The sequence below is a fragment of the Juglans regia genome, chromosome 4, assembly GCF_001411555.2.
Source record: "Juglans regia cultivar Chandler chromosome 4, Walnut 2.0, whole genome shotgun sequence".
Classification (NCBI taxonomy): domain Eukaryota; kingdom Viridiplantae; phylum Streptophyta; class Magnoliopsida; order Fagales; family Juglandaceae; genus Juglans; species Juglans regia.
In genome coordinates this window covers 33053468-33121810 of record NC_049904.1, presented here as the reverse complement: position 1 = coordinate 33121810, position 68343 = coordinate 33053468, and the positions used below count along the sequence as shown (strand labels likewise).

General features: G+C 35.3%; 11 protein-coding genes and 1 non-coding gene across 24 annotated transcripts in view; 4 read left to right on the top strand and 8 right to left on the bottom strand.

The window, feature by feature from the left end:
* The window catches only part of LOC109013506 (calcium-dependent protein kinase 26-like), a 5249-nt gene extending 533 nt beyond the window's left edge, over nt 1-4716 (top strand). Inside the window, exons 1-7 of the mRNA XM_018995618.2 lie at nt 1-1008; nt 1658-1801; nt 1926-2078; nt 2339-2454; nt 2565-2732; nt 3541-3765; nt 4423-4716. The exon at nt 1-1008 is cut by the window's left edge and continues 533 nt beyond it. Of these exons, the coding sequence (XP_018851163.1) occupies nt 57-1008; nt 1658-1801; nt 1926-2078; nt 2339-2454; nt 2565-2732; nt 3541-3765; nt 4423-4545 (1881 nt within the window). The 5' untranslated portion in view covers nt 1-56 and the 3' untranslated portion in view covers nt 4546-4716. The remainder of the gene's footprint in view (nt 1009-1657; nt 1802-1925; nt 2079-2338; nt 2455-2564; nt 2733-3540; nt 3766-4422) is intronic.
* Nucleotides 4717-6481: 1765 nt separating this feature from the next.
* LOC109013507 (protein WVD2-like 4) lies at nt 6482-10455 on the top strand. 5 transcript variants are annotated; one of them, XM_018995621.2, is made up of 9 exons: nt 6482-6803; nt 7610-7883; nt 7980-8327; nt 8425-8483; nt 8584-8664; nt 8820-8901; nt 8988-9059; nt 9206-9313; nt 9417-10455. In XM_018995621.2, the coding sequence occupies exons 2-9, from the start codon at nt 7647-7649 to the stop codon at nt 9966-9968; spliced, it is 1539 nt and encodes a 512-aa protein (XP_018851166.1). In that variant the 5' UTR covers nt 6482-6803; nt 7610-7646; the 3' UTR covers nt 9969-10455. The 5 variants fall into 5 exon arrangements, with proteins under 5 accessions (XP_018851166.1, XP_018851165.1, XP_018851164.1 ...); XM_018995620.2 differs by having other exon boundaries at nt 8419-8483; nt 8823-8901; XM_018995619.2 differs by having other exon boundaries at nt 8419-8483.
* Nucleotides 10456-10546: 91 nt separating this feature from the next.
* Nucleotides 10547-14906, bottom strand: LOC109013504 (putative RNA polymerase II subunit B1 CTD phosphatase RPAP2 homolog). 4 transcript variants are annotated; one of them, XM_018995614.2, is made up of 7 exons: nt 14835-14906; nt 13274-13875; nt 12398-13081; nt 12096-12289; nt 11741-12004; nt 11372-11530; nt 10547-10872 (listed from the first exon to the last, which is right to left on the bottom strand). In XM_018995614.2, exons 2-7 carry the CDS (start codon nt 13860-13862, stop codon nt 10768-10770), a joined length of 1995 nt encoding a protein of 664 aa, XP_018851159.1. In that variant the 5' UTR covers nt 13863-13875; nt 14835-14906; the 3' UTR covers nt 10547-10767. The 4 variants fall into 4 exon arrangements, with proteins under 4 accessions (XP_018851159.1, XP_018851161.1, XP_018851160.1 ...); XM_018995616.2 differs by having other exon boundaries at nt 13274-13872; nt 14835-14883; XM_018995615.2 differs by having other exon boundaries at nt 14499-14880.
* A 2611-nt stretch (nt 14907-17517) lies between these two features.
* LOC109013503 (fasciclin-like arabinogalactan protein 17) lies at nt 17518-20029 on the bottom strand. The gene is made up of 3 exons (XM_018995613.2): nt 18584-20029; nt 17911-18035; nt 17518-17832 (listed from the first exon to the last, which is right to left on the bottom strand). Exons 1-2 carry the CDS (start codon nt 19971-19973, stop codon nt 17962-17964), a joined length of 1464 nt encoding a protein of 487 aa, XP_018851158.1. The 5' UTR covers nt 19974-20029; the 3' UTR covers nt 17518-17832; nt 17911-17961.
* An 8957-nt stretch (nt 20030-28986) lies between these two features.
* Nucleotides 28987-32696, bottom strand: LOC109013502 (fasciclin-like arabinogalactan protein 17). The gene is made up of 3 exons (XM_018995612.2): nt 31140-32696; nt 29389-29496; nt 28987-29298 (listed from the first exon to the last, which is right to left on the bottom strand). The coding sequence occupies exons 1-2, from the start codon at nt 32473-32475 to the stop codon at nt 29423-29425; spliced, it is 1410 nt and encodes a 469-aa protein (XP_018851157.1). The 5' UTR covers nt 32476-32696; the 3' UTR covers nt 28987-29298; nt 29389-29422.
* Nucleotides 32697-36020: 3324 nt separating this feature from the next.
* On the bottom strand, nt 36021-41552 carry LOC109013501 (E3 ubiquitin-protein ligase RHF2A-like). 2 transcript variants are annotated; one of them, XM_018995611.2, is made up of 10 exons: nt 41284-41552; nt 41080-41152; nt 40452-40589; nt 40256-40302; nt 38089-38151; nt 37886-37994; nt 37397-37776; nt 37128-37235; nt 36620-36956; nt 36021-36297 (listed from the first exon to the last, which is right to left on the bottom strand). In XM_018995611.2, exons 3-9 carry the CDS (start codon nt 40578-40580, stop codon nt 36674-36676), a joined length of 1119 nt encoding a protein of 372 aa, XP_018851156.2. In that variant the 5' UTR covers nt 40581-40589; nt 41080-41152; nt 41284-41552; the 3' UTR covers nt 36021-36297; nt 36620-36673. The 2 variants fall into 2 exon arrangements, with proteins under 2 accessions (XP_018851156.2, XP_018851155.2); XM_018995610.2 differs by lacking the exon at nt 41080-41152.
* Nucleotides 41553-46716: 5164 nt separating this feature from the next.
* On the top strand, nt 46717-47860 carry LOC108983227 (glutathione S-transferase T3-like). The gene is made up of 2 exons (XM_018954799.2): nt 46717-47157; nt 47255-47860. Exons 1-2 carry the CDS (start codon nt 46717-46719, stop codon nt 47858-47860), a joined length of 1047 nt encoding a protein of 348 aa, XP_018810344.2.
* A 173-nt stretch (nt 47861-48033) lies between these two features.
* On the bottom strand, nt 48034-49492 carry LOC118348315. Its single transcript, XM_035689823.1, has 2 exons — nt 48870-49492; nt 48034-48746 (listed from the first exon to the last, which is right to left on the bottom strand). The coding sequence occupies exons 1-2, from the start codon at nt 49477-49479 to the stop codon at nt 48217-48219; spliced, it is 1140 nt and encodes a 379-aa protein (XP_035545716.1). The 5' UTR covers nt 49480-49492; the 3' UTR covers nt 48034-48216.
* A 753-nt stretch (nt 49493-50245) lies between these two features.
* On the bottom strand, nt 50246-52769 carry LOC109013499. 4 transcript variants are annotated; one of them, XM_018995609.2, is made up of 2 exons: nt 51639-52769; nt 50246-50907 (listed from the first exon to the last, which is right to left on the bottom strand). In XM_018995609.2, exons 1-2 carry the CDS (start codon nt 52106-52108, stop codon nt 50904-50906), a joined length of 474 nt encoding a protein of 157 aa, XP_018851154.1. In that variant the 5' UTR covers nt 52109-52769; the 3' UTR covers nt 50246-50903. The 4 variants fall into 4 exon arrangements, with proteins under 4 accessions (XP_018851154.1, XP_018851152.1, XP_018851150.1 ...); XM_018995607.2 differs by having other exon boundaries at nt 50246-50823; XM_018995605.2 differs by having other exon boundaries at nt 50246-50818.
* Nucleotides 52770-59014: 6245 nt separating this feature from the next.
* On the bottom strand, nt 59015-59972 carry LOC109013611. Its single transcript, XM_018995757.2, has 2 exons — nt 59602-59972; nt 59015-59456 (listed from the first exon to the last, which is right to left on the bottom strand). Exons 1-2 carry the CDS (start codon nt 59726-59728, stop codon nt 59335-59337), a joined length of 249 nt encoding a protein of 82 aa, XP_018851302.1. The 5' UTR covers nt 59729-59972; the 3' UTR covers nt 59015-59334.
* A 6198-nt stretch (nt 59973-66170) lies between these two features.
* On the top strand, nt 66171-66242 carry TRNAC-GCA. Its single transcript has one exon. It is a non-coding gene; the product is annotated as a tRNA-Cys (tRNA).
* Nucleotides 66243-66718: 476 nt separating this feature from the next.
* Nucleotides 66719-68343, bottom strand: part of LOC109013498 (probable sucrose-phosphatase 2) — a 4254-nt gene continuing 2629 nt past the window's right edge. For both annotated transcript variants that reach the window (XM_018995603.2, XM_018995604.2), the window contains exons 6-9: nt 68163-68343; nt 67288-67474; nt 67166-67212; nt 66719-67081 (exon numbers count right to left, since the gene is read on the bottom strand). The exon at nt 68163-68343 is cut by the window's right edge and continues 110 nt beyond it. In XM_018995603.2, the coding sequence (XP_018851148.1) occupies nt 66983-67081; nt 67166-67212; nt 67288-67474; nt 68163-68343 (514 nt within the window). In that variant the 3' untranslated portion in view covers nt 66719-66982. The remainder of the gene's footprint in view (nt 67082-67165; nt 67213-67287; nt 67475-68162) is intronic.

The following is a 68343-nucleotide window of genomic DNA, read 5'->3' as shown; positions in this document are numbered from 1 at the left end:
GATGGAGCTTAGGATTTCAATTGTATGTGAATAGTAGTCAGTAGTAATAAAATAAGATGGGAAATATATGTGTGGGGTCGAAAGCTTCTTCCAAGTACGGACTCCTCAATTCGATTTCGAATTCTATTTGGTGGTCTAGATCCCCAGACTGCATTGCTTCTACCAACGGAATAACCAGTGCACCTTCTGTAAATAAAGAACCAGAATCCCCTTTACCTGTTGCACAGAACAAACCCCCAGAAATGGTGAAGATGGTCGATGATGAGACTGAATTGGCACGGCCGCTAAAACATGAGAAGGAGAATAGGTTGGCAAAATCCGAAAACCAGGACGGAAATACTAATGAAACGTTGGATCCAATGAGACACAAGGAAGAGACTGTTAAACCTACACAGCCGGCAAGACCAAAGGAGGAGGAGCAGGAGGTTACTGATAAGCAATCAAGGCCGAGGAATAAACCTTTTAATGTGAAGAGGTTGCCGAGTGCGGGGCTTCAGGCTGGGTCGGTGTTGCAAACAAAGACGGGTCATTTGAAGGAGCACTATAACTTGGGAGCGAAGCTTGGACACGGGCAATTCGGGACGACTTTTCTTTGCGTGGAGAGGGCGACCGGGAAAGAGTTCGCGTGCAAATCCATTGCCAAGAGGAAGTTGTTGACGAAAGAAGATGTGGAGGACGTGAGGAGGGAGATTCAGATAATGCATCACTTGGCGGGACAGCCTAATATAGTCTCAATCAGAGGGGCTTATGAGGACGCTGTTGCAGTTCATGTTGTAATGGAGTTGTGTGCAGGGGGTGAGCTTTTCGATAGGATCATTCAGCGGGGGCATTATACAGAAAGAAAGGCAGCTCAGCTCACTAGGACTATAGTTGGCGTCATAGAAGCTTGCCACTCTTTGGGGGTCATGCATCGCGATCTTAAGCCTGAGAATTTTCTTTTTGTCAATGAGCAGGAGGATTCGTCTCTCAAGGCCATAGATTTTGGATTGTCGGTATTCTTCAAGCCAGGTTTGTTCTCTTTTTCCGTTTTATGTTTTCTTGTGTGTTTCTTTGCCTTCAACTCATTTTTATTGTCATACCAGTAATAATTACCACCCATGTCTAACATTTTAAAATTTCAATAACTCTCCGACATATTGTCATCAACAACATCCTTGTGAACATATTCAGCTCTACTCTTTACTCTTGTAATTATTGTGCCAGAAGTGGTAATATAGACGAAATAGTGCACTTAGTCGTGCCTTGGTTTTTGTTGTCTATTTAATAATGAATCGGTCCAAGTTTTGGCCCTTTTGGGACGGTCTTTCTTGTTTCTGACTACTTTGAACAGTGAAGTGTTGGTTGTAAGATTTAGGCTTGCTAGATTATCATCAATATAGCCTCTAGATCATCATTTCCGATGAGAGACTCCCTCTGGAAGTTTATGAACTTGTCAAGTAAGAAGCAGAGCTCTATGAGATAACCATGATGCATATTACTTTTTCTTGATTATAATGTGATGCTCACTAGATATTACTCGATTATTTGGTTGACTGTGAACTCTATGCCATTTACCCGCTTCCTTTATGCTTATATGATATGCATATTTTCCAATTTTTTGCAGCCTTATACACAATTTTTCTACGTCTATTTTATTACTGACAGTCCCAGATTACAGGAGAGATATTCGGTGATGTGGTTGGAAGCCCATATTATGTTGCCCCTGAAGTTTTGTGTAAGCATTATGGTCCAGCAGCAGATGTTTGGAGTGCTGGAGTGATCCTTTACATTCTTTTAAGTGGAGTACCTCCATTTTGGGCTGGTAATAATCCTAATATGCTGTACAGCATTATTTAGTTTTATTTGTTTTACTTTCATACACGTCTCCATCTTTCTAACAATTCAAAGTTACCGTCCTTTTCTTTTTTCGATTCACTTTGAAATAGAAAGCGAGCACGAGATCTTTGAAGAGGTTTTGCATGGTGATCTTGACTTCTCATCAGATCCCTGGCCTAATATCTCTAAGAATGCGAAAGATTTAGTTAGGAAGATGCTTGTCAGAGACCCAAGAAAGCGGATATCTGCACATGAAGTTTTGTGTAAGTTATTTTGTTTTTCTTTCTTCTTTTTCCCTCTCCATGGATATATATATATATATGTATATATGAGAATAATTGTGACTGGGGGTATGATACTATGATGTATCCTTTAAGTTCACCAACAATTTCAAATAGTCACCAAGTCTTGAATTAAAATGCTAGTTAACTTTCTAAACAAATGGCCATGAATTTTAGTATACAAGTGTTCTCTCTGACTAAGAAGAATATTTTCCTGATAATGTTTGTTTTGGTCCTTGCAGGCGACCCTTGGATTCAGGTTGATGGGGTGGCTCCTGACAAGCCTCTTGATTTCGCTGTCTTGAGTCGCTTAAAGCAGTTTTCTGCAATGAACAAACTTAAGAAAATGGCTATTAGAGTAAGTTATTGCTATTTTGTCATCACGGAGCCAATCCCACGAGTGTTGCTGACAAATTTTTTAAATGTTAAATATGTAAAAGAAATTTTTTCAACCACTATTATCTGCAGGTTATTGCACAGCACCTCTCTGAGGAAGAAATTGCAGGTTTAAAAGAAATGTTTAAGGTGATAGACGCTGACAGCAGTGGTCAAATTACCTTTGAAGAACTCAAAGTTGGACTAAAAAGATTTGGTGCCAATCTCAATGAGTCTGAAATATATGATCTCATGCGGGCAGTAAGTATTGTAGGGGAATCATCTTTTACTCAATATGCTACACTTGAAACCCACAAACTCTCTGCTAGCATGGAAGTGCTACACTTTAAATTATTGATGCTTCACTGCTTTCCTCTAATGGTTAGACTTCTTGCCACTAAAATGGAAGTGGAGGGCAAGAAATACTGACTTAGGTTATATGGTTCTAACTGACAGCTATTTTATTCAGTGAATTTTCTAGGTCTATTTAGTAATTATTCCTCTTTATGCTTGGATCACTGAACTCCATTTTGGCTTTTGGGAAGTCATGCTTTGTCTAAAGTTTTATGTTCTAACGGACAGTCATCCTACTTATTGTGATTTATTGGAGGCTCGAGAGTGTGTCTTCATGGGTAAAAAATACTTAAAATGGCCAATATCCTCACCATCCAACCGGTATTTTACTATACAAAGTTTATTCTGATTGTACCATGCTATTGATGTATGACGTTCTGGTTGCATAGTTTATCTCCCCTGATGGAATCTGATGGTGTCACTGAGAACACCATAGCTGGGTTTTGTTGCTGTCTACCGTTGTTATTTTATGAGTGAGATTCAGGGATTCACCTTGCTAGAAAAATTACAGAACAGACGGATCAATCTTATTTTTTAAGAAACATTATATTCTTGTTGATTTGGCCAGTGTATATGTATTACTTACATATCGAACAGTGGAAGTGGGGTCACGTACTAATAGCAGATTGTATCTTTAACTCTGTTTAACTTCAATGCTGTGTGTACTAATCATATGTACATATAATCAATGGCCCTATTTGTTCTGTAATTACAGGCTGATGTTGATAACAGTGGCACAATTGATTATGGAGAGTTCATTGCTGCTACATTGCATTTAAACAAAATTGAGAGGGAAGATCATCTATTTGCAGCATTTTCATATTTTGACAAAGACAGCAGTGGCTATATCACTAAAGATGAGCTTCAACAGGCCTGCAAGGAGTTCGGCATTGAGGACACCCACTTGGAAGAAATGATCCGAGAAGCAGATCAGGATAATGTAAGTACTTTGCTTTATAATCAAGTAATTTAAATGTAACTTAGAATTGAATAACATATCCTCCCATCAACTCCAAATATAGCATATAGAAAAAGCTATTACAACGATAATTCTACCATCGGAATCTCTGAGACGGGGAGGTCTCAGATCTTGTGTGTGATAATTGATGGATTACTTCAATTCATTCTAATGGTGTTATAAAGTGATAGCTGAGGCAGAGTTTATTGGCATAATTGACGAGAAAATACAATCGAAAGAAAATTTTCTAACCCCACAAACACCCTCTTATCATGGGCTGAATCAAACTTTTTGCTAACAAGTTAATCAGGGTCCACTATTTTAGGGAGAGACACTTGGCTTACAAAAGCCAATGATCAATTCATTATTTTTTTTTTTTATGGTTTTGTAGAGGCATGACATTTTTTCTGATAAGAAAATGGAATTATTATGCCAGCTGGATAGACATTGTCATTCCTGAGCAGCCTCTTAGTTGGAAACCAACTGGATGACAATTACATATAGATCACAAGTTGACCAAATAAATTAAACTGTGTTCTAAACTTGTACGAAGTATTCATTTGACTATGAGGTATTAATGTTGTAATTCATGTCTATTTCGCACATATTCTAAGACGTTCTTTACAATTTATCTTCCAGGATGGACGAATAGATTACAATGAGTTTGTAGCCATGATGCAGAAAGGCAACCCCAGTTTGGGTAAGAAGGATCTAAAGTGTAGTTTTAGCATTGGATTTAGGGAGGCTCTTCCTGTTTATTGAGAGAGTGAGGCCTTCTGTTTCTTTTTCTTTTTTTCTCTTTGATTTTGTATTCTAATTTTTGAGGTTTAAGAGGATGATCAAGTGCTGGTAAATAGTAGATGCTTGATTCCTTACTTGTCAACATGTTGAATTTGCTCAATAATAGTTGCAGTTGATGATTATTATTATGCCTTTACTACTGTAAGTTTGCAGAATAGCTGTATTTTCTCATGTAATTGCCTGCAAGGAATCATTTGCTGGCTTCATTCATCTCTCTAAACTTCTTCCAGATGGCATTATTCTTTCCTCTTCTACCCTACCGAATTAGCATTTGGTAGATTTCAATTGCTGCCATTTGTCAACCACCTGTTGGCCCAATATCAAGAAGCACTGTAAAAGGTTAATTATTAATATTATTGATTACTATTCTGACAATAAATAGTAATTTACTATTACAACTACAATTTAAACTGATTAGCAACAATCAAAGACATGATCAATACCCCCGTTTGGTGAGCGAGAAAATTGAGGAGAAACAATTAGAAAATGGCATTTTTTTATAGGAAGCAGCTCATTGTACATTTAAGAGTATAAAATACACACCAAAAACAGAAAAAACACTTCAATATTGATTGACTTTAAGGATATCAATGATCATGTCTTGCCCTACCACTTTTATTTTGGTAAAATATCCAACAGCTGTACAAATCTTCCCAAGCATATAATAAGACATTCAATCGTATTTAATTCATAGGAAACTAACCTCGTTCTACACATGCTTATACATAATAATAATAATTGCTCTTGAATTAAATACCCAATGATTATCTTATTTCATAGAGTAATATTTTTTTTTATTTTAATTTTTTTTATTCTTAATAATTTATAGGACTCGATGTAAAACTTCACAAAATAAAATTATGTAAATTAGTTCGATACGAGAATCTTAATTTACATATCTGTCTTAATTAAAAATTTGAAAATTTGAATTTTATAGAAAATATATTGAATAACCAACTATATTCTTTTTTATACTAATGTTTGTTAAGAGTATAAATTTTGATTGTGATTGCCATGTCGGCAGCTGACTCACCCACAAAATCTCCAAATATTACCGATGCAAGTTTCTGTCCCTCACAAACAAAACGTGAAGGTGTCGTCCCACTAACTTTCGGTCATGATTCGTCTCCAGCCGCGTGATCCGTAGATTTCTTCCCCCACCCACCATAATCAGATCCGCACGTTATGACAGCTCAAACCAGGTAAGGTAGGTGGGGGTCCACATGTCGAGGTTATCCGAACGTGGGAAGGCGAATCATGTCACTTCGTCGTGCCATGTCATCACCCACGGGAACACTCACCCACGTTTACGAACAGTTTCTTCAGTTATAACTTATGTCAAGCTCCTGTCATTGGTCTATTTCCCGAATTGACTATCATGCCCTTGCTTAGAACGACAAACGCTTCTTTTTTTCCGTTGATAATGAAAAGAGTGCTGCTACACTCACTCTCTCAGTTACCGTTGGAGCTATAGATTTTATTTTATTTTATTTTTATATATATATATATATATTTTTAATATTTTTTAAAAAATAAAAAATTTATAATATTATAAAAAAATACTTTCTTAATTATTAATTAAAAAAATTTTAAAAAATAAAACGATAGAATTGAGCGGTAAAATAAAGAAGAAAAAGTAGTATTATCCTAATGAAAATTTAACTGAAAAAGAAAAATGGAATTGGTGAGCTACGAGAGTTAATAACTTAATATGACTTAACTTAGGAAATATCATTGCAAAGTGCCAAAAGAATTTTTTTTTTTTTTAAATGTCTTTCCCTACCTCAACGCTCACAGCTATGATTAGATCCAGTGGTAGTTCCGTCATTTTATCACTCCTATAATTCCATTCACTTCATTGAAAAGCTCGTCCCTTCTTCAGCTTCTTTCTCTCTGTCTCTTGCGTGTCTCTCGTACCAAAAACCAGCGGAGTGTCTGTCAGCAACTCTCGCTGTAACTTTCGAAGTTTCGAGCTCAACTATCACAAGCACTTCAACTTCGCTAGTGCTTCTAATCTACACCACTCTCAATCTTTCTTCCAAACTCCACTCTATTTCAGGCTTATATACCCAACAAACAATCTTTTATTCAATCTCTATCCTCATCATTCAGGTTTGGAAAAATACTTGATCTTCATCTTGAGCTCAGTGTTTCGCCGTGTCAGCAAGGCTACTATTTAATATTAAAGTCCAAATTCTCACACTCCCAAGTTTACCTAGGTACATGCCGAAACACTTTTAGCATTGCATCTCTTTGACTTCCAATAAATGGGCTTCGAATTCTCAAAAACACGGTTGCTTTGTTTGTCCTATATTTTGTATATTTTGAAGGTTTGATTTGTAGCTAGGTAGTATTGGTATCTGTTCTTTATAATTCAATTTTAAGTATCCTCAACTGGATGTGCTATTGTTTGTAAAACCTTTGCAGTCTATGATGATTTTATTAATCCTCTGTTTGATTGCGGAGCAAATGAAGTGCTAGATGTTAAGATTCGGGATCAACATATCTGGGCAGAAAGTGAAATTCTTTACTTCTAAAATCTATGTTATTCTGATCATACGAACTTGGCGTGTGCGTGTGTTTTCTTATCATTTTACGGAAGATAATCATCTATAGAAGTATTATGAAAGATCCAGAGGATTTTGAAAGAGGGGTGGGATGTTCAGTGGGATCGGGAAAAGGGGTCTGAATTTTGAAACGGTTAGTGCTGCGCAGATGTTCCTTTTACTGGAGGGATTTTCGTAGTTATTTGTGAAGCATGGTGGGGGAAGGAGGGGAAATACTAGTGAAAGGCTTGAGAATGTATCATGGGGGGAGAAGGAAAGCCATTACGATCTGGAGCTTGCATGCATTTTCGTGAATGCGATGCGTAGAAATTGTTACGGCAGTTGAATTTAGTAAAAAACCAATACTAGATGAAGAAGGCATGCTAGTGTGAAGGAAGAGCTTCAATATACATACATACATACGTACATACATATATACATACTGCGGTATTGACAATTAGATTTGACTGGTTCTGCAGAAATTATTCTTTCCTGTCTGTACGCCTCTGTCACGCAATGGAGTCTAAAAATGGGGTTACTTTGGTGGATGAGAGTTGTGTTATTGAGAGAAAATATGTGGAAGAATCAGCTGTGGACATGAACAAAGAGAGTGAGAATGTCCATGACTCTGAAGTTCCCTCCATGAATGGAATATCTGAACCAGTCAAGAAAGCTGAAAGCTTTAATTCTGCTGAAGTGATGGTTAAAGCCTCTGCAACAGCCTGTACAAGTAAAAATTCAAAATCTACAAAGGTTCTGTGCAAAGAATTTTCTCACATTAGCTGAATTTTCCCATGTTGGATGCACATTGTATTAATAGTTTGGGTCTATTTATCTTTTTGCTGTCAGGAACCCGGAACTCTACATGGGGATTCTCCAAAGACCAATAAACTGGCCAAGAATAAAGCCAATCTGAAAGCCACGACTCCATTTTCTCGAAACCGGAAATCAGTCCTCTCACAGAGTCTTTCCTTCCCAGCAAGAGGTGGTCATTTTGATGTTACGAACAAGAGCATTGATGTGTATCCAGTGAAAAGAGAAGACAAAGATGCTCAAAGACACGTAACTTCCAGTTTAATTAATCCAAACAGCCCTGCATCCACCGGAATCCCCTCCAAGGCTGCAAATACAACAATAAGTGGAGCTTCTGGTCGGCGGAATTCTTCAGCATCCATGCCTAGTATTAGACGCACTGTGGTAATTTTTTCTTTCTTTTTTTTTTCATTTTTGTCGTCAGTATGGTCCTTCCATTTCATGCCCTACTCTGTGCTAAGTAAGTTCTTGCTAGGATCAGCCTGGGAAGTCCGGTTCTTCGAATGAAACTAGTAACTACCGCCCTGATGAGGAATCCCTGTGAGTTACGACATTTGTCAAAATAATTTTGTTATAGATTTTGGGAGAGGCGTTGTTTTTCGCTGAATAATTCTCAGGCTGTTATGTGATGTGATTGCAGATCATCGGTTAATCAGGACTTGAATTCTATAAAAGCAGCACTGCTGGCGAAAGAGGAGGATGATGTTCGCTCCATAACTTCGTACGATTCTTGATCAGAGTTCTTCTTTCTTTTCTTTTCTTTTCCCCTTGTTGCAAGCATAATCGTTCATTTTTCTCGCCACTTTCTCTTCAGTTTTTATAAGTTCCTTGTTATTACATTGGAATTCCCGTAATGTTCTTTGTTGTTATTATCAGAAGTGCTACTCCTCGTGAGCGGAGGAGCAGCAGTTTAGGATTTTCTTTCAGGTTGGAGGAACGAGCTGAAAAGCGAAAGGAGGTTGTTGATGCACTGTAGTCCTCGTTAAGATTTTTTTTCCTTTTCTAAATGCAAAACACTGATCACTTTCGTTTTTTGTTGACCAGTTCTTTTCAAAATTAGAAATGAAGATTCAGGCCCGAGAAGTAGCAATAACTGACTTGCAAGCAAAATCAAAGGTGTTGGGACATTATTTTTATCCACCTAAAAGATAATTTTCTTTCTTTTCATCAATCTGTTTTTCTTCGGTTTTTGGCTTCCGTATCTCATCATGTCTGTCCCATTTCAGCTATTTACTACATTTTTCATTCTGGGTATCTTGCAGGAAAACCAGGAGGCGGAGATCAAGCGACTGAGAAAAAGCCTGACATTTAAAGCTACACCGATGCCAAGCTTCTACAAAGAGCCACCTCCAAGAACTGAAATAAAGAAGGTAACTCGTCTTTTCATTTTTACGCCTGACTTTGTGATTTCATGGAATAGTAGTACCTTACTTTCTTTTGTATATGCAACCCTGCGTCTACTCATTGACCTAGATACCAACCACACGCCCAATATCTCCAAAGCTGGGAAGGCAAAAGAGCTCTGTGACGGTGATAAACAACTCTTCTGAAGGTGATGGATCTGATCTTAGCCCACGTCCGAACCCATCTCCGAAGCTCGGGAAGAACAAGAATTCCATTACCGTAAACAACCCTTCAGAAGGCAGTGGGTCTTGTCGTAGCCCACATCTTAACCGAGAACAGAGCGATTCAAACAAAGGGTTACGAGCAGAATCTGATAAAAATGTTGTTGCTTCAAAGAAACCGATTAGAAAGTCCCAACCCAAGCTTCAGACTCGGGAAATTGCTGCCACTAGAACTGAAAAAGAGCCTGCCAAGTCTGAAACAGAGGCCCCGGGAGAAGATAAAGCATCCAGGGGAAAAAATGAAGAAAGCCAGAACCCATCTACGTGTCTTTCGGAATGCAAAGATAATATAGACCCAGAATCTGCAATGGATACCGCCAAGAACAACAATGCAACGGTTCTGAATTCACCTACCCATGAGATTATGCCACATGAAGTTTCCGTTGGAGGTTACCGTTAAAGACATCATTTTGGACCTTATATTGCATAGGTTTAAAGTTTGAAGTTTCATTAAACTTTTCAGAAAGAAGAGAGTTCCCTGTTATTGTGAAGAAAAATTCTTATCATCAGTCACTATTCATCACTCCACACTCCACACACATCTTATGAAACAGAAAAACATCACATACCTTATGAAAAACAACCCACATTCTCTATGAAAAAGCTATAAATGTGGAGTGTGAGATATCTACAGTGACTGATCTGTAGAATTACTCGTTTGTGAATATTGTGGTTTTGAGAAAAGCATGCAAGTCGAATATTTTGTTAATGTACAAGTTGATATGATTATACTCGGTCTCTTTTGCATCGTTGTATCATTGCCATATGGAAGTGTTTGCCGCAGTAATCTATTCCACTTTCACGCGTAGTTTAAGTTAATGAATCTGCTGCTGAGTGCTGCATGATATCATCATTTGCAGGCAATTGATGATGAGCCCTTCTTTTTTCTTGTTTTGCATTAGATCAGGGAGTCACAGGTAAGCAATTATTCATTATGAAGATATACAGGTAAACTAAACCAAAGAAATATTTTCTTACCGCTCATTACATAAGGTGGCAATTTGACAAGGCTTTCTTTCTTCTCATTGTTTGGAACAAGGGTATCAAATTTTCTTGATTTCATGGCCAAATCAAACTTTCCTCGGTGCTTGAAAGAAACCATTTTGCTGGTCCCATAAAACAAAAACCAAGAATGGTGACCAATGAAATATAAACATACACTTGCTTTTGCATTCGTAGTTGACGTTTTTCTCAGTCAATTAAGCTCCACTCTGAGATGAGAAATGAGGAACCCTGCCGAGAGGAATCATTAGATCCTTCATAATCTCATACTCCTCCACACTTATTTGGGCACCATCCAACACCTATTTAGCCAACAACAAAACAAGGAGTCTGGTTAAAATTTTCCTCGCTCAGAACAAGCAGTGAACATCTGTCATTGTAAAAAATAGAATCCACACTGACAAAATTCAAAAAATAAAGGTATCTATCTCATGAATCTCTACATCCAGAGTTCTCTCTTAAATATTAGGCAGCCGGTACTCCTAAGAACTTGGATTTTTCACATTCAACATCAAATGTTTCTTTTATTTTCCACAAATAGCCTCATATGCCAATTCAATCTCTTTGGATCTGATGGCTGATCAGCAATCACCATTCTTTGTAATATAATAAATCTAAATAAACTCTCATAAATAACAACGAAGTATATAACACCTAACTGCACTACCATAATTTATCTTTGTACAATACCCAACTGTAAATCCAACACGTATTGTTTTGTCAAGCATAACATATCGCTACTGAGAATTCACCATAAGTTAAACATATAAGATGATAACACAATATAATGTATGGTCTCACCTTTGTCAAAAACATCCTCCTATTAGTCAAGTGTGAGGTAAGTGCAGGGATCCTACAAACAGAGAGAGCTTCAATAAACAGAAGAACAATCACTTGCCACTGTTTCGATCTGAAAGCTGGAAGTGCATCCATAAAAGTCATTGTATCCAACAAGCGCCCCTGCATAAGAACTTGTCAGAGATCCTTCACCAATCAAAAAATCCCATCTAATGTCTGTATAAACCACACTAACTTCAGATGATATTTTGCAAAAAATTAGAAAATGAAGCAAGTCTAAAAAGCATTTGACTGTCATGCAGGGTAGTATCGACATCCCTTAGAAAAATGGAAAACAGACAACCAGCAAACTGACAGGTTCAAAATCAATACCAATCCTCGCTCCAAAATAGATATTGGTGTTGGCAGTCTCAAATCAGCAACTAGTCCAGGCAAAGCCCGAGCAAGACAACCAGCAAGAGTTTGCTTTATTTCAGAAGAACGACCATCTGCCAAGACAATCTTATTTGGGTACTCCCTCCCATTAATGGAATGGTACTCTTCATGAAAACTCTCATCCCTCCCATATATATAAGCCAAAGAAGATGCTGTTGTCCATGCAAAGAGAGCCATCCACATTGTGGCAAAAGGTGATAACTGAATGACAAAAAGGTTGTATCTAGTCAGACATTAATAAAACTAGTGAAACAAAACTGATTGTGGCCCTGTTTAGGACAGAGAAACTTACGGTCAAATTGAAACCCTCTGGCGGAGCATCATACCACGAATCTTCAGGGTTAAACAACTCAGAATGTGAAACCCCAGGATTTCTAGGCCAATTTAAAGGAGCTGGTTCTGATTCGAGCATATCAATATCATCCATCAATTCCCCTTCATCCACATCTTGTGGATGTGGCAATATAATAATTCCAGCTTCAGAGACTGGATATTGAATGCAAGAAAATACAGGAAAAGAAAAGGTCAGTACTTTAGTAGAGCCATCAAACCAAATATTAGTAAGATAACACAAACTTAAAGACAGTGCTTTACCGGCATCTCTGGCATCAGATTCTCCAGAAGCAACAGCCTCTGCTGCCTCGTTTAATGCTATTGCACAAGCTTCTGCCCACTCAAAGCGTAACTTTTCATCATTATCTTCCACATCTTTAGCACTTAATCTTTCAGGAGCTTCCTTTTTATCTTCTATATCTCTAAGCTCACAAAGATTTCCATCCCCACTGCCATCAACTTTCTCATCAGCCCAGGTAACAGTGCGACCAGATTTTTTCATACCTGAAGGTTTAAAAGAGGATTTGAGTGTAGTTTCCTTTGACATAGCCGCTTTCTCAATGTCGGCTTCCTCTTCTGCTTCTGCAGTACTTACACTGGAACTAGTAGGGCAGGGGTTTGAAGTTGAAGGCAACCCTATGATGCTATGATCACCTTTGGTGGCCATTCTACTCTCTTCCCCTTTTGATTTTCTTGATTTCCTTTCACCAGCATTCTTTGTGGGAGTGGATGGTTTTTCACATATGGCGACTTGATCCTCCAAGTCTTTACAATTCACTTTTCCTTTCGGTTCCCTTATTTTAGCATCAGAAGGAGTCTTTGTTGAACCTGATGGCATTTTTGAGACACTATATTCATCTTCAGTGATTATAGTACTGATGAAGTCCATCTCATTGATGACGAAGTCTGTTTCACTATTCAATTTGGTATGTCTAGCTTTGGACCCTGCAACATACAATCCAAGCTCATTTTGATGCTAAAAGTTATTTCCCACTTTTATCAGCAACCTAAGTGAACGTTAGTTTCTTTAAGATACAACTTAACAATCGCACATCTGTGATGGATCTGGTCTAACAAACGAAAGTGGCACACTTAAAAAGAGATGCACGCTCCAAGATGAAACTTTAAAGATCATACCTCCTTTGGGATTTTTCAAAGGTGAGGACTTGGAACTGCGTTCCCTCTGTGGAACATAGCCTTCAATTGCATTTGATGGACCAACCCACTCCTCCAAAGGCACTTCCCCAACCTTGGTTTTTGGTTTCTCCTGAATTGTCAAGCCAGACAATCCTAAATCCCCATTCTTTCCCAAACCATCCTTGGAGTCCAAACTCAAGTTCCCAAACAACCTCAAAACCTCATTAAGTTTATCCAAGTCCAAAACTGAGCATCTCTCATCTTGCAAGCTCTTAGCAAAAGCTTGACTGTTAACAGCACAGCTTGAAGAGCAATACATGTATGTCTCCTGTAGGTCATAAACCTTGTGTTCCTTCAAGGAAATGCGGTACCGCCCCTTCCGAGGGCGATCAGCTGGCAGAGGATTGCGGCAAAGAGGGTAGCCGCAGAAGTTCACAATTGAACGCTCAGTCACAACGTCTTCATAGTCACTGCAAGACATCAGAGATCCAGCAGCAAAAAGCTGGTTTTCAGCTTGGATGCCTTCAAGGAGGGAAAGTTGCAGTTTGTAAACAGCATCTTTCACTGAGATTGATTGATCCTTTGCCATTGGAGGAAATCTTCTGAAGTAAAGATAGAGTTAGATGAATTTCAGAGTGAAAATCTTTCAAAAAAATTGCAAGTTCCCACTCCATGCCATGTCAGCCGGTTTGAAGCAAATGTGATAAAATGAATAGGAAGTGTAGCATTACTCGTATGAAAAAAGAATAATAATTATAACAGCTCCAACCAATTTTAGCGCTGCAGTGTTTCCTCATCAGCCAGGCAGGCACATATATATGGGTGCACAGGAAAAGAGATGAAAATATATATCAGAAGCTCACGAATTATAAATCATCACGCGCGTATCAAAGCTTATGGATTACAAATGACCCTCTCATATCTCTGTTCCAACTTGAAAATTTCTCCACAAGTATGCCTTTACAGCCCAAAAAAATACAAACAATCTTACTTCTTTTCCAAATCGAAGGCACGTGCATAGAAAACATATATTTGCAAATCAAACTCGGAAATCCTACATTTTCTCTAAGTCCAAACAGAATCAATAGATATCAAACTTACAGCTAACCTAAAGCACCCAAGAGCTCGCGCGCGCACACTTTTTTTTTTTTTTATATATAAGTACGTGCGCACACATACAACAATAAAATATAAACCCGGAAAAGAAACCCTAAGTGAAACAGACCTAGCCTTAGACTTTGATGTTGATTGTTGGCTATATGCAGTGACTTTGTGTAAACAGGTGTAAGTTCGAATTCACCAAAAGTAAACAGGCAGAATCTTAGCTCGAGGTGCTGCAATTTAGGAAATTTCATAAGAAAACCCTAGATACCGAGGTGTCGGAAGAGTTTTCTCAACTTTTATGGTGATATAAAATCAGAAGCAATTCAAAGTTATAACTTCTATGAAACACTCGAGAGCCATTGCAGGTGTTATCTGCGACCCAATCAAATTCAGATGAAGTTTTAGAAACTCTTTAAAACCGGATTCGGAAATTTCAGTTCAACATATACAAAGTTACCAGGAAGCGGGAGAGAGGGTTGCTTGGAGGGACGCAGGAGACGACGAAATTGGGGGTTTAGAAGGGCTTCGATGGCTTATATGAGCTCGGGGCTTGAGAGGAAAAAACAAGGAAACTCAATACTCCAATAGCGGAACCCTGGCCCATATATAGTCTTGGGCCCTTTTAATAAACACCACAGGCCCATATAACAGAATTTAGGGGATATATATTTCAAATAAAAATTCTTCTCATTAGTCATTATTCATCATCTCACACTTTACACTTTATAAAAAACACCCTCATATCTTATGAAAAATACCTCCATACTCTATAAAAAAAATTATAGATATGAAATGTGAGAGTACATAGTGACTGATTCATAATAAATTTCAATTAAATAATTATTATATAGTTATGAATTATTCTATTTTTAAGCCGTGGAGTAAAATACGTCATTCATATCACTTAAATGATAAAAATTGATTTGTAATAATAAGATTTTAAAATTTATCTTTTAAATTAAATTATATCATATAAATAGTATTCTACACACCGAATTGAGAGTATAATTTTTTCAAAACAATTTATACATTGGTAAGAGTACTTTTGAAGCTCACAAGCTCAAAATCAAAGGGATAATTACCCTTAAGACTGCCAAATAACTTTCAAGTTAGCTAGTCAATTCTCATTTAAAACGACATGGGATCTTAAATACAACCGACATGTCTATTTTTTTCTGATCTTTCTAGTTATGTACAGGTATTAAGGTAATGGACTTTAATTACTTGGTGGATTTAGAGGTAACGTAAGTTTGTTTGCAACTCGAAGTTAGGATGAAATAAAATGGTTAGGATATCAAAATCCCACGCCATTATCGTATAAAATGATGAGACTCCTTTTGGAATGGACACTGCGCCTATTGGAGTCGAGAGTTTCAACCCATGCTTCAAACCGATTATTGTAATTGCAATTTATTTTTAAACATTTTTTTTAAAAAATACATAAATTTAATAATATCCGTTTCCTTAACTATTAAAAATATTTTTTTAAAAAAAGGGTTAAAATCATCGTTTCAATTCATCAGTTCAAAAAGCATTTCAAAAGGGTATTGTTCAAGAAAATGCAAGTGCGAATGAGAGCTTATATTGATTATCATTCCAAGTGGTGGGATACGACAAAAGATTGGGCACATTTTCTTTTACACGTGATTGCGTGAGGCTGAGGTTATCTTGAACGCTATAATTGCCTAATCTTAGATGGAACTCTCGTAAATTTTATAAATAAAAAAATAATTTTTTTATACTATTTTAAGATAAAATCTACTTATTTATAATAATTTATATATTTAAAACATCTGCTAATCATTTCTCAATTCTCACACTATGTACGGAATGAAAGATTAAGGTTGATAAAAAAAAAAAAAATTTAAATAGAAGTTAAAAGTTAAATAAAATATTATTTTTTAATATTATTATTATTTAAAAATTAAAAAAATTAAATTATTTATTATATTTTATATAAAATTTAAAAAAAAAATTATACTAATAAAATAAGATAAAAGAGCGGTTCTTTTGCAGTTTTTTCTTTCTCAGTACAGTACTTCCTGCCCTTGGAAGTTTTGATGTGTTTGCATTTGCAATTCATCAGCCATGGCTTTTGTATATGTAAAAATTTTGCCTCAATCTCATGTGGCAAGTGCCGATGCAATGCATTAGAGCGTGTGCGCTTCGAAACTTCCTTGTCTTATTTTTTTATAGCCATAGCTGGTTTTGCTGTTTTTTAAAAAAAAAAAAGAAAATTATTTTCCCAACCTGCCTTAATGTGTCATCCATTTAAGTTGTATTCAATTTATCAATGACCAAACTGAAAAGATTCTTTTAATGTTTTTGGAGTCAAACGTTACTCAAACCCGATAATGTTTTAGGTGAGCAATTATTCCCGTGTTGATCGCATTGTCTGGTCTCGTAGCCACCGTCATTTCGTTTTATTTCTTCTAATCAAATCCAGCGTTTGTTTAGTTTGGACTCTAACCCCCCCAACCAAATCCTTTGAGAATATGCCCTCCAACCACTGAATTTCATACTAATATACCAATGTAAAAAAAAAAAAAATTAAATGTTCTAGTTGAGCAAACAAAAGTACGAGTGTCGAGCCACAGGTACATGCCAAGCTGTATCATAACCGGACTCGGTCTATTTCAGATATTTTCTGCATATAAATATAATATTTAAATCCCACAATAATTAATATTGTCTACTGCCAATATATGGGATTCAATTCTATATCTCTCTCTTTTCTATTTTTTTTTTTTAATAAGGCCTCTTTTATTTTCATAAATATTATCATCTTATACCGTCTCATAATTATAATTTTTTTAAATTTTTACACCAAAATAAAATAAATAATTCAATTTTTTTAAATTTTAAAATAAAAATAATATTAAAAAATATATTTTAATAATAATTTATTCAACTTTTAACCTTTTATTTCAATCCATCTCGTCTGAAAAAATAAAAAATCTTAAACGAACACGTCCCAAAAAATAACCAATAATTGACCTACAGCCTGTTTTTCATCTCTAGTACTAAATGACAAGGAACACCAAGAGGACCATCAGGTCTGCTGTCTAATATCAGCAAAATAATAAAGCACACAACTACCAACCTAATTGTCACCACAGTTTCAACTTCAATGGAGAATATACATCCCAAGCCAATACGATGGTCCAATTTCATACACACAATCACAATATGACAGTAAAGAATATTTACGTTTCAGTGCGATTTACGAGCAATGGATTCACAAACAGGCCAAAAAAAAAAACAAAGCTTAGTCATGAAATTCGAACATCTTGGGAGGTTGTTTTATGCATTATACAGAGACTGCGAATCAAAGAGGAAAAAAAATCGTGATTATGGTATTTATAGCCAAAAAACAGAGACCTTTCTCTTCTGCAACGTAAACGCTCCCTCCAATTAACTATGCATCCATTGTATTAGATGGAATCATCCTACAACTGCATATAACAGAAATTACTTAGCCAAGGAAACCTATTTGAATCAAATTAGAAAGAATGTAAGGGAAGTGTCTTTACCATTTATGAACTGTTTACAAGACATCATTTTTCCTTCTGGGTTTTGTATATTCATTGACAAGTAGATAAACGGGAATCCTGTCCAAAAGCTCCAAGCATCCTACATGCTACTTCCAGCAACTTCCCTGTCATAAGAAATTAGGTACAACTTAAGTCAAACACAAGATAAAAACCTTCTAGTTCTACATCACATCCGTAAAAACTTAAGCAACTCCTCCTCAGCATGGACCTAGTCCACGAAAATTATGGCATCATCTCCATTTCACTTCTCACCGACACATTTGATTCGCTCAATGTTGCTCTCATCAGAAACCCAAAAATCCACTACGATCCATTATCAACGCAACACAGGTCAAAACCCATCATCCCCAACATGTTCACACCAAACAGAAACCCCGAAATTGGTCGGGATAACTGGGACGGGAATAGCATATCTCCGACAAATATTATCCCATCAACTCGGAAGTTTCAGTTTCCCCTACCAACCTAAGCCAAAAAAGCATGACTGTGCCTGGTGTTCAAATTCAGTACCGGATGAAACTAACCCATACTACTTACCCGCCCGCGCCTAATATTAGAAAGAACCAACCACGAACTAATTAAACAAAGAAATTAGCAATATTACCTAAGCAGTTAACCGATCAATGATGGAGTAACTTAACAAGTCACATACCTCTTCTTGGCTTGGTGACAACCTTGACAACTGAAGCTGTTTTCTTCTCTGTCTTCAGCTCCTCCTCCTCCTCCGCTGGGAACAAAACACCGTCAATCCCTTGCACAGAAATTCTCCCGTCTGTGTAAATATCGGGGTCGAACAGATACGCCGACCCATCTCCCTGCCCGAATTTGACAGAACCATCAGCCTCCTGAGCCACAACCTTGTGCGGTAACCTCAGAGTATCGTAACGGACCTTTCCAAACCTCCTCACCGCATTGTACATACTCTCCTCGGTCTGATACTCCGGTATGATATGGTAGTATATTATTTGCTCCGGTGCACCGGGCTCACTCAATTGATCCGTCGTCAGCTTCGCCATGGCCTCGTCATTAGGAGCTAAGACGGTCAAAACGTATCCCTCGGAGACCAACCTTCCCATTTCGGTGGCTAGGGAGGTTAGATTCACCAAAATATCGGCCATCTCGTTGTAACCACCGTAATGCAAAAGGGTGTGGATAAAGTCCTTGACCTGGCGCATACCATTGAAGTGACCGTGGGGTCCTCCGGGTCCTGGCGCCGGTGCCGGAGCCAGGGATGGGCCTGGTGCCAATGCATCGTAAATCGGAAGAACCGGCGGGGCTCCGGCCGGGACAGGTGCTGCCGGTTTCTTCAACCGGTGGGTCCTGGGGTCCACCTCGGGTGCGCCTTCCGGTAAGACCGCGGAAATCGACCGCAGATTCCTTCTCCGGTTGAAATCCTCCTGTACTGATCGGGGAATCAGCATCCGTTCGATCCCGTGAATTACACCGTCAGGGCGGATGACGTCATCCGGTCGAACAATTTCGGCAGAGTCAATGATTCTCTTGCCGGAACCCTGGCTTCTCAAATATACGTGGTCATTACAGAGGTTTGGGTGCCGAACCGGCCCAGAAGACTGGCGGGGCCACTCGTCCGAACCGATTCGTCTGGGAACAATGTGGAACATCAAGAGTGTCTGGAGGGACTTGAGGTTCCCGGGAGCGAGCAAGAAGCGCTTGAACTCGGGGTCGAGTCCTCGCTCGAGAGCTTCATTTCTCGGCGCGAAGATGGTGATGTTGTGTTTCCCCACGGCTTCCTCGAGGGTTTGTAAAAGAAGGGCTTTCTCCACGAGTTCAGCGAGCTCAGTGTAATGCGAATCGAGGAGGGCCACGAGGACCGAGTTAGAATTTATCTGGCCCGAGCTCCCAGAAGAAGAAGATTTAGAGATTGGACTTTGTGGCAATGTCACATGGGTTGCCGAAACTGAAAGAATGAAGAGGGCGAAGAAGAAGGAAACAAGTTTAGAGACACCATAGAGGTGGAGATCCATGGCGCTCATAGAAAACAAGAACTTCGACTCGCACCGTCTGGACTGATGTTTTAGCATTGAAGCAGTAAAGTGGGCGGGTGGGTTTTGCTTGGAGAAGAAACGCGCGGAGGAAGAGAGAGAAGTGAAAGCTAAGACATTTTATGGTGGGTTCAAACAGGCTGGATGTAGGGACCACACGGTAGTGACAGGAATCACGAGCTGGACGGCTTCAAGCTCCGAGGTAGTCCCAACTCCAAGCCACCGCTTTCTGTCTTTGAGCCACCATTTTTTCATGCCAAAGCAAACACCGAAATTCTACTGCTTTATTAGTTAAAAGTAATATCTTATTTTTATTTTTATTTGATTTTATAAATACTTACATTATTTTTAATTTTTTTTTTTAAAGAATGGAGTACTAATGACCCATAACACTTTAATATTATAAAATAAAAATAAAATAATGATATAATAGGTAAATTATTTCCTAAAAATGATAATACCACTATTTTTAAACTCATATTTTAGAAACTTCCATTGCTTCGGCGTGGAAAGTTATTATTTTAAAATTTCTCAATCTAAAATGAATACTTTAATAGTTGTTGGTATTGAAATTGTTTTCAATCAACAACATAATTTAAGAGACCGTGAAAAAACAAAATTATCCAAAGATTTTCTAACTTTAGAGAGTTAATGGATTTAATATTATATTTCTCTTCCTCTTATTTAGTTTCTTAAGAATATGAAAAAAAATATATAATTATAAAAAAATTCTATAAAAGTAAACTTAGAATTTGACATAACTCGATATGATTCGTTATATTATAAAATTATTTTTATTGTAAAAAAAATTTAAAATATAATATAAAATTATGTCAGTTTATAAATTTATTTTTATAAAATTTATTTATAATTATAAAAATTCTATAAAGATTATTGTACTATTATTATATTTTGATCATATATTGTTGTGATGTCATAAGAAATTGATGAATATTGTAATAAGATAGGAGGAGAAGACGATAATAATAATATATTAAAATTTTATTAAAATAAAAAAAATGAATGATGATAAAAAAAAGAGAGGGTAGGTGGGACAAAACTATCAAGTGCAGGTGGGTGAGGCTCAGGTGTCCAAGCAGAAGCCGAGTCTGAAGGAGCTCAAAAGGAAAGGTGTCGGTGTCTGAAAGCTGGAATGTAAAAATCAATTAAATACCCTCAATTTTACTCCAAGTTTTCAAATTTCCAGATGTCGCCTTTAGCGCGCGCGGGATGCGTGCATTTGGTGGCTTCTCTGCGGGTAATGTATGAAAACGGCGACGCTCTGTCTGACAGCAGATACTTTGTCACTCTCAGAGTCTCAACTACGATTTGTTTTATTATTATTGAAATACTATAGTATTAAATGATTTTACACGTTTTATTAGACAAATTTAATAACCAACGTGATTTGTCTTTTGGACTTATTAATCATTATAAATTTTCTGTTTCAACTTTAATCAAATGTGTCCTCCGGTTATCTTTTAGTTACTAAACTATTAATGCTTTACTCATTTCCATATATTACACATTATATTTTTTTATATTTTTTTAATTTTTTTAAATTAATTAATTTCTTTTATTCATTATTCATACATCATATATTTAATAAGAGAAAAAAATTAAAAAATTAAGTATAATATGTGGTGTGAGCATGTGAGTATGATGAATAGAATTTTTCATCTATTAAATTTTTTAAGATACCGTATCACGAGATATAAAAAAAGAAAAGTGAAAGAAAATTATAAATAAAACCAAATATTTAAAAAACGAAAATTAAAAATACAGGTAAGTCTGAAAAAAATTAAAGCATGACAATTGTAAAATAAAATGAGAATAAAACATTTAAAATGTTGAAAAACCACTTTCGAAGCGAAACAAAATCCAAATTTGAGAATATAAAAAGTAATAAATTTGTGAAATAATATTGTGATTTGAAACACAAGTTCCCAATCCGAGCTCTAGTTATACATTAATCAAATTAATTCATCACATTTAACCAAATAATGCAGATTTCTCGATTCACACGTTATGATAAAATAAAAAATAAAAAAAATTGTCTATCAATCTTAACCCCTTTTTTAATTAAACTGATTTTTTTTTCAATTTTCTTATTTTAATTAATTCTTGTTCTTATATGGTCTTAGGAACACATGATGCATTTAGTTGGACATGATGTAGCTTTGGACTATCCAAATTGACAAAAACAACTTGGAATAATAAGTTAACAGATAATTTGTCCATGCTTAATGACTAAATCCATAAAATAATCCAAGGACCATCTTATTATTCTAATTTTTTTAAAAAAAATAAGACAATCGTGATTACTGAATATTAGAGAAAGAGAAATTATATTTACAGTCGTTGAGTATGCAAGTACTATTGACAGGATCACACTTAGCACAAAATCAGTAACACCATGATTTTAGGAATTAGCCATTGTAAATTCTTTTCATACTCTACTAGTTATCATAGAAAGCTTTGTTTCATGTATCTATTTATTTGTCAATTCTTTTATCGTAAAAAGTTGTTACAGAAATAAAAGGTTCATATTTTTGTAAGTTTGACATGGTATCAGCCTAATCACAATCCTTTCTCTACCGCTTACATGGCCTCTTCTTCAAACCCTAACCACCCTATTTCCTCGTATCTCTTTCATCCCTCCGATTCTCTTAGCCTTATATTTGTTTCTGGCCTTCTTAGAGGGGATAATTTTCCCAAACGACAGAAAGCCATGGAACCCATTCCCCCCATCACCAATATTTTTTCTATTCTTTTTCAGGAAAAACAACAGCGTCTCTTCCACATTCAGCCACTATCATCAGACTCATTGGTCTTTGCCGCCCACTCCACTGGTTCCGTGAAACCCACCCTCCGATGCACAGAATGCGACAAAACAGGCCACCTACGTGATTGTTGCTAACGGATCGTCGGTTCCCCACCAGACTGAGAACCATGAAACAAGCAACAGCCATCTCTCCTCGGCAAACCACCCTCTGATTTGTCGCCAGTGGTGAATCAAGCCTCCACCTCCTCTGTTTCATCGTCAATGCCTAGTTTTTCGACGGATTTATACCAAAAGTTGCTCAATTTGCTCACTCAGATCACCTCATCAGCCAACTTTGTGTGTAATGTTTCCTCCTCTCTTCTATTTGACAGTCGTCGTGACTGGGTCGTGAACAATGGTGCCAGCGACCACATGTGCCACGATCGAAGCCTCATCACCAACCCTTCTTCTTCCTCTCCTGAGAAACACATCTGCTTACCCACAGGCCACACACTTCGTATAAAATGTGTCGGCACTTTTTTTTTACCTAAACCCTAAGTTTGTAAAACGTCTTTTATGCCCCTCGATTTGCTTTTAATCTCCTCCCTGTCCCTCAGCTTACAACTAATCATTCTTGTATTATTTATTTTTCCTCTACTAGCTGTTTTTTTCAGAACCCACATTTGACAAGGTTGATTGGAGCTGGTGAGTTTTGCAATGGGCTTTATGTGTACTGATCCAAACCCATTATGGCCCTCTCTGCGCAAACTACTGCGAATAAAACTTTATAGCACCAACGCCTAGGTGATCCTTCCCGCTTAATTATTCATAGTCTTTTAAATAATCTCAATGTTATTTCTGATTGTGATGTATATGCTTGTTCTAAGCACATAAGACTACATTTTCCTTCTCATGCTAATAAAAGTACTTTTATTTTTAATCACGTTTTTTGTGATATATGGGGTGGTTATCATATTTCTTCACTATGTGGTGCTCATTACTTTCTTACAATAATTGATAATTTTTTATGCACTACTTTTATTTTTAATCACGTTTTTTGTGATATATGTGGTGGTTATCATACTTCTTCACTATGTGGTGCTCATTACTTTCTTACAATAGTTGATAATTTTTTATGCACTACTTGGATCTGTCTCATGCGTTATAAATATGAGGTTTATACCCACCTCATGCATTTATTTGCACTTACTCAAAATAAGGTCAATACCATGATTAAAATAATTAGAATCAATAATGGATACAAATTTATTTACCACAAGTTTCAAACTTATCCCCATGATCAAGATATCATTCATGAACGTACTTGTGTTGAAACTCCATAACAAAATGGTGTTGCAAAACGTAAACACTAGCATCTCCTGAATGTCGCTCGCAGTCTCTATTTTCAAGCTCACTTACCTTTAAAAATTTGGAGTGAATGTGTCATCACTGTTGCCTATCTCATCAATCGTACACCAAGCCATATCTCCAAAATAAATATCCATTTGAACTTCTCTTCGACACTTCATCCACCTATGATCACCTTCGCGTGTTCGGTTATCATTGTTATGCTCAAATCTTTCATGCTTCCCGTGATAAATTTTATTCTTGTGCCTCTAAAAGCGTCTTTCTCTGCTATCATAGCACTCATAAAGCATACAAGTTTTATAATCTCAACACTCAAGCTATCTTCTATTCTCGTAATGTCACATTCCATGAACAACAGTTTCCCTTTTAGAAAATTCCTGATCTTACACATACATCCCTCTCTGTCCTTTCTTTCTCTGTCCCTGAGCCTATATTGCCGTCACCTTCTCCAACTTTTTCCATTAGTACCCCCGACCCACCCCATCCTCCCACGTCTCTTTGCCCTCACCGCACAACTACTCGACCAGTATATCTTCAAGATTATGTATGCTCGACCCTACACACAGAGCCCACGGCATCCTCAGGAACTCCTCACCCTTTATCTATTTTATTTCATATTCTCGTTTCTCACCTTACCTTTTTTACTGCTCTCACTATTTTTGTTGAACCTTCATGCTATTCTACTGCTCTTCGCATTCCCATTGGCGCCAAGCTATGTTTGTTGAACTCCGTGTACTTGAAGATAATTCCACTTGGACACTTGAGCTAGTACCTCCTGGTAAGAAATTCATTGGTTGCAAATGAGTATTTAAAACTAAGCTTAAAGCGGATGGCTCCATTGAAAGATATAAAACTCGGTTAGTAGCCAAATGCTATATTCAAGTTGAAGGCTTCGACTGTCATGAGATTTTTTCTCCCATTGCCAAAATGGCTACTGTTCGTTGTTTGTTGGATGTCGTTGCTACGCAACAATAAATCATCCATCAACTTGACGTCAACAATGCATTCTTACATGGTGGTCTTGATGAGGAAGTCTACATGACATCACCTCCCAGTTATTGTCCCAAGGAGGAGACCCATGTATGTCGTCTCTGCAAATCCCTCTACGACCTCAAACAAGCATCCTGCAACTAGTTTTTTAAACTAACCATTGTGCTTCTTGCTGCAAGTTTTTCTCAATCTCAGCCAAATCATTCTTTATTCACCTTGGTCACTTCCACCAGTATCACTATTGTTCTCATCTATGCTAATAATATTATGGTTGCTGGTAATGCTCTCTCACAAATCGAGATTTTCAAAAGTGTTCTCTCCGCACACTTCAAAACTAAAGATCTCGTTTCTCTCAAATATTTTCTTAGTCTCAAAGTTGCTCGTTCACCGAAAGACATCTTCCTCAATTAATGAAAATATGCTCTTGATATTTTATCTGGCAGTAGATAACATGGTGCCAGATCGCCCACTTTCCCATGGAAAAAAACTTAAAGCTCACCAATCACGACAGAACTCTTCTTCCCGATCCTTGTGCCTATCGATGACTTGTTGGACATCTCATCTACCTAACTATCACACGCCCTGATATTGTATTTGCAGTGAACATCCTTAGTCAGTTTATACATGCTCCTCGTGTTCCTCATATGTAAGCTGTCACTCGTGGTCTTCGTTACATCAAAGGCAGTCCAGGGCAAGACATTTTTTTCTCCTGCTCCAGCAGTTTACATGTTACTGCCTACACTGATTCAGATTGGGCAAGCTGTCCCATTACCCGTCGCTCCATCACAGGGTATACTTCATTCAGCTAGGCACGAGCCCATTTCCCGCGTACAAAAAAATAGATGACAGTGGCACGTTCTTCTGTTGAAGCTGAATATCGCGTCATGATCGTCACTACTTGCAAACTCACCTGGTTGAAACAGCTCCTCACTCATTCTGAGCACATCAACTTACATTGTGACAATCAATTCGCCATCCACATTGCTCACAATTATGTGTTTCATGAGTGCACCAAACATAACCGTCGCATTATTCATGATAAGATTCGGTCGGCCTCTTTACAGTTGTTCATACCTTCTCCCATCAGAAAGTTGTTGACATTTTTACCAAAACATTAGGACGAGAACTCTTTCATTATTTTTCACGCAAGTTAGACATTACGGATCTTCATGCGCCAACTTGAGAAATTAGCAACACTAGCAAGGATCACACTTAGCACAAAATCAACAAGGATCAACACAAAATCAGTAATACCATGATTTTAGGAATTAGCCATTGTAAATTATTTCCATACTTTGTTAGTTACCATAGAAAATTTAGTCTCGTGTATCTATTTATTTGTCAATTCTTTCATATTAAAAAGCAGTTCTAGAAATAAAAGGTTTATATTTTTGTAAGTTTTCGCATAATTTTTTTTTAAAAAATAAATAAATATAGAATTAATATGAAAAAAAAAATTAATTTTTTAATAATAAATTTTATTTTTTTTAAAATAATTATAGGATACTTACACAAATATAACATTACTCATCCCTGCCATGGACAAGTACAAGCGTGTTAGATGGACTAGCCAGGCTCCAGCCACGCTGATTCTGATCGTAGCTGGTTCTTCACTGTGTCATCAGCAAGCAGAAACAGAAACAGAAACAGAACCTGCAGGAGTGTAAATACAAAGAAAGTGAGGAGGGAGCAGCATGGGCAGCTCAGCTAGCTGACCCACCCATCCGTGGCCTGTCTCTCTCCTTTAAAATTAAAATATCGTTGTAAGAGTAGTACAAGATTTTGTTCCATTATCACTCACAATTTCTACACCAAAGAGATTCGTATCTATCACACACTTCAAAAGAACTAAATGAACAGTTCTTTACTGTAAATAATAATAATGGGAATTATATTAACAGAAATGCTTTGACTCCGAATTCGGACTCAAAAGTGTTTCGATTTTTTTTTTAATAATTAAAAAAATATTTTTTAATGATATTATAAATTTTTTATTTTTAAATATTTATAATAATTAAAAAAATATATAAAAATTAAAAAATATAACACAAGTTCGAAACATATTTTTAAACTATTCTTTCGGTAACCGTAACAGTTTTCTTGTATTAATGGATTATCTTTAAAATAAAAGATTATTACTCCAAAATTACCTTCATAATTTAAACTCAAAATAAAGCAAAAGAAAAAGGAATAGTATATTGACTTTGTATAACGAACATTACATTTACTTGCTACGTTCAGTTCTTCCATTTCATGAGCTTTTTCCACGGTACTCTCACAGATGAACCCACTGCATGGCATTCAGAACAAAATTTTTGTTTGTGTTATGCTTTTTGTATGAACCTAACGTAAACCAGCTGTCTTCAACATTTGCTGTCGGATATGAATCAAGTTTTATAAAAAGTCAAATCCGTTTTAAGTTTACCTCCAAAAAGGAATAGAAAATGCTCCAGAAATTGGTGAAGGATTCGAGGAACAACCATGAAGGAAAAATCAAGCAGTGAATTCCCCGACCCAATTTCTGGGATCGTCTCCGTTTACCAGTAATTATAACGAGAGAATACCACTCATTATCTTAATTCTTAATTTTTTTTTTTAAATGTGATATTAAATAATTATATTTTATTTATGAGCTTATTATCTAATATCACATTATGATATGATAAGAGGATAATAAGAAAATGTACTATGAATAGATATGAAGCTGTTGTAAGAATTTAATTCTCGAAGACATCAAAGTTGAAAATTGAGGAAGAAATAATAAACAGAACTGATTATTGAGACCAGAGTTTACGGACAAATGAGCGAGGATTTTGGTCAGAGGGACAGCGAGGACGAAGATGAAACTGGCCCTTGATGTCGGCTAGACGAAATGGGGACGATAAATAAAGAAAAAACAACAGAGTGGGTCAAAGCCCATCCATTTACCCATCCCGGGGCCCCTTTTCGCACAAACATCAGGAGTTAGAAAAAGGTTGGATCTTGCATTGGTAAATGGTAAAGAAATTCAACGGCCGAGTCAAGCCCAACCCACGCATGTCGTTTTGCATACTTTTGGGAAAAATTTTAGGAAAGATGAAATTTGGATCAAATATCGGTCCGTCTTTTAGAATCCGAATGGATAGTAAAAATAAGGAATTAGTTTTTTTAAAAAATGATTTTCATATGAGAAATACTATAGCCATAAAAAAAAAATTATACAAAAATAATCTCACAAACTGATGTGATGTGACGTGATGTAATTCGTCAGATTATAAAATTATTTTTATTGTAAAATAAATCTAATAGATCAAATGAAGTTAAATTAATTTATGAGAGTACTTTTATGTAATTCTTTTATAGATGTAACAGTACTTTTTTTATATTCATAAATTAATGTAATTTCGAGTTTTACTACTCATTATCTACACACACCACACATCATATTTATTTTTTTAAATTTTTTTAGTTTTATTCTTTTTAAATTAATTAAATTCTTCTATTCAACATTCATACATAATATATTTAGTAAGAAAAAAAATAAAAAAAAATTATACGTGGTGTATAAATGAATAAATTTTTTTCGCTGAAAGTGTTTAAAACCGAATTATATTCTTAAAATGAATTAGTGGGTAGTTTACCTCATCAACAATTATAATATATTTCAAATGCATTAAAATATGATAAGTATTTCAATTAAGAATGAGAGATGTTCGATCCCCTTTGTGTAGTAGTACAGTTCCACGCCAAGCAGATCACAATTAAAGACAAAGCAAAAGTCCAAAGGAAAAAGCTATTGTCGGTAGGATAAGGTAGCTTCTATTACCTAAACTTGACAGATGCCAGATGCTTTTCGTTCAACAAAAACCAAAGTTACATGTATTTGAATACGAACCCTTCTTCTTTCTTCTCTTCTATTTCTTCTCCCCTCTAAATCATCAAAATTGCAAATCAAGCAACCATTACCATCACAACTTTATTTTCTCGACAGAGACGAATTAGGTCCAATTTCACAAAAATACAAAATAAGTGAAGAAAATTGTAGATCTTGGAAGGTTATTTTGCATACAGAGACGATGAATAAGAGATAAAATAATGGAAATATATATATATATATATTATGTGTGTAATTACAGTATTTATAACCAAAAAAAGAACAGTGAGAGCTCTCTCTTCTGTGGGTTTTCAGGGAAGTGTTGAGATGTATACGCCCCCCTCCAATGATCTATGCATCCATTTTATTAGATGGAATTTATGCTACAACTGCATATAAACGGAAAAATACTCAGCCGAAGAAAGTAAAACCTAAGATTTGAGACAACATTGCAACAGATGATTAATGTATTTATTTACCATTTATCAAGTGTTTACAGGTTTTTGTGCATTTTCATTGACATGTAGATAAATGAGAATTCTGTCCGAAAGCTCCAAGCATTCTACATGCTACTTCCAGCAATTTCCCTGCGAGATATGCAATTACATAAAGGTAATAAGATTTTAAGTCAACACAAGGTGAACCATCACATGCATCTGTTGAATTTGAAGAAGTAACCATTAAGATAGAATTCTTCAACTTTAAATGCGCCTATAATTACATGACAAATATAAGATCTCAATGTCAAATCTCTCTCTCTCTCTCTCTCTATATATATATATATATGAGAATTTATATTTGCAATCCTAAGTAGGTAGGGGATTACGTGTACTGTCCCATTGATGAATGGGGTAAAAGAAAAAAAAAATATCATTTAAAAAAAAATATTATTATAATTTTAATTTTTTTTAAACATAATTGTATGAACTTACATATGCCGTCCTCATTTCGGAATGTAGACTTAACTCTATATATATAGAATAGTGATAGGGTTACAACTCATTTATTACATATTTACTACTTATAATGTATTTATTTTTTTATAATTTTCTTTTAAGTATTTTTTTAACATTTTTAATCATTAAGAAATAATTAAAAAAATATATAATTTTATCTAATAGTCACTTCCTTAACTATTAAGTAAAATAAAAAATTAAATAAAAAAAGAGTAGTAAATATGTAGTAAGAGATAATATGTAGTAAATACATATACATACAAGATGCACATGCCAGCTGATAAGAAAGAGTAAGAAATAAATAATAAAAGAAACCGTAAAAAGACAGCAAAATTAATTAATAATGGACAGGATTTCGTTGGCATTTAGCAGTGAAGGCGTGGTGGGGGGAGGCAGAATGTGGCTCACAGCTTGGCAGCCCTGGATTTTCAGGGTTATATTTTCTTTTATATTTTTTAATGCTTTTTTAGTCACACGGATTCCTTGGTGGCAAGGCCATCAACCCCTTAAATAATTGAAAGAAATAGTAGAGTAACCTTCACTATCATCGTTACTTTTTTCTTTTTTCTTTTGTGAGATCCTTTTTCATCGTTACTTCACCGACAAATTCATGTACTCTGAATCTCTATCTTAGAGAGTGCCTACGGGTGTATCGAATACAGAAACTATGTGCTTCCAGCTAAAAAGCTAACCCATCTTTAAACAGACGGCCAAACTTAAATGAGCCATCAAAAAGGTACAAGAAAGAGAACTACTTTCACTGAATCCATCCAATGATGGCATCAGGTAATAGTTTCTCTGTTGCAGCATTTACAATAATGCCTGGCCTATCTTGTATCAGTCAAGATGCCAAAAGACTCAGCCATATATGATTAACTCCTGTTCCATGATTCCATACATCCCACCACCACAATCGGCTATCAACACCAGAGTACCGAAAATCGACAACTGGGTCCGGCACAACTTCTACATGCTCTTGCCAAACCTACCGAGTTCGGTAAGAGACCGGCACAAGAATAACCTATTTCCGACTAATATTACTCATTATTTAGTATTCAAAGATTAAATCTTGTCATGTCTTTACTTGACAATCATCTGATTGTGCCATGGTACTCAAAACCAGTATCAGATCAAACTGTCAATTACTCGAGCGCGCCTAACATTATAAAGAATAAAACGCGAACTGAAAACACCAATTGACAACAATAGAACGTTATGTAAGCAATTAACCAACACAACAAGTTTAAGAATGGAGGAAGGTAACGGTAACATACCTCTTCTAGGCTTGGCGACGACCTTGACAACTGGAGCTGTTTTCTTCTCTGTCTTTGCCGCCTCCTCCTCCTCCTCCGCTGGGAACAAAACCCCATCAATCCCTTGTACAGAAATTCTCCCGTCCGTGTAAATATCGGGGTCGAATAGATATGCCGATCCATCTCCCTGCCCGAATTTCACGGACCCATCAGCCTCCTGAGCCACAACCTTGTGCGGCAACCTCAGAGTATCGTACCGGACCTTTCCAAACCTCCTCACCGCATTGTACATACTCTCCTCGGTCTGATACTCGGGTATGATATGGTAGTATATTATCTGCTCCGGTGCACCGGGCTCGCTCAATTGGTCCGTCGTCAGCTTCGCCATGGCCTCGTCGTTTGGAGCCAAGACCGTCAAAACGTATCCTTCGGAGACCAACCTTCCCATTTCAGTGGCTAGGGAAGTTAGATTAACCAAAATATCTGCCATCTCGTTGTAACCACCGTAATGCAAAAGGGTGTGGATGAAGTCCTTGACCTGGCGCATACCATTGAAGTGACCATGGGGTCCTCCGGGTCCGGGCGCCGGGGCCGGAGCCAGGGATGGGCCCGGTGCCAGTGCGTCGTAAATCGGCAGTACCGGTGGGGATCCAGCCGGCACTGGTGCTACTGGTTTCTTCAACCGGTTGGTCCTGGGGTCCACCTCGGGTGCGCCCTCCGGTAAGACCGCGGAAATCGACCGCAGATTCCTTCTCCGGTTGAAGTCCTCCTGCACGGATCGGGGAATCAGCAGCTGTTCGATCCCGTGGATCACGCCGTCGGGGCGGACGACGTCGTCCGGTCGAACAATCTCGGCGGTGTCGATGATTCTCTTGCCGGAAGCGTGGCTACTCAAATGTACATGATCGTTACAGAGGTTTGGGTGCCGAACCGTACCGGAAGACTCGCGGGGCCACTCGTCGGAACCGATTCGTCTGGGAATAATGTGGAACATCAAGAGGGTCTGGAGGGACTTGAGGTTCCCGGGTTCAAGCAAGAAGCGCTTGAATTCGGGGTCGAGTCCTCGCTCCAGAGCTTCATTTCGCGGCGCAAAGATGGTGATGTTATATTTCCCCACGGCTTCCTCGAGAGTCTGTAAAAGAAGGGCTTTCTCCACGAGTTCAGCGAGCTCGGTGTAATGCGAATCCAGGAGGGCCACAAGGACCGAGTTGGAATTTATCTGGCTCGAGCTACCAGAAGAAGATTTAGAGACTGGGATTTGAGGCAATGCGGCATGGGTTGCCGAAATTGAAAGAAGGAAGAGGGTGAAGGAGGAGAAAAATACGAGCTTGGAGACACCATAGATGTGGGAATCCATGGCGCTCAAATCGAACAACAAATTAAACTCTGTCTCTCTATCGCTCACACTCACACTCTCTCTATCTCTCTTTCTGGGTCTGGACTCTGGTATTTTAGCTTTGCAGCAGTAAAATGGGGGGGGTTTTGCTTGGAGAGGAGAAAAGAGAGCGAGAGAGAGTGGAGAAGGGAGAGAGAGAGAGAGAGAGAGAGAGAAGTGGAGTTAAGACTTGTAAAGAAAAGAGAAGGGAGAAGACTTGTGATGTTGTGTCTGTGTGTAATGAGGTTCCAACAGGCTGGATGTGGGGACCACATCCACATGGCGACTGGCATCACCAGCTGCGCCACTTCTAATTCCCCCTTTCAGCTTGAAGCCATTTAGCCATTACGCCATTCTATGAACTGTCATTGAGCATCCATTGTTTCATCCAATAACTTTTCCGAAAATTGTCTATAAAATGGGAAAAAAGAAAACAAATATTCCTTAGTCAATTAGCTATGTATCCTTTCATGATATTGAAATTGAATAACTATATTACAAGGTCACTACACTACACATTGTATAAATTAATTTAAAATTTAAATTTAATAAATTAAATTATATCACATAAATGATGTATGGTATAGCGACTTTGAAATAACAATTTTTATTACAATTAATCCGTTGTCTTGTTACAAAAAATATCACAAAAGCATTGCAACGTCAATTTTCTGATTTTGTTAGCAACTACAAAACTATTGGGAGGAGGCTGAATTGGAGTCATGGTCAAATTCTACATTAAAAAGAGTGTAGCTATGACAATAAAGAGCTAATGAGGTTGCGTGCGTCGATAAGAGTATAAATGGTCCAAGAATCTATGCTGTGAAATTTAAGAGCTATAAGATACATAATTGTATTGGAAATTAATGGTTTACAACTCTTTAGAAGGACAATTCATTTTACACCATGAAACTTAATTTTCTTGTTGACCAGTCTAATATTTTCCTTTGATCTTGAATCTTGATCAATCGCCTCTATGATACATGCAAAAATATTTGAAAATATTATTTTTCAAAAACAAATATTAATGTCCTAAATAGTAAATATAAACTTTAAAAAAAAGGGTTAAATAGCATCTAAAATTATAAAAATTGATATATTTATACCTTTTAAATATCGTTCTTGTCAAATTAAGATGTTGTATTAAAATTGTTTAAAATTTAACACTAAGGTTTTTTTTGTTTCTGTAGATGAGTTGAGATTAAAATTAAAAGTGGAATAAAATATTATTATAAAATATATTTTTAATATTATTTTTATTTTAAAATTTAAAAAAATTAAATTATTTATTTATTTTATAAAAAAATTTTTAAAAATTATAATAATTAAATAAGATGAATTAAAAAAAATTACGAAAACAAATGAAGATGCTGTGGCTCTACGGACAGCTGCAGTGGCTGGCTGAGACGTGACAATCGTATAAATGCCCTCAAATTCAATTCCTATTAAAAAATACCCAAAAAACCAAAAAGAAAAGAAATAAACAAATGCCCTCAATTCTACTATTCTACGCTAAGTTACAAACATCCAGCCGTCCCCTTAAAAGCGCGCGTGGAAGGCGTGAACTTGGTGCCTTTTCTGCGTGGAATATTTGAAAACGGTGACGTTTGGTCTGCCGGCAGATATTTTGTCACCCTCTGCTGACGATTTTTTTTTAATTTTTTCATGAAAAGGAATATTTCTTCCGTCGGTGCCAACGACAAATCATTAGCATCATTTATGATTAATTATTTTACGTTCCTCCTCGTAAAATACAGAAAAAACAAAAACTCCGAAATGAGGGTTATCCCAATGAAAACAGAGTATTCTCTCGTTAGTTGTTTTACTTTATTTTATTTTATTTTCTTTATATGTATTTTTTAATATTTTTTTAAAAAACTTATAATATTATTAAAAATATTTATTTAATTATTAAATAAAAATAAAAAATAAAAAAACAGCGTAGCCCCAGGGAAAGCTACCAGCTGTGAGAGTAGCGTTTTCCAGTTTTCACCGTTAAAGAAGAAGAGTAGCAGAGAAATGTTTGTTAATGTCAGAGAACTTTACATCGCATTACTTGCCTTCAAAGTTCAAACTGGCACGCCACACATAATATTTTGGGGACTCCTACTATGCCGCCCCTAGGACTCTAAATGCCATTTTCTTTTTCTTTTTCATATTTTTTTAAATATCTTTTTCATATTTTTCAAAAATAAAAAATATATTAATACCCTAATAGTTACTTCTTTAATATTTAAGTAAAATAAAAATAAAAATAAATACATAAGCAATTAAAATAAAGAGATAAAATCATGAGACATAGTATCATTTTTCTTATATTTTCACCGTTACATCTCGACAATTTTATTAGGTATTTAATATTATAATACTCGTGCTGTACATTATTTCTCTTATTCGGACTCTTTAATATTGATTAATACTAGATATCGTCTTAAAATGTGTAAATCTCGCATACTTCTTTTGAAAAAGAGGAGTTCATTATTAAAAACTTAATTTTTTTTTTCATGTTAGATCATACTCCAAAATTACAAACATCATTTCCCTTTAATTTAAACAAATTTAAAGACTCTTAGTTACACAAACCAAATCATTTCATCCATCTCATATAATCATTATAACTTTCTCAAGCTTTTACATAAAATATGATAAACAATTCGAGTACTGCTACATCCATAAAGAAATTACACAAAAACAATCACACAAATTGACGTGATTTCATCTGATCCGTTCGATCTACTTTACAATAAAAGTAAGTTCATAATCTGACGAACCACATCAAGTCACGTTAGTTTGTAAGATTACTTTTGTATAACCCTTTTGTGGCTAGAATATTTTCTAAACAATTCAACATTTTCATATCTCAAAATAAAAATTATATTAAAAAATTATATTCTAACAATATTTTATTTTACTTTTTAACTTTTATCTATTTTATCTCATCTATGTAACTAAACGAGACCTTAATATTTGGATGAGAACTTGGAAGAGGACATAAAACTCAGCCATGGTATGCATTTCCCTCCTCTGATTCTCGAATTTAATTAGCTTGAAAAATAGTGTCACTTGAAGTCTCAGTGTTATCTGAGAGTGCATTTCATATATTTAAAACGATTTTTACTTAAGAAAGTTACAACTTAACCATACATGCAATAATGCAAGGCCACATGTCCTCGGATTCTACGGTTGGACACGGCAGGGAAACAAAAATACCCTCGGGTTCTTTGGTTGTGGTAGGGAACAGGCAAACCTACAACCCAAGAGAAATAGATCCAAAAAAAGGGAATGGGCCACATGCCCACATGGTAACATTTATGGATTCCTACTTCCCAATCAAGCTTGCTGGTACACTACCCCCAGCCAGATCCCACAAACATGGCTGGCCTACAATGTCAATCGAAATGGAATTATGCCCATTTATAGCCAAGAAATGCAAAGCTGGCTTTCTTTGACTTTCTAGCTTCCACCCAGAATTACAGGCTCTAAAGGGAAACATTACTTAGTAAGAACCCGTTAGAAAATGCACCAAATTTTCAGTCAGAAATATATGTATTTATATAAATAGTTGTATCGAAATCGAAATCTACCAAGCCATCCAGACAGTTAAATTATCCAGCATCACATGTGGGTCATATATCTAAACAAATTCACATGCAAATACCCCCATTTAGATGTCTCTGTCCAGGTGGAATCCCCTGTGACTTCCTCTCCTTTATTTAGATTTAAACATCAATCACCATTTACCCTCTGAAGTCTATTCTAAAGCATCTTGTCCTCAGCATGTCATTTCTGGAGAAACCAATTAACCTGAAAATCCAAACCAAAAGCTCGGATCAAAGGTTGAATTGCTAAAGATTAAGCTAAATCGGAATTAGACGTCCAAAGACATTCAAAACTCCAAAATATTTTGTCATTAAGCACGACACAGTTCCTGTAATCAGTAACTTACCAGTTGATTGTCATGTCATTTTAAGAACAAGCTTGGAAAACACGGATAACAGAATTAAACTCACAGATCTCGAGATTACCATATTACTATATGCTGGCATTGGCTTTGTGAATCGAGATTACCCTTAGTTGAATCCTAATTTTAGAACTACAAAACATCAGCATCAAAACCATTTCTCACCTTCAAATATGAAATGCTGAGGATAGAGCACTTTCAGAAACAATGCTCAACGACTTAACCTGAAGTCGAACTAGCAGCACAAGAAGCTGGCCGATTGCTGTCATTCTCCACAATGTTCTGGTTGGTAATAGAAGAATCGCCCAAATGATATCCTTCAGAATCTTGGCTGGCTGTACTATCATCTCTGGTTTCAAGGCGCTCCATCATATGAGATACACTGGCAATTCCTGCATTCACTTCCCTCTGAACTTCAGAGCCGATATCTGACATGGAAGTATTACGAGAGAAAAGCCTATCCTTCCACCCTCTTGTATTCTTTGAAAGCGACTCTTTGTATCTAAAATGCAAGTACAGCAAGTGTTAATGAGAATGGCAGATGAAGGAATATATTTAATTTGCCGCATCCAAAATGGGATACCAGAAATGTACATACACACACACACACACACACACACACATATATATATATATATATATATATATATATATATATTTTCAGAAATAGTACCTCATTGACATGGCATTAAATCTAGATTTCAGAGAATCTGAAAATGACTGAAAATCAGATGGCCCTGCTCTATCAGGATTTGGTGGTGAGGAATGACTAGCAGGGCTCCTACAAAAAGATGTAAAATAAATTTCCTTAGAACCAAACAAATGCTGCAAATAAGTACATAGCAGAAACTGAAACACAACTTACGTATTACAAATATGTGTAGATATGTTACAAAGGAAAGCTATGCCACTTATTGAAGGATATAGAATAATCCTGATTACCGATTATTAGAGGAAATTCCTTGACGATTTGTCGGCAGGAAAGCAGATCCGGAGGCTGGGGAAGAATCTTGATCGGTATGAGCAGAAGGAAAATGTGAAACCTGCTGGGATGGTACATCTCCACCTGATGCAAGTGGGGTAGATGGACTAGCCACACCGATTGAAGATGGTTCATTGTCCACCCTGGGAGCAGAAACAGGACCAGATGGTCCACTAGGATGCGCGGAAAACACCAAAAAGTGTGGACGACCATGGGCAGATGACCGACTCCTCTGGCCTTCCCTCCTACCAATATGGTGGGCCCTTCCCATTGCTGCAGCAGCTGCCAAATGCTGGATTATACGCTCTTCAAGTTCAGCATCATTAGCACCTACTGGCAACTGCATTACCACACAAAAACTAACATAAGAATAACCTGATGGACACATTGTAATAGGTTTGATAATAGATGAAATGAAACACAATTCCAAGTAATAATCAGAAACAGACATGCTGCAATTCAAAATCACCAAGGGTGGGATGATGAAATATAGTGGCATTTCTTGCTGGAGTAACCCTAAAGCTCCTCTCACGTACTACTGCCTCAAGCAATTCTTGACTGCCACAATATGAACAAACATAAGAAGACTACATGAGTATAATTACAAGAAAAAATGTAGTAACTTCCAAAAACCAACACAACTAAAATGAACCTGGTGGGATCCTTCAGGCTAACATGTTGCCAACACATGGGACACTGAGAGCTTCTCTGGCACCTAAAATTACATAAGCTAGTGTTAGATTTCAACATTTTATTCCTATATCCATGATCATGTACACGATGAAATTCACATCTATCAGACGCTCTTCTCACTGAGAGGTGCTAAATGAACTAAATGATAAGTTTTGATCAGAAAACAAAGGAAAGAGATAATTGAACTTAAGAAAAAATTACTTCCTCTTTGTCAAATTGTTTGTGCACCGTAGAACAACATTTTAACTTTAAGCAGCATCATTTTAATGCATTGTCTTAGTAATTTATATTTTAAAAAAATCATCACTCCAAAATCACCTCCTTAATTTAAACTCAATTAAAGCGATGGAGAAGAAAGTCTGTTAACTTTCCAGATAAAGTAAGAGTAAGTTTGGAAGGTTATTAAAATTGTATTCATCAACTTTCTGTTATTTGGAAACATACAAAAACAGAATCTGGGATAAACAATATGATGGATATAGCAGCGCATTCAATTTTCTCATAGGTTGTTTATGGGACAACAGGTACATCAGCTTTTTGGTGTTTGATCTATTACTTATTGGAAATGATCAGGGAGGATGTGGTGGTCATTCTAAATGCCGACTGGTTCTGTACTTGAGCGACCAGAGTGCGTTTGAGAGGGGGGGGGGGGTATGGAGATGATGTTTGGTAGCTGTTTTCTCCAGACCTTTTAGGTGCAGCAAATAAAATTTGCTCATGAGGAGGAAGCATTTTATTCACAATTTGCTACACAGTTTTACCGGGTTCACCTAATGGATTTTAAGGCACTTTATATTGGTGTGCTGCTTGGTTTCCTATTTTATATTGGTATAGTGTAGAGTCTTCAATTTCTACTTTCCATGGATTTTTAGCACCTTTCCCTTTGGTAGTTTGGTGAGTTTCCTGATTACCGGGGTATCATCCTCTTTAGTTATAAATAAAGTCTTACGTTATCAAAAGAATTTATTTATTTATTTGATAAGTAAAAATATTATATATATATATCAATAGGAGTAACCATGTACACATGACGTATACAAGAAAACACCTAGCACATACTAGAGAGCTCCTAATAACCCAAAAAGCCCGTGAAAACTAGAAATCTATCCAAAATACCCCAAGCACAAATTGGAATAGAACACACCTCCCAAACTCCAACCCCTGGTTTCCCATAAGACTAATACTTCACCCGAAACTCTCTCTACGAGGACGTCTTCATAATGTCGTCCTTTTAGTCTTCCCTCGACTTGAGCTACCTCTGTTAGCGTCGTAGTTAAATGCCCAAAAAAGATGCTTGAACTCCCTGCTTTTCTTAAAACTTAATTTGGTTTCAAGTGAATGGCCCATCTCAATCGCAGTGAGTAGTGCTTTAAATTAGTCTTCACATCCTCCATATGAAAGCCCCACAATATGCTGAATCTCGTTAACCTTATGCAGAATCCAATCCGATGGTGAACCTGCTATATTGTTTATTGGAGGAAGAGAAACCAGGGGAACAACATTATCCCCAGACACAGTTCCCAACTATACTCTCAACCCTAGACATTCCTCCTCACAAGGCACCCACAACAAACCCATAATTTCCTCCCCGCCATATCCTGCATTCAAATCCCGAACCTCCTCAACAACTATATTGTTGGTGTTACCATTAAAGGTTCCTTCACCTCCGGCATAGGTGTCGTCGTTCCATTGACAAGGACATCAAAAGAATTTATATAGGCATGGTTTCATATTTCTCTTCTTCTGGATGTTGGTTGCTCATTCTCTCTTTCTTGTGTTGTTTTCTTCTCTATTTTTTCTGCAATTATTTGTCATTAACTGGTTTTACTTACAGTCCCATAATATATCACCAATCCCTTAGAAACACTAACTCTATACGCTAGCTAAAGTTTCCCCCAACTTTATCCAACATCAGACTCTTGGACTTGAAGGGGGAAAAAAAAAAAGCGCATAATATCAATCAACGGAAGATAGGTGTAAAAAAAATATAATGGAGCACTATAAAAGAGGAAAATTTTGCTTTCTCCCCCAAAACAAATTGACTACAACAGAGGTGGAAGAGAATGCTTTATATCAGAAAAGAAAGTCACACAACAATTCAAAAACTGAAAATAAAGCAATTATACCATTCAAGGATGCACTGAAGGTGAAATTCATGCTTGCAAGTAGTCACCTGCAAGGCAAGAGACAAGATAAAATCAAAGTCACATTTCTATAATACTAAAAAGAGAAAATAGTGCACGAGCTTTTGCAATAAAAAAACGAATGAAGAGGATGGAGGGGAGGAGAGGCGTGCTATGATAGATGTATTAAATATACTACCGTTGATGGATCGCTTTCAGAAAAATCTTCAAGGCATATGCTGCAAGCATCATCACAGGCTTGTTGTATTCCCCCTTCCACAAAGGCTGCAGCCGATGTCATATGACTTTCAGGCTTTGCCTCCTCCATCTCCAGAACCTTTAAAACGTAAAAACCTTCAAATTTCAGACAGAAAGAACAAACTAGAATTTGATACTCCCTCAAGACCTAAGCAATCTTTCTGCAAAAGTCATTCGACCAATGCAGCAGATTCAAAATCTCACGTCAGTTCCCAGAGCGAGGACAACATTACATACTTCTTTCAGTTCTTCCATCCGATAAGTTTTTTTTTCCAATGATTTTCACACATTAGATTCGAAAAGGCTAAAATAAACCACTTAAAAATTCTATTTGTTTCTGTATCAACCTAGTTCGAGCTGTCTTCAACATTTGTTGGATATAAATCACGCACTGTACGCTAGCTGAATCAGAAATTGTCCATGACATTTCAGAAAGTTGCTTTCTCCTTCGTGCATTTATAAATACGGGAAATTTTTAGAGGTAATATTTGTTGTGCCAACTAGCAGAAAACAGCAAGGAAGCTATTTTGGGTTTTATCCATAAACCAGAACCAAAATGAGGATTATACCTGGTTTCACGGGAAAAAATTGTTTTTACATCAAAGCCCTCTATTGGAGAGAAAAATTTACGTAGAAGCAAACCTAGGCAAACGCATACAGATTAATTTAACAAAAAAAAAAAAGAAAAGAAAAAAGATCGTAAAAGGATGTTCCACATGATAGAATATAAATCCAAAAAACCAATTATAGATTTTTTGAACAGAAGGGTTTACCTCCATAAAGGAATTGGAAATTTTCCAGAAACTGGGTAAAGGATTCAAGGAAAGCTAGTTGACCAAAGAGCAAGCTGTGAATTTCCAAAGAGCAACCCAACCAGAACCAATGCTAGTGATCCATTCAGGCAGGGAAATAAAAAAGCCTTAGAATTCAGTGATGACCGTGATAAACTAAACTGAGAGAGAGAGAGAGAGAGAGAATAGAGGATAGAGGAATCAGAATTCAGAGACCCTGTTTGTCTTCCTCTCAACCTTTGATCATGGGTTTGTTGTTGGTTTGATTTTTTTATTCCTTTTTATCTTTGGTTTGTGTGTTGGAAATAAACCCACCAGGGCCACCACCCCCACAGCATCTCAAAATAACTCATCCAGTCATTCTTTGGCTTCTTTTAACTTTAAAATAATATTTTGTAATCTTTTTTTATCTTATTTTATTCAAATTTTAAAAATTTTAATATAGATTTATAGTGGTGAGTTATACACAATTTTATATTTTCAGTTATTAATTAATTTATTTTTTAGGCTGTTAGATTTTCATTACTTCTAAGTTCTATGGTATTATTAACAAAGAAAAACCAGTAACATTATTTGTTCATATTTTGTATTTATAAGAATAAACATGAATATTTAAAATAGAAACACGAGAAATTCTCTAATTATCACAATATACATTGTATCATTAAAAATAATATTTATGTAAGAATTTTAATATAACAATATATTATATAATAAAATGAAAATCTTACTTTATTTATATTATGAGAGTGTATAATAAATTGAATATTTATTAATAATTATTAAAAGTTAAATGGTGCAAAGAAAATTAACAATGGCTGCAACTTGCAACTCTATCATTTATTCAAATCATAAATAAGAAACCCCTCAAGGCCAGCTTTCAATATTAAAATAATGGGGTGACTTTAATCAGAGAAGAGGGACAAGCGAAAAGTCCTCGAAGCAGCCATGGAAGACTTGGAAATTGAATTTTAACGTCATTTCAATTGGACCATAAAAACAGTGAGGAGAGAGAGAGAGAATTCTGGACAATCTAGAAGAGACGAATTTAGGTTATTTATAATGGAGTGATATTATATATAGTCGTAAAATATATAAACATTATATAGTTATTTTGAAAAAGAATGAAATCTATTTATAAAAAATTAATTTTTTTTTATATAGATTTTATATATATATTTTTTAAAGTGACTGTATAATATTTGTACACTCACGATTATAAATATCATTTCTCTTTATAATTGACATGACGATTGTGTTAATCGGTGATGTGTGCTCTATTGAAGTCAAGGGAAACCAAAACACTTGGTTAGAAGTACCAAGCAAGTGTGATTAGGTTGTGGCAGATAAACCCATCTTCCCTGTGCTGTGACCCTACATATAATTAAGGGAACAGAAACTTGGGCATTCAAAGTTTGACGCGTCAATACATAAAAAAAAGGGTGACAATGTTGACTTAATTCGCGATACAAAAATAGTGAAATTTACAACACCCGTGACAAAGAAAAATAAAAGAAATCAAGTGTGTACAGCATTCTCAATTTATGTGTAATATAAATTATTTAAAGAATTACTTATAAAATGAGTTCTATTACGTAAAAGAATAAATAAAATATAAATCGTTACAATATTGTTCAATCTTTACTTCTGAGCAATGCTACATAATCTCTCAAACCTTTATATATCATTTTTTTTTAAATTTTTTAATATTTATTTTATAATTTTTTTTGAGTTTATTCTTTTGAAACTAATTTAATTTTTCTATTCATTATTCATATATTAAATATTTGATAAAAGGAAAAAAATAATAAAAATTAAAAAATGTGTAGCATGTGGAGGTTGTGTAAATAGTATAAGATTGTGTAGATTTTTTCTTTACTTTTACATTTCAATATAAATTTTTTTATTGTTCATCATTTAAAATACATCTATTTTATTTTTTTCTAAACAATATATTGGAAATACTATTTATCCAATTTTTTCTTATTTTGATTTTATTTTTAATTTTTATTTGACTTATATATTTTTATTTTGTGTGTAGGACTGAATTATATTACATTGTATATAATAATATATTGCAAATATTAAAAAAATATAGATATTAAAAATTTATTGGCAGAAATGAAATGTTTAAAAAGAAAAAAAATATTATTTAAATTATATAAAAGAAAAAATAGATAAACTGATACATGATATATTATAAAAATTAATATATAAATTAGAAAAGTGAAGTTTGGTAAAGGATAAGATAAAAGAGCTATTAGACTCTTCATCGTATCCGGTACTCCGACAAGACAATTTCGCTCAATTTAATGGGAAGTTGGAAACGGGCTTGATAGAGGAGGGGCCTTAATGCTCAGCCCAAATTTAATATCTAACCTAAAATGGGCCGAGCTCACCCACGACCCAAAAGACAATACCGAGCTATCGAGGCAGAGCCCAAGGCTTTCCACCTGCCACCAACCAACCAGGACATTGTACTTTTTACTTCAAAATATTTTGTTCAAATTTTTTTTTCCCACTAGGTTGGAAATTCTCAACGTCCTACAACTTCTAATCACATCGTCTAGTTTGGATAATGAAAATATTTTAAATATTTTTAAAATATTTCGTTATTATTTATTATTTTATTATTATTTTTAACCTACTATTCACTATTATTAAAAGGGATATGAATCCTTTGTCCTTTCTTCATTCTTCTTTTCAAGCGCTGCTGTGTCCTAATTTCATTTCATTTCATTCATCGATAATTAAAAAGTGCATCCATTGTTTATCTATTATGACTATAATAAAGCATTGAAGGAAGGAATTATTCTGTCAGTGCGCTCTTCTTTTATATAATCTTATCTTGGGAGTTGGGGCCCTCCTCAGTTTGGAGAGCAGCAAGCAATTCACACGCTCTAAGAGCATTCCCATCCGGATGCCTAAAACACTGTTATCTCTAAAATTTAGAGATGAAATTTAGGGTTTACGAGTTTGGAGCCTCCCATCCCATTCCCTAAATTAGGGATTACTTTTCGGGGATCTACAGTCGTTCCCCATATTTGGGGAACCACTGTACATCCCTAAAACGCCCGAACCCCAAATCTGTTGCCCTTCCGTCCCGCGTGTTCCTCTCTTCCCTCTCGATCGCCCTCGTTCGTGAAGGAGGCCCTCTCTCGCCCCGTCTGCCACCATCTACGGTGTCTTCTCTACATCGACTCCACAGGAATGTAAGTTTTCTCTTCTCTGTGAAACTCGCGCCCTCTTCTTCTCTCCATGGATGAACTCTGTCCTCTCTCGCAGAGATTGAACAAACTGAGCCTCTTTCCATGGTGAATCTGATATATTTTCGAGTTTTATTGTTATGATCTATTGTATTTGTCAGTTTTGCCACTTGAAATCCGAGAACCCTAGATTTCAATTACTACTCTAGGGCATGAATATTCATGGATCTGTGACCCATATTCACTGGATTTAGAATGCATGTATCTGCCATGGTTGGATTTTGTTCTTGGATTTATCGACTTCTTAGTGCTATTTTATCAATCGACTTGCTGCTATATACAAACACTGCATTTTATTGGGTGCTCTGCGGTTTGAATGAACAATTTTTATCATCTATCATTCACGGCACAGTTACTTTATTGTTCTTAATGGATAAATCTCAGACATTGCTCTGCTTTGTGGAGCTTGTGTGGAGTGTTGTGCATCATTTGGCCATTAATTCCTGAAGCTGAGTGCGTATGAAAACTCCCCATTTTTGTATGGCCCGACTCTTTTTCCCTTTGAATAATTTACCATAATCCAGTTGGTTATGTTGTCCAATGAGACCAAATGGTGTTATTTTTTATAGCACTATTACTGTCATTTTGTCATTACCAGCTTTGAGCTCCCTTGTTGGTTTGTAGTATTTTTGTTAAATGACTCTCTATGAAAAATATTACTTGTATGTGTTTAGGAATTTATAATTCAACATGATACATTTCTTGTATCATTCAACATGACTATAATGAATATTTCTTGTTATATAATTTGTATTTTGTCAATGACCATATATGTTTGGGTACATATGGCTATATACCTTTGGTTTGTGCTGTTTTTGCCCCCCATAATCCATATAATGGAGACAAACATGTTGTGTATTATTAAACTTTAATGGTTTATGTCCATACAAAGCCACCCGAATGATATATGTCCTCCTCTGATCACCACACATACAAAGCCATTTTTAATGACATTAACTGATTATTGATTGTGCTTTGTGCATCAATTTTTCATACAAAGGTATAAGCATATACTCTCTTCAATTTTCTGTTATTTAATCCTATACTCTCTTCAATTTTCTGTTATTTAAATGAAGTACTCTCTTCAATTTTCTGTTATTTAATCCTATACTCTCTTCAATTTTCTGTTCCTACACTTTCTTCAATTTTCTGTTATTTAATCTTATACTCTCTTTAATTTTCTGTTATTTAATCCTATACTCTCTTCAATTTTCTGTTATTTAATCCTATACTCTCTTTAATTTTCTGTTATTTAATCCTATACTCCCTAATTTTCTGTTAGCTTATACTCTCTTCAATTTTTAATCCTACCTCATACCAGTTATTTAATCTGAGTTTGTGGCATGTGTTTGCTGGTTTGAGCTACTGTTATCTCTTTAATTATTGTTCCCATGGACTAAACTCTGTTGGTTTGACAAAGATAAAATCTGTTTTTATGTTCTTATGCACTTTGCATGCTGTTTAGTATTGGAATTTCCTTCTCTAACCCCTGGCTGTGAATCTGTCTGTGCTATTGGGACCTTTGCAGTGTTTAGTACTGATGAATAATTATTACTTGTGGGGGAGGGAGGGAGGGGGCTGCATGTCGACTGTTAGGCTATGATGATGGGGTTTAGTAAGATAATTCATAAGTGTTAATGGGCCCCATTGAGATGGCGGGGTAATCCTTACCCGAATGATCATACTGCAGTTTGTAATTGTTTTCACAAAAGGCACGTGGGGTTTGGGTAAGGTTTTGCAGCCATTTGATGTTGGGCTCATCTCTCACACATGATGTAAATTTTGTAACCCATTCTGAGCCACATTTAAAACACACGAGTGTTTAGGGAAGTGGATGGGAATGCTCTTATTTTTACGTTTTCAAACTAAATTTTTTATTGGATCTGAGTTGTCTTAACCCTTCGGCTGTGATGATGAGACAATCCGAACATGGTGATAAAACACTTTGGCACACACCTCCATGGCATGGTAACCCGGATGGCCGATAAATAGTGGCAACCGGTTGTTGCAACCATGCAAGTATATGTGCCAAGTGTGTCGTCATACGTTGCCATATGATTCCTGAGCCGGCTACAAAAATCACTTGCAAATTTAGTTCTTAATTTTCTAACATGTGTATTACATGTTTTATGTTTACAAATTTTTAGAGATGGACTCAGGAGAGCATGGAAATATGTTCTTCACTAGCCTCCTGACTCAGGAGCCTGAACTTGACCACATTTATATTGGTCAAGGTGAACAACATCCAGTGACTTTGGATGACTCTCCACCCCTGCCCCAAGTAGATCCTCCCCCCTCTCAAAGAAAATCAGCCAGGGATGCAAACTTCACCCCCGAGGAAGACAAGTTACTTGTCTCCGCATGGCTGAATAGTAGCATTGATGCCATCCAAGGAACGGACCAAAAACACGCCCAACTTTGGGAAAAAGTTAGTCAATACTTCAATGATTATAAAGAAAGTACAAATGAGCGAAGTGTTGGGTCCTTAATACATCGGTGGTCTGCCATTCAAAAGGCGACGAACAAATTTTGTGCTAAACTCGCCCAAGTTGAAGGGCTGAATCAAAGTGGCATGACTGAGCAAGACAAGGTATAAGCATCCACTTAATTATTATTTATATTCATTATGTTCCCTTTATCTGCATTTTGGGTTGGTTAATTATTTGATTTTCATTTTGAATTGGAAGTTTGACAAAGCGAAGGTCATGTACCAATCGCTTGAGAAAACAACCTTTCAGTTCGAGCATTGTTGGCAGCTATTGAAAGACCAGCCGAAATGGAATCAGCGTTGCACAAAAGACGGGACAAAGCGAAGGTCGACGATGTCCCCTACATATTCGCGTACATCATCCATGGCAACTAATTCACCCATTGATTCAGTGGGTGGTACAGAGGGCGAGAATATGGAAACTAATGATGTCATCGATTTGGATAGGCCAATAGGAAGAAAAGCTGAGAAAGGAAAACGTAAGGCCCAAGGCAGAGCCTCAGAAGAGCTTGTGGAGCTTAGCAAGAAAAGGTATACTCTCCTAGAGGAGTCACGTGCTCAGGAGAAAGAATTTTTCCGACTCAAGGCGGAGAAGATGGCATATGAACGAGAAATGGAGGAAAATAAAACTAGACAAGAGGATGAGAGATTGAGGTTGGAGGCGGAGAAACTGGAAATCGCCCGGTTGGAGAGAGAGGAGCGCATAATGTTGCTCGATGTGAGTACGTTAAATGAAGTTCAGCAAGTATATTTCCAGCAACTTCAAAGAGAGATATTGGCGCGACGCACTGCATCCTCAGATTAAGGCTTTTTTTTTTTGTAACTAAACATTTATTCAGCACATAAATGTGATGTATATTATGAACCACTCGTTTATGGCACTTTTCTGCGTTTATTGTATTATATAATTTGTACGTTTGCAAAGTTTTATTAAGAAGATAGAAAACGTGATCGTCAAATTTAAATCATCCATGGAACGATATTTCTTGATTACAACTCGACATTACAAATTCTTAAACTATTACAGATAATGAAAATATTACAATAACTTAAACTGCATTTTCTTGAACCAAACATGTTTTTTGGAATGAAAATTCTAGAAACTTGAAATACACCGTTGCTACTAATGATAAAATAGAGACTCCAACACAACCTTCTCTTCTATTGTTGGGAATGAAATTGCCAGTGATGTTCAATTAAATCTACTTGTAGATGATGATGTGCCGAGCTATCCCTAATTTCATGATGGCGCTGAATGAAGTTCATAAACTCATTTGTTGGATTGCGCGACAATTCTGGAATATCATCATCAAGTTGATCGTACTCCATGTTCAGACCCTGACTATCATCACGCTCGTCCTCAATGATCATGTTATGTAGAATAACACATGTTTTCATTATATTTGTTAGGTCATTGACTTTGAATAATCGGGAAGGTCCACGAACGATTGCAAATCGTTGTTGAAGTACTCCGAAGGCACGCTCGACATCTTTTCTTGCAGATTCTTGTGCTCTGGCAAAGTTTTTCTTCTTATTCCCTTGGGGTGATGGAATCGTCTTCACAAACGTTGACCACTTAGGATAAATACCATCGGCAAGGTAGTACCCCATAGTGTAGTCGTTGCCATTGATTGTGTAATTGACTGGTGGAGCACGCCCTTGAGCAAGTTCCGTGAAAATAAAAGATCTCTCTAGCACATTAATATCGTTATGTGAACCGGGCATACCAAAAAATGCATGCCATATCCAAAGATCATATGAAGCAACTGCTTCTAAAATAATAGTTGGTTCACGGATGTGGCCAGAGTACATACCTTTCCAGGCAGCGGGACAATTTTTCCACTTCCAATGCATGCAATCAATGCTTCCTAGCATTCCTGGGAATCCCCGTTGTTCACCAACAACAAGCAATCGAGCAATATCATTGGCATTTGGAGACCGCAAATATTCATCTGAAAAAATAGTTACGATTGTCTTGCAAAATTTTTTGAGACTCTCCATTGCGGTGCTTTCTCCAATACGTATGTATTCATCCATAAAATCTCCAGTAACCCCATAGGCCAGCATTCTAAGTGCTGCGGTTATCTTTTGCATAGAAGATAAACCAAGTCTTCCGGCATTATCTCTTCTCTGGACGAAGTACGGCTCGTAAACCTCTACCTCATTTAGGATACGGAGAAATAAGGGACGACTCATCCGAAATCTCCTTCGAAAAAGATTGGAGGGATATACTGGATTTTCTGAGAAATAGTCACGAAAAAGGCACTCATGCCCTTGAATATGACCACGCCGAATAAACTTACGACGTTGGCGATTGCCATGATGTCTCGATGACTCTCCATCAGCCTCGGCATTAATAACAGCATCTAGCTCATCATCAGATGACAAGTATGTAAGTAATTTGCGAAAGAAAGAACGAGCCATTTAATGAAGAGAGTTAGAGATGAGACTTCGATTTTTTAGAATGTGAATGCAACAAAAATGCGTATTTATAGATAAAAAAGTTACCGTTACATATAAGACACAAAATGTTAACGTTGAAGAAAAGACAAAAAAAGTTACCGTTAGAGAAAAGACAAAAAAAGTTACCGTTAGAGAAAAGACAAAAAAAGTTACCGTTGAAGAAGAGACAAAAAATGTTACCGTTTGATAAATGACAAAGCGTGTGTACTAATCAGAACGAATTAAAAATGTTACCGTTATACTATTCTGCAAAATATTTATCATCAATAAACGAAAAATGCACATATTTAAAAAAATTATTATTTTTAATATCGATATTGAATTGAAAAATAATATTGTATCTGTAAAAAAAATCATATAAATATTTATAAAATGTGATATTTGAAAATAAGAGAATAAGACAAAATAGTTAGTAGTTAAAAATGGAAATGGAAGTGAGAGAAAAAAATAATAAAGAAAGAATAGAAGAATATTATTTTAATAGAATAGAGAAAGGATAGGGAATGGGATGTAGAAGATTTTATGAAAATGAGTAAAATTTAGGATAAATTATAGGGAGTGTACTTTTTAGCTAAAATTTAGAGAAAATTTTAGGGATGGGGATGCTCTAAGAGGATCGTATTCCCAAAAATGATTTGATACATCAGTGAACGGACCATCACTGCAGCCACTAAGGTGAAACTCTTGTATGTAATCTAGCAACGTGGGACAAAAGACACCGCAAAGATACAACTGTCACTAGTTTTCTCTGTTATTTGAGGTGAAAAAATGGAACATAAAAGGAACAGTTTTAAATGCGCAACCAGAAACACCACTTGCAGTTCAGTTCCAAGCCACTTGGGAATGCGATCGTGTTACATGTACCATGCTGTATGGTGACCCATTAATGATAAGGCAGTGAATGAGAAAGGACTGGCCCCTTTAATGGAGTTTTAGAAAAAAAAAAAAAAAAGTACAAATGCTGCTTCTGACACGCAATAAGATCGTTCAAGCAAACATCACAACATTAAAGGACACAGTAAAGGTGGGAGATTTCTTGACATGTGATTCCACTTCAATAAAGTTGTCATCATGTGAAACAGCAGCACTTCTTGATCTGAAATGAATGTCCGTCCCAGAACCAGAACACATAATTTAAAACTGATTCTAAAAGAAAGCAGTATGCAAGCCAAATCTAGGGTCCCCCATGTCGTGACTAGATACAAAAGACTGCACACAAAAATCTACAGGCTGCAAGGAAGATTTTCCCTTTTGAACGCAATGAAACTGGATCACTTGGATTGTAGCTCCCACACTTGCTCTGCTCTTCCAGCGGTAACAAAGCAAACGAATCAGAACAAAAATCCAAAGCCCACCCAACCATTTATTTGCCAGGGACCACTCCTCTATCTGCTCAGGACCTCAGGTGTAACGAACAGTCCCAAAACAATAAGAACCAACTATTGTCGAAAAGATTGGGGAGCCAAAAGAAGTTGGGAACTATGAGGACATAGATACAGTAACTGCTATAGCTAAAAATGCCTTTCAGAGTAATCTCTTTGGTCAGCAATAATAATAACAATGATAAAGGGGGAATCAAGTGTTTTTAACACAAAGTCAATATCAATATTCCTTTCAGTTTCCATTCAAATATTTGATTCTAATAGATCTCATCAAATCTTAAGGTAAATATAATCTAATCACCAGCCATTTTCAACTCAGCTGGCCGGCCAACAAACGCAAATAGTCAATAAGACGGCACTCTCACACCGTAATGCATTCTGATTCTCTAACAAAAACGCCTGTTTTCTTTGAAATCCAAAACACCCTTAATCCTTTCGATGTACAAAATCCCCCAAAATCAAATAGAAGGCAAGAACGCTATACAACCATGTTCAATTTTCCCCACCAACAGCAATAAAGAAAATATAACTCCCGTTTTCCTTGACAAACTCACACCAAGTGATCAGGCACGAGAAACAAATAACCCGAAAGGGAAGAAATATATGAGGATTCACTTTCTTTGAAAATTTTCTTGGTAAGGAAAGGAACACCGAGAGGGGCAAATGAATTTCTTGAGAAGGACTTTACTTATCAAAAAATATATATATATATTCTTTGGTTTACAGTTGTTTTCTTACCGTTGAGGGGACGACTCCCTCTGGGAAGGACTTCTCCAAAACCCAGTACTGTAAAACTTCTCCCACATTTCCTTCTCAAGCTTCATAACCTCCCTCTCCGATTCCTCCGTCTGCGCCGACTTCATCTCCGACATTAGTCCGTCAACGGCCACCACCGGGTGAATCTGTTTCCCGGTCTCGTCGACCCCGCACGAGCACCGGCGTCTCCGAGGTGGCAGCAGGCCCTTCTTTACCAGATGTTGCCGGCGTTTCTTCCTCATCGTGCGGCACAGCCCCGCCGGGAACTTGTAGATGGCCAGGTACAGAAGGTTCACGAGCCCGCATGGGCAGCAGCAGCACACGGCAGCGCACTCAGCTGTGGTACCGCCCGCTACCTCGGCGAGACGGGACCCCCCCGATAAGGCTTGGGTCGTTAGGAGCGGTTGGCGGCGGTTTGACGACTGCGGGCGAGGGATGAGTTGGCTAGACATAATTGGTTATCATCAGAGAAAAATGGGTACAAGAAATTGATAGTAAAGGCTGAGATTTTTATCGAATGGGGAAGGATTTTGGTGTTTGGTTCAACGGAAAAAGGGTGGCTTTCCAAGAAAAGGAACGGGCTTGATTCTTTGGTGGAGTCTCAGCAATTTTCTTGATCTGAAAATTTTATTGGCTTCAGAACAAAAAACAACAAAGGCTCTGATTTACAAAACCTTAACGATCCTCGAAAATCTCGGTCTCTTTTCTCTCAGAGCAGAGAATGAATTTGAAACTCGGAAAAGAAAAAAAGTTCTTAATTTGGATCGTGAACGAGGGAGAGAGGAAATCGATCGGTCGTCCCTTGGCCTAGGTATCTATCTACTGAAAAGGAGATCTCCCCACCAAGACAATATCAGATGGCAGGAAACGAAAGCCCGGTCTCCAGAGAAGATGCCAGAGGTACGGTGAGGGGAAATGGTGAGCAGAAAGACGAAGGCCGTGCTGGAGGGACACGACAAACTGGCCTCGGTGGAGGTCGTTCAGGAGATATACACCGAAGACCGAGAGGCGAAGAATACGGTGGAGAGTAAACGATATCTATTGGCTATCTGATTTTTTGGAGGACTGGAATTGGAAGTTTTGACTGCTTCTTGCCTTCCTTTTCTTTTAACATATATATATATATATATGGGTCCTACGAGACGATGAGTGGGACTGCCGTGGGAGTACGAGGCTATGAGCACGAAGTCGGACGCTGAAATAAGAGATTGCGGGGAAGGAGATGTTTGTATATATTATTTTATTTAGTTAAATGGTTGAAGACAAGGAAACGTGAGGGCAGCTATCTGAAAAGGTCCCACCTCAGCTCAGCTAACTGAGTAGAGACGGTCAAATCCAATCAAAATATTGGAGGACCCACCTCTAAACGTCCAAGCATCCATGCGATATACCTCATCGATATAGTGTAAATAATAATAAAAAAAAAATATTCATTATTTTACATTCAATAGCTATTACTTAAATGGAGATCATCATATTTCATTCTTCCTTCTATGACTTTAGCACCTTAAATAAATCTAGCCAAGCCATAACTGTCATGTTAAGATATATTTATATAAATTTAAATCTTTAAGATAAGTAATGATTTTATATAATATAGTTTATATTATTATATCTATAATATACTTGATAAATAAATATGCATAATGTAAACTTTAGTCCTAACTCTACACTTCTCTCTCGTAAAAAAATCAATAGTTTAAGATCTGAGAAAAGGTTTTGGCTTCCTCCTCCTTCTTCTCATTCTCTCCTCTCTCTATTCATCCACATTATCTATCAAAGTTACTTTTACTTAATTTTATTTTACTTTATTCAATATCGAAAAAAAAAAAGAAATCTATAGTTTTCTTGCTACTCCCAAGAGACACGCACGACAGAAGCAGATTCACAGGTCAAAAATCATTCGGAGGAAAGTGGTGGTTTTACAAAAATCACTGCGCGTGGTCCTCATGCGCCATCCCTTTCGACAGCTCTTATCGACACATGCACCAGATCACCAGACCCATCACCATCAGATCTTTCAGATATAACCTTTGTGACTAAAAAGATACAAGTGTGTTGTCTTCAGAGGCTACCACAATTCTGAAAATCTACTAGAGTTGACCCAAACTGTAATCAATTCTTTTTCGTATCTATCTTATTGCTTTTTCTTTTTAGTTTTCTTATTGTTATTTTTTTTTTTAAAGTTCGTCTCTCGAACGTTTGTCTGTAGAGGTCGAGTCTTCTCGTTTTATGAAAGGTAAGGTTGAGTCTTTGTTTAGGTAAAGTATTGTCACTTAGACGTTTATCTGTATGGAATATTAGCAATAGTGAAGACCTGACCAATCACAAAAAAAAATAATATATTAGTGGAACTCAAAATACATTATTTTAGTTTATAATATCGTGTTTGATATGGAGACATCTCAGAATCTATTCAATTATGAACATAAATTTTTTTTTGATAAATGAATATAAATTTTTTTGATAAATAAGTAATGATAATTTTCTTTAAAAAAAAAAAAGAAGAGGTCCGTACGCTACGATGCGAATTCCTCAAATCTAGAAAGCCATCTCCCATCATGCCAGTGGCTGCTCTCCCGACTCTTGGCTTATTTGGAAAGGCATCTTCCATACAACGCCCGTAGTCACCCACGTCTCCCCGCCTAATAGATCCACAAACTAGCATTTTAAAGATTTGCATCTACTTTACACTCCAAAGTAATTAATAATTAATGTGAAATGACTCGACATATGCTATATGGATGATGTTTAATATAAAATTTTTAAATAATATTATTCTTTAATTTTTCCTTTTTAATGATTTCCAAAGCCGACTTACTAGAAGACCCCTTCCCACGTGTAAAGTTGCAAAGTGATGTCTTATCTTCTGCATAAACTTACTTTAATAATCACTATTTTCTTTTTATTTCTTTAATATAACGAGATGGAGTCGTGTAATGTGTGCGTATAGTTGTGGAAATACAAATCAGAAATGGCTAGATTTGTCCACATGGAAAATCATAAAACTCCTTTATTTTATTTTTAAAAAATTATATTTATAGTCTTCATTTAAAGACTATATGTACAAACTTTTTATTAAATAAATAAATATTATTTTAATAAAAATTTTATTATAATTTTAAAAAATTTTAAAAATAAAATTTAGGAACTCCAGATAGCATTGCTCTTTATTTTTTCCAATGCCAACTTGTTCCTCGTCCTTGCAAAACGATCAAGCAAGTGCGTGCAGCTTCTAGAACTGTCCTACCCAATTAATTGCACGTGTTTGTCGAAGTAGCATCGCATAATGTTCAGACTTTAAGTTGCGTTTGGTTAGTAAACTATTCTCAACTCATCATTACAACTTTTTCAAATCTCAATATAAAATATAATAAATAATTCAATTTTTTCAAATCTCAAAATAATAATAATATTAAAAATTAATATTTTATTAATATTTTATCATTTCAACTCAACTCAACTCAACTCACTTCAACATCTAAATTCACCTAAGTGATTTTTAAGTGCAAATTAACTATATGTTTAAAAAAGAAAAAAAACGTAGATGATGAGAAATTTGAACGTAGCAAAAAAATAAAAAATGACGTAATTAAAATAATCGAATCACCTTATTTCACCATAAATAAATCCTATTTATATTTTTCATCATAAAAATTTTTTTGTTTAAAATATTAAAATAAAAATAAAAGGAGAATATTTCTCTTCGTCAAATGCTATTGGCTTAGAGCATCCACATTTATCTGTATATATATAATATAAAGTCATATTTACATAATATAACTCTAAAATTCTTTATATTAACTTATGCATATCAAAATATTTAACGAATTATAAAAACAGTACTTATCTAAATTTGGATAACTATTATTCACTTCACAAAACATATTTTAATCATTATTTCTCTCTACTCTCACTCTCTCTTTCTCAATCATTTTATTTTCTCATTCTTTCAACAACACAATAAACCTTCACATGCACATTTATTTTATTATTATAATATATTATATATATTTTTTCATTTTATTTTTAATATAATATATAAAAAAATTATATTTTTTATTATTACATTTGTATTATTAATATCAAATGTATATAATGTATGCTAATTGTATACTATATATAAAAAAATTAATTTTAACAAAAAATTATTATTTTATTATTATTTTGTCTCAAATATGCACAAGTTAATGTGAAATTTTTGTTTGAATGACAAAATGATTATGTAAAATAAGTAATTTTGCACATGTATATATATAAACCAATGCTAATGCTCTTATATGTACTAAAGTCTACACATTGTTGTGACGCATGAAAATCATGTTTGGTACGTCTCCGCAATGCAAATGAGCTTTTAAATTAGAGAAATTTTATTTACAATCTTTATTTGAAAATTATATGTGCAAACTTTTTATTAAATGAAAAAAATATATATTTGATAAATATATTATTTTAATTTTAAAAAATTAAAAATAAAATTTATTAAACTTGCATATGTAGTTTCCAAATAGTAACTGTACATAGCATTGCTCTTTAAATTAAGATTATGTTTAAATGTTAAATTGAATTGAATTGAGTCGAGTTGAAATTATAAAATATTATTAGAATATTATTTTTTAATATTATTATTATTTTAAAATTTAAAAAAGTTAAATTATTTATTATATTTTATGTTAAAATTTTAAAAAATTACAATAATAAATTGAGATTTATAAGCCAAACGAAGTCACTCCAACTGAAAACATCCCGCCAATAATTCACAATTATCTCAATAGTCAACACGTAGACTTGGGCAAGGTGCATGACGAAGCACGGACACATTACATTCAATTGCGGCACGCCAACTATATTTTGTCTCTCTCTCTCTCTTTGTTTTTTTTACTGTTTAAATCATGACTATAAGGAGATTTTTCCCATTTTTCTATGGGCCTAAATAAAAAGCCCATGGATCTCGAGAAAAGGGTAGTTCCGAGAGAGCCCAATATTAACCAAAGTCCTTGCCTGGAGATTTATTTTAAGGTACTACACTAACTACTGTAACTACTGTAAGTCAATGGAGTTTTAAAAGAAGAGTAATAATAAATATAATTATGAGTTGCGTAAGTGTTGTATATTTTTTTAAAAAAAATTTATTAATAAAAAATTTAAATTTTCATGTAATTTTTATATTTAATTTTTTTTTAAAAAAGTATGCAGTGCTCACACATCAATATCACTGCAATATTATTACCAGAATATTCAAATTTGTAGACTCTAGATAGTTTTGACTTTAGGGTCTCAAAGCTTTGCATACTTTTATTAAAAAATAGTTAAACTCACTATTAAAAAAATATTTTTCAACTTGACATTATAAAATACCGTACAAATCATTTTCTCATCTTAAAAAAAAAACTTATTTTGAGCAAAAAAGTCGTAAAGGAGCAATGCTAGATAGTTTTGACTTTAGGGTCTAAAAATAGTAGAATTCACCGTTAAAAAAAATATTTTTCATCTCAAAATTATAAAATACTGTACAAATTATTTTCTAATCTATAAAAAAAAAACGTACGTTGGGATATCTGTCCAATTGTGTGTGTTTCTATGTTTAGGGGAAAAAATTGTACAAACTAATAATTGAATTTCCATCAAAATGGGGATTTATTTAGGACAAGTTTGAAAAGCGAGACGAGATGAGAGTTTTGTGAATAATAATAAGATAGTTTGTGAATAGTATTGAAATAATATAAAATAATGTTTTATGAGATTTTGAGAAATGAGAGAAAAAAAAAATTGAATAAAAAATATTATAAAGTTAAAATATTATTTTTATTTAAAGATTTGAAAAAATTAAATTAATTTTATTTTTTGTTTGAAAGTTTAAAAAATTTGTAATTATTAATTTAAAAAAATTATAATAATTAATTTGAAAATATATATATATATAATGGGATGTGATGAATATTTTGTGATGAAAACTTTTCGAGACAAGCCCTTACTTTCGCATAAAAGGCGGGCCAACAAAATTCATGTGAACAAAGAGTCGCAAATGGGTCCCTGACGAACTAAAGCTATTATTATTAGAAGGTCCATCTCAAAACTTAGACCATACACATGCATTTAATACAGAAATGCCATTTGATTCAAGGCATCGAGACAGCTCCTAATTATTTGAAAATTAATTCTAGTTTTATAAAATCATTATTTATTTATTTTATGTTGGAGGTTCAAATGAGAAATGCTTGATACAAAAAAAAAAAAAATTATGAAAAACTGTTTGCAAACTAAATATGTTAAGAGTGTAAAACTATTTTTATCAGAAAATAAATATAAAACATTACATCAAATCTAATAAATTTATAAGTATTTTTATAATTATTTATAGACCTAAATCTTTTTAATTGAAAATTGAGGGCATATGCGGTTGAAGGACTTAGTCCTCGTTTAGATGTTAAGATGAGACGAGATGAAAAATTTGTAAATAATAATAAAATAGTTTATAAATAGTAATGAAATGGTTCGAATTAAAATATTTATGAGATTTTGAAAAATGAAAGATAAAAAATTGAATAAAAATATTATAAAATTAAAATATTGTTAGAATATTATTTTTATTTTAAAATTTGAAAAGGTTAATTTTTTGTTTGTTTGAAAGCTTAATAAAATTGTAATGAGTAAATAATAATTAATAAAAAATTTGAAAATTTAAAAATATCTGTATTTAATGAGATTTCAACAAGAGTGCAAGTAAAACTTGAACAGAGTGCAGACCGTCCTGGGAACTCGTTGCAACTTGATGGACTTTATGATTTACGCCGAACATTTTGGACCCAAAATCAATAGCTTACAAAAAGAGCTTCCCGAGTCGAAACCCAGCCGCGACTCTTCAAATTTCGAAATACCTTGACCCTAAAAAACAACGTTTTCAAAGGAAAACTATAGAATTTTTCTTTGCACAAATTATTTTTAAAATGTCAAGTGTATTGATATGGAATTAAGATGGGTTGTAAAGAGAGAAAATTCAAATCCTAAATTTGAAACCCAAAAAACAGAGGTAATTACTTATTACAAAGATAATATATCAACAAACTTATCAAATCCAGAAAAGAAATAGACCTCGTTTGTTTTTACAATTTCTCACACTTTATTTTATCTGATCATTATAATTTTTTTAAATTATCACATAAAATAAAATAAATAATTCAATTTTTTTAAATTTAAAAATAAAAATAATATTAAAAAATATATTTTAATAATATTTTATTTAATTTTTAACTTTAATCTCAACTCATCGACAAAAACGAAATCGCATCAATTACCAAAATATGGACATGCCGTGATTCTGGGTATCTTCTATATGCATAAAAATAATCTTTCATGGCCTTGAAACACATGTTACTGTACTGAATATCTCAAGGTTCCATCTCAAAGTTTGGTCAACGAAAGTAACTAAAGAACGACAGTTTACATTGCCAAAACATAATCAAACATCGCTACCATCTATGGGGGCTTCTGACATTCTCATCAGCAAACCCGAAGACCTATTTACTACCAAAAAAACAAAAGATAAAAACCTCTACGTCAGATCATGTTGGGATTAAACACCACCCCCCATCCCGATCATGTTTGGCAACCAAGAAAAAAAAAAGAAAAGAAAGAAAAAAAATGCAGCACAGAAGCATATATACTTCATTGAAGACTTTTATTGCTTGTTATGATTCAAAGAGTACTGCCTCTTACGGTACTCTTTGTTATTCGATGATGGTTCTTTAACATCGTCTGCAAATCGGACCTTCTTCTTATTGGCTCGACGTTTCCCAGATCCTGGAACAAAAGGAAACATATATATGTATATACATACATACACAGGATTTAAGTACGTGGAGTTTCTTTTTACAGGAAAATTGAAATTATAAATATTGCAGATATAGTTGGCAGGAAATTAACGTAAGCAGTCAATTTATAGTACCCAATTCGGACTCGACTTTTTTCATGAAATCGGAGAGGAGGCGCTTATGGACTTGATGAACAAGGAGAACTACGCTTCCCGAGACCGCAAAGACTGCCATGAATCCAACGCCGACAGAGCTCTCCATTTGTCACGTACCGGCCTGGTGATCGATCTTTCTGATGATCTTAAAATATCAAACCTTTAATTTGGATGGAACAAGTATTAATTCTGATGAACATTTTGTGTCATCCATGGACAAGAAGACGAGAAGATACAAAAGGAACAAAGAGAATGAAAAGAATAAGAAAAAGTGTTTGCCAAAAAGACGAAGCTAGAGGAAGAGAAGATCAGGAGGAAGAGGTCGTCGTTGCGGTTGGTGTAATATGAAGTTGTAAAACGAGGAAGGATGGGCGTGGAACGGACGGCCTTAAAAACAAAGACATTTATTTTTATTTTATAATTTCAACCCCACTTGGCATTAACTATATTAAGAAAAGTTAAATAAAAGACGGCGTGCGATTTCATTTCCCCCTCAAAACCTGTGAGTTTACTCACAACGTAACATGATCAGCGGCACAATTTTTCCGGCTAACAAAAATACAGATACAAGATAATCTTTTTCATAATTTAAATAGTAAGATTTAAGTCATTAAATTAAAATTTTATGTTTTAAATTAAAAAATATATATTTTCAAAAGATAATTATTCTCTATTATTTCTCACCGTTATTATTAGGTCACAGCCACACTCTTCTACATCAAATACACACCCTATATTCTACCCAAAAACTAAATAAATAAATAAATAAATTCCTTAGAGAATCTAGCTAATTAATTTACTCAAGAACCTCTACAAAACTTGGGGTTGGAGGGATTGAAGAAAAACGATAATGATAGGCTTATTACTTGTTTTACTATCCTTTTATTACTCTATAGTATATATTTATTTTTATTTATTATTTTTTTAAAAATTTTTTTAACATCCTTAATCATTAAGAGAAAAATTAAAAATATATATAGCTTCACTAATAGTTACTTCTTTACTTATTAAGTATAAAAAATTAAAAAAATAAAAAGATTAATAAATAAGTGGTAAGAAGTAGTAAACTTATCATTATCTGAAAATGGGATTTAGAGGCTTATTGGAGAGATTTTTTTGCAAAAAGAAAATTATTGTTTTTATCTAATGTGACATACAATATTTTTTTAATGCGACGTATTCATAAGAAGGAGAAGATGCTTTGCATTGGTGGTATCGTATGAATGAACAAAGTAATTGTTTTTTGCTAGTAACCGAAAAAGACAATAAATTATTGGCTTGTAGGGGATTAAAGCAAGATGGGTAGGTAACATGAAATTAACATGGCTTATGATTTATATATGTGATAAGAAGCAAAGTGAATTTGGCTTCCAATTAAAATAATGCCCATCAATGGGACACCCGTGGTCTAATTGTGTTTCTGTTCTCATTCCTCCATTCTTTTGTTGAGGGTCTGGCACCATAACATAGTTGTTAGCTAGAGGTTGATGTTGCTTCCTGAAACTAAGAGAATGAATCAATGATCTCGATCATCATTTACGATATTCCAAATCAATGTCTTTTTTCAACACTATATCCAATAAGAAAAAAGCTAAATACAGTCGGCTGTGTAACTGCAGGGGAACCGCTGCTGATGTGGAAAATGAATGTGTCTGCAACAAAACATTTCGTATCAAGACCAATACCCCTTCATCTCCCTCCCAAGACTATAACCCCTTCATCTCCACCTCTCCCGCTCGTACGTCTCCTCCTTAGCTTCTTGCAAAAGGGAAATTTCCCATTAGAAATTCGCCCTTTTTGTCTTGGATTTAAAACCTGATTCCTGCTCGTCAACCACGACCCTCTCTCTCTCTCTCTCTCTCTCTCTCTCTCCGCGAGATCGATTTAGAGTTGATTTTACAAGTGCAAATGGATATTGATGTTGTGTATGTGTGTTTTTATGCATTTTCCATGCTCAAACTTTTTCTGGAAGTACTGACAAATTTTGAAAAATGGGGTTGAGTTTTTGTGACAATGAATAAGCACTATTGTGCATAAACTAGAATGATTTTCCTTCCTTCGTTGGAAACCATCAATTAGGGAGTGTAGATTTAGATCATTAGCTTAAAATTATGACAGTGTTTGCTTCAACATGGTAAAACACTTTTTGTATTTAATTTTATCAGACATTCTTCAAAATTCATATTCAAAAGCAAGGGAAATGTACATGGAACGGAAGACCAAAGAGAGCATAAAAGACCAAAGAGAAAGAGAGAGAAATGAGCGAGCAGTAGTGGCGTTCTATTGGTGAATGACTGCTCAAACGAAGACCAGAACCTACGAAGACGAGATCCACAAAGACCATAACTCACGAAGATGAGGACGAGACCCACAAAAACCAGAACACACAAAGACGAAGATGAAGACAGACACATGAAGATCACCAAAATGCTCTCTTGAACTTCATCTACCCACATTGAGAGACTCGTCCCTTTGAAGACGAAGAGCTCCTGCACTTATTGTCTGTAACTTTTTTCTTTCAGATGCCTAGTTTTTTTCTTTTATTTTTGTCTGTTTTTGATTTTTTTTTTTTAAGTGGCAGGTGACTCCCCCACTGTTGCAACCACTGTTTTAAGTTTTGTACCGTACCAGCCGGTACGACCAAAATTTTCTGTACCGGCTGCTGGGCCGGTATAGGTATCCCATACGTTTCGTACCGGCAGGTACCTGTCGGTACTGACTTTTATTTCGGCCTGTACCGGCCTATATTTCGGCCTTCCATATTTTTTTTTCATTTTTTCAAACTACAAGCTTATTTTTTGACCCCCAATTCAGATTAGGCTATTTATAATTTTTATATATATGTATTTATATATAATTTATCATATATAGACTATTATTTTAGAATATAATTTTTATATATTTATATATATAATTTATTCATATATTGACTATTCCGAAATGATATACGAAACGGTATCGATATGGAAATATTTCATTCTAATATCTTGACCGGTACAACTTCTAGTACGATATTCAAAACATTAGTTGCAACTTTGACTGTACATAGAAGAACTGGTCCAATACTTCTTAAATCTTAGGAAATATTTACACGAATTAATTGAGTTAAGGGGAGGAATTGTGTTTCATGAATAAATTAATATTATCAACAAATTTTTTTCATTTTTAGTGTTTTTGCATATCATAGACTGACATTTAGGTTGAGTTTGGATGTTGAAGTGAGTTGAGATGATAAAATATTGTTAGAATATTATTTTTTAATATTATTATTATTTTGAAATTTGAAAAAGTTGAATTGTTTATTATATTTTGTGTTGGAATTTGAAAAAGTTATAATGATGAGTTGAGATGAGTTGAGATAGGTTGATGATCCAAACGAAGCCTTAATGTTCTGAGTTTTGAAAATTAAGATAATTAAGAGTTTTTTTATTTTTTGAAATAAGATAATTAAGAGTTAAAGAGGACTTTAATGATCCCTCGTAACTTCCGATTTTGGTACACGAAGTTCGGTATTTGTTTTTTGGTAATTGGGTCCAAATAAGTTAAATTACTTTTTTATTTTTTCACACAATCAAATTATGATTTTGGTTCGTAAATTATTAAGAGAAATGCTTTAATTATTGATAGATATCATAAAAATAAATTTAAAAATTAAAATAAATTGATATAATATGTTAGATTATAAAAATATTTTTATTATAAAATAAATTTAACGTATCATATGAAACGATATTAGTATTATATGTTATAATTATAATACTTGAATGGAAGGTTAGATTTGTAATTATAATTACAAATAGAGAGATTTGTGAATTAAAAATATAAAAAGTCAAACTAATTAGAAAATGCTTTTGATTCCTAAACTACGTTACGTTTGGAAGCGTTCAAGGTATTATAATATTTGATATTCATTATTTTCACATATTATATACTATTTTTAAATTAATTAAAATTTTCTATTTATCATTTATATATTACACGTATATTTAATAAAAAAAAAATATGATATATGATATTTGATGATGATAAATATAATTTTTTTAATATTTTATCTCGCAATTGCCGAAAAGCTAATTAAATTTTTAAATAAAAACTTGTCAATTACATAGTGCGATAAGATAGAGGAAAATTAATGTATTAAAGAAAAAAGAGGCAACGGTCTGTAATATTTTTTAATTTGGTTTTCATAATAGTGATTAAGACATTATATATTTTTAAGTACAATACAAGTTGGATACACGTAATTGTTAAGTCATGTTGAACAGGAAATAAATAATATATAATTCATGCATTATTATTAATATATATATAAAAATCTATTTATTTTCTCCAACTCATCACTCTCACGACACCATTAAAAATATATCGACAGTGACCTCTAACGCCGTCCTTTAGATAAATCGTGCGTCATGTATAGCATGCGTGATCTGTGAAAGAAAGCGTTCTAAATAATACTACAGAAAGTTTTGCGTCGTCAGGGGAAAACGACAGGACCCCTAGCTTTTTGGCTTCACTGAGAGTTTTTTTATTGCTTGTCCCACTTTCTAGCATGGAGTCCAGGATTCCTAGCTTACGTACATTAAGCCATTTCGAGCAATTTTCCCGGAGAATTCAGCCTCCACCATGTTTGGGGCCGGGGTTATTTATTCGTACACGATCCGGGGAGCCATTGGAATAGCCTTTAGCGCGAGGGAAGGGGGAGACTGGAGAGACAACAAAGACAAGACAAGACACACAGGAAAAGAGTTTAGGTGTAAACTGTAAACTGTAAACTGTAACGAACTGTATTTGAAATGGGGGGAATTGGATAAGGCTTTCTTCTTTTCTTTTTGGGTTTGAAAAAACTTTTTTTTTTTTTTTTTCCTCTTCAAGTTCGTGCTGAACCCACACGTGTCAAACTGTGTATTAAGGGGTGGTAAACTGCCACGTGGGAAAGTTGAATAGGTTGGTACCATATGGCCAAGCATATACTTGTATTTTAATGTTGGGAAATGCTTATCACATATGGTGGCCGCCGATTGAATTTTTTTATTTTTTATTTTTTTTTACTTAATAGTTAACTAAATATCTTTTAATGAATTTATAATTTTTATTTTATTTTTTGAAAATTTTTAGTGAGTTTAAAAAAATATTTGAAAAAGAAAAGACAAAAAGTTTTGCACTCTCTTGGTGGCCTTCCTTTGTGGGAGTAACACCACCCTTTAGATTCCGTTTAGTTGTTAAATTCATTTGAATCAATTCATTTTAATTTAATTGTAAATAAAATTTCCCCTCAAGACTTAAAAGGTCCAATCAAGCCCGGCTTGGGACGAAAAGCCACGAACATGATCCACTTGAGAATCCTCTGTACATGACCTGTAGGGGATGGTGCAACAAGGGATGAGATTCGTCGATCTGAAACTCTTCGTGTAGTGTTCAATCATCGAGTACCCACCCGCACGATAAGCGTGACACACGGAGAGTCGTTAATATACTGATAGAGAAAGCACGAATGAACAAGGAAAAAGATAGACTAAGAGGAGAATATTAGAGAACCACGCTGCATTAATGGCTCCGCCACTCGAACAACGCGCCACATTAATGAGGCCATAGCATAGCCATGCCGCATTTAAGCTTCTAAAAAAATGAACAATATGGGGAACTCAAACTTCATGAAAGCAGGCGTGAACTGCTCTTTAAACCTGTAGTATAAAATGTTGATCTCATGTACGAGGAAACTTTCTCTAATCGCTAAACTCTTTTATTTATTTACTACACTCCAAGAATATTTATTAACTTTAGCATCAGGGGTTCCCCAGCCCCAAGTCCGTCCTCTCAAAGCCGCAGCATATTCTTCTTTGTGTAGTGCTCGCTATCAGAGTTTTAGAACTTGGCTCAAATGTGTACGAAACACCACTTAACATTGATTTTAAGTTAAGTCTAATATCCAAAGACTCAACTCTCAAATTACTAAACTCATTTCAACTCAAAAACTTTTTACACGTGGAACGCACAAACTTTTTCAATTCAACACTTCTTTACACGTGGGATTCACAACATTTTTTAATTTTCTATAAATATATCTAAACTCATCTTAATATCCAAGTACATTTAAATTTATTTTACTGTCTCAATTCATTATTATTCATAAAGAACTTAATTCAGCTAAACTTTTTCAGTTCAATACTTCTTTACACGTGGGACCCACAACATTTTTTAATTTTTCATAAATATATCTAAACTTATCTTAATATCCAAGCACATTTAAACTCATTTTACTATCTCAACTCATTATTATTCGTAAAGAATTTAACTCAGCTCAACATCCAAATGAAACCTTAATATTTCTGTGATGTCACTTTTTCTTAAGCAATTATTCATTTATGAATCTATGATATTCTCTCTCTCTTTCTTTGGGCTTCACCTTTTCTTGAAGTTCTGATTAAACATAAAAAAAGTGAAATGGGTTAATTTGCTCGTAATTTAGACGTGGTGCTAATCTATTATTCGCTCGTCCCCTCCTTCAAGTCAAAACTTATAACTTCTTTTCGAAATACTGTCGCACTATTGGGTCCATAGCTCAGTGGTAGAGCATTTGACTGCAGATCAAGAGGTCACCGGTTCGAACCCGGTTGGGCCCTTTGATTTTTGTTTTTGTTTTAAAAATGAAAGGGAAATTTTGAGCAATTAATCTATCCTTACAACGTTTGTGGCTTACAAGCTACAAGCTTGAGCGCAAATTGAAGAACTGAAGTGGACCCATTTCGAAGGGGAGGGAAGAAATTGAACTAAATTCCTCTTTCCAAGGGGAAAAAAAAAATTGAAAAAAGCCATGGAAACAAACATGAAGCATAGAAAAGCTGGCATTTTATGATAGTACGCTCTGCAACGGAGGGAGATAACGCTTTCAAAGTGGACCCAATTGGCAGTCTAGTTGCAGTTCTAAGAAAGCACCAGCCAATACTGATGTCACTCTTGAAAACCAATGCAACTTTCATCATAATGGCAACAGCCCCCTCAATGGACCAAACATGAAGTCGGAACATAGTTTGATCCAGTGACATGGCAGTCATTCAGAGGATTATTATGATTTCATTTCAATTAACCAGAGAAGGGGAACAAAAAAGTTTCGAAGTCATGCCATTATCTTCCACTACAAGTCATTAGCTATGAATACGCAGTCATCCATGGCATGGCCGTGGATCTTATGATCAGTTTTAACTCAAATTTATCATAGAATAGCCGTTGATGATGATATGTAACTTATACATGAAATAAAAACAAATATTAACAATGAATATCTAAAATACATTTATTTGAAAGAAAAGCTTCCATGTCATTCTGGACTGAACTCAATCTGTAGTGCAGTAGCTGCTGCACTCTAGACGGGCCAAGTTGAATGATCCTTAGATGCCAATTCTTTAAACCATGTCTGATGCAGATGCACCCAAGTGAGACCATCTGACACAGTGGTGGCATCCTGAAAATCAGAAAAAGAGATAAATGCAAGAACACATCAAGCACAAGTTTAGAGGAACGCCCATGCATCAGTCTCATAATTCACCTTTGAACTTAGTATAGCAGTGGACGTGCAACATTTTAGCTCCCCGCCTGCAAAGCTCAGCTAGTCAAATTAAGAGCAGCAAATATCAAGAAAGTAACGAAGGGAAATAATATAGCTCTTACCAGATGACTCCCACTTCTTGAACTTCACAAGCCATGTGTCTGGACTGATCTGTACGGGTAACACCTGATCAACCCAAACCCGGAACCGTTTTCCCCGTTCATCTCCATAATACGATCTCAGTGAGTCTATGATTTCAAAAAGAGATAGCTCAATGCCAGACGGATGGACAAAAACCCCAGATGGATCCTGACAATAAGTGCAAAATATGCAAGTAAATAAATAACCCAATTATTAAGTATTAACTAACAAGAGTAACTGCAAGGGGGACAAAAACTAGCGTTGGACCCATGACCTGCTTTTAGAAAGTATTCCTATTGAAAGGAAAAAAACAAAAAGGAAACAGAAGCATCAGGAAACAAACAAGGGAGATGACCAGTACAAGATTGCCTAATTGGACCTAGCAATAACACCACACCTGTTGTGTTCTCAGGTCACGAGAAATTCTACACACTCAAGAAAATGTAGCAAACCAGGAGGAAAGATGGACAAGCTTAAGAGAGTAAGAGTCAAATGCATCATAAATCTGAAATCTAAAATCTAATTTATTATCTTTTATATTGGGGGCCAAGGAGAAACGGAAATGTTTATCTTTCATTTACATCCAACAGTTCTATCGCAAAAATATAGCTAACAACACTGCAGTAAATGCTAAATATTAGTAGCATATCAAGTCAGGGAGAGCTGCAAAAAAAAAAAAGTCAATTAACATCAAATGTTGCACATACAAGCATGGAGATATAACCGCCTCAGAAAGACTACATATCACTGACCTATACCAAATAGGGTGGTCTATACTTTTCTTTTGCATCCTAGGTAATAAGGTTCTTTACACTTAAGATCCTAGACAAAAAAGGAAAGAGGATGCAAGACATACACAAGCTGCTTTAAGACTTGCCAGATACGGCTCAGAATTCTCAACTTCTGCGCGCCTCCATCTCTCATAGAACAAGTAGAATTTTACAACTTCATGTCCAGGATTCACATTTTCCAGCTTGAAGTGCAAAAAGTCCATGACGTCTCTTGGAGATGTGTTTGGGCCCAGGCTAAAATGGCCG

What these genes read in the sequence shown, in the direction of transcription:
- LOC109013507 (XM_018995619.2), top strand. Translation starts at nt 7,647, where the DNA reads ATGGAGTCTAAAAATGGGGTTACTTTGGTGGATGAGAGTTGTGTTATT. An exon ending in CTAGTATTAGACGCACTGTG is followed by an intron (nt 8,328 to 8,418) that starts GTAATTTTTTCT and finishes AGTTCTTGCTAG; the next exon opens with GATCAGCCTGGGAAGTCCGG. An exon ending in GAGCTGAAAAGCGAAAGGAG is followed by an intron (nt 8,902 to 8,987) that starts GTTGTTGATGCA and finishes TTTGTTGACCAG; the next exon opens with TTCTTTTCAAAATTAGAAAT.
- LOC109013504 (XM_018995614.2), bottom strand. Translation starts at nt 13,862, where the DNA reads ATGGCAAAGGATCAATCAATCTCAGTGAAAGATGCTGTTTACAAACTG. An exon ending in ATCTGATGCCAGAGATGCCG is followed by an intron (nt 12,290 to 12,397) that starts GTAAAGCACTGT and finishes TTCAATATCCAG; the next exon opens with TCTCTGAAGCTGGAATTATT. An exon ending in CAGAGGGTTTCAATTTGACC is followed by an intron (nt 12,005 to 12,095) that starts GTAAGTTTCTCT and finishes TTTGTCATTCAG; the next exon opens with TTATCACCTTTTGCCACAAT.
- LOC109013503 (XM_018995613.2), bottom strand. Translation starts at nt 19,973, where the DNA reads ATGCTAAAACATCAGTCCAGACGGTGCGAGTCGAAGTTCTTGTTTTCT. An exon ending in TGTCACCAAGCCAAGAAGAG is followed by an intron (nt 18,036 to 18,583) that starts GTATGTGACTTG and finishes TTCTTATGACAG; the next exon opens with GGAAGTTGCTGGAAGTAGCA.
- LOC109013502 (XM_018995612.2), bottom strand. Translation starts at nt 32,475, where the DNA reads ATGGATTCCCACATCTATGGTGTCTCCAAGCTCGTATTTTTCTCCTCC. An exon ending in CGTCGCCAAGCCTAGAAGAG is followed by an intron (nt 29,497 to 31,139) that starts GTATGTTACCGT and finishes CATATCTCGCAG; the next exon opens with GGAAATTGCTGGAAGTAGCA.
- LOC109013501 (XM_018995610.2), bottom strand. An exon ending in CTGAAAGCGATCCATCAACG is followed by an intron (nt 40,303 to 40,451) that starts GTAGTATATTTA and finishes CTTGCCTTGCAG; the next exon opens with GTGACTACTTGCAAGCATGA. An exon ending in GGAATTTCCTCTAATAATCG is followed by an intron (nt 37,236 to 37,396) that starts GTAATCAGGATT and finishes ATCTTTTTGTAG; the next exon opens with GAGCCCTGCTAGTCATTCCT.
- LOC108983227 (XM_018954799.2), top strand. Translation starts at nt 46,717, where the DNA reads ATGGACTCAGGAGAGCATGGAAATATGTTCTTCACTAGCCTCCTGACT. An exon ending in GCATGACTGAGCAAGACAAG is followed by an intron (nt 47,158 to 47,254) that starts GTATAAGCATCC and finishes TTGAATTGGAAG; the next exon opens with TTTGACAAAGCGAAGGTCAT.
- LOC118348315 (XM_035689823.1), bottom strand. Translation starts at nt 49,479, where the DNA reads ATGGCTCGTTCTTTCTTTCGCAAATTACTTACATACTTGTCATCTGAT. An exon ending in TTGTCCCGCTGCCTGGAAAG is followed by an intron (nt 48,747 to 48,869) that starts GTATGTACTCTG and finishes TTAATGTGCTAG; the next exon opens with AGAGATCTTTTATTTTCACG.
- LOC109013499 (XM_018995605.2), bottom strand. Translation starts at nt 52,108, where the DNA reads ATGTCTAGCCAACTCATCCCTCGCCCGCAGTCGTCAAACCGCCGCCAA. An exon ending in AGGGAGTCGTCCCCTCAACG is followed by an intron (nt 50,819 to 51,638) that starts GTAAGAAAACAA and finishes CTGGAAGAGCAG; the next exon opens with AGCAAGTGTGGGAGCTACAA.
- LOC109013611 (XM_018995757.2), bottom strand. Translation starts at nt 59,728, where the DNA reads ATGGAGAGCTCTGTCGGCGTTGGATTCATGGCAGTCTTTGCGGTCTCG. An exon ending in AAAAGTCGAGTCCGAATTGG is followed by an intron (nt 59,457 to 59,601) that starts GTACTATAAATT and finishes CTTTTGTTCCAG; the next exon opens with GATCTGGGAAACGTCGAGCC.